The 72089-nt window shown below is 44.4% G+C and overlaps 2 protein-coding genes across 3 annotated transcripts; one reads left to right on the top strand and one right to left on the bottom strand.

The window, feature by feature from the left end:
- Positions 1 to 3763: 3763 nt before the first annotated feature.
- On the bottom strand, positions 3764 to 50366 carry LOC147880791 (uncharacterized). Of its 2 annotated transcripts, none has more exons than XM_087371058.1 (5): positions 49705 to 50366; positions 22943 to 23101; positions 22578 to 22820; positions 5093 to 5237; positions 3764 to 4712 (listed from the first exon to the last, which is right to left on the bottom strand). In XM_087371058.1, the coding sequence occupies exons 1-4, from the start codon at positions 50142 to 50144 to the stop codon at positions 5096 to 5098; spliced, it is 984 nt and encodes a 327-aa protein (XP_087227184.1). In that variant the 5' UTR covers positions 50145 to 50366; the 3' UTR covers positions 3764 to 4712; positions 5093 to 5095. The 2 variants fall into 2 exon arrangements, with proteins under 2 accessions (XP_087227184.1, XP_087227185.1); XM_087371059.1 differs by having other exon boundaries at positions 5081 to 5237.
- Positions 50367 to 67667: 17301 nt separating this feature from the next.
- Positions 67668 to 70112, top strand: LOC147880792 (uncharacterized). The gene is made up of 5 exons (XM_087371186.1): positions 67668 to 68127; positions 68218 to 68479; positions 68571 to 68741; positions 68837 to 68977; positions 69102 to 70112. The coding sequence occupies exons 1-5, from the start codon at positions 67720 to 67722 to the stop codon at positions 69887 to 69889; spliced, it is 1770 nt and encodes a 589-aa protein (XP_087227312.1). The 5' UTR covers positions 67668 to 67719; the 3' UTR covers positions 69890 to 70112.
- The last annotated feature ends 1977 nt before the right edge of the window (positions 70113 to 72089 follow it).

The following is a 72089-nucleotide window of genomic DNA, read 5'->3' on the forward strand; positions in this document are numbered from 1 at the left end:
CCAATTGGTCATGGTACCTGAGGCTTCTACTTCGACATTGGTGATTCTCCTTCCTACATTTTGAGAGTCATTATGTAATTGCTCCATGTAGCTACCCATGGACTTCACTGACACATATTTTGGGGCATTGTTGCCTAGCGCTTCATCGACATCGTCATCGACTCGCAGGGATGTGCACACATGTGCATTAGCTACTTGGAGGACATCTCTTTCACAAAGAGAGATTTTTATTTATTACTACACGCTTGATGTATTTTGGGGTCCTCTGCCCTGGGTAGTCCCCCTAAAATGATATGTATTGAGTGTTTGATTTTCATTGAGTCTAAAGGTCCTCTGCCTTAGATAGTCCTCCAAAAAAGATGTATTGGTTTTCCTATTTTGGTGTGTGGCTTCCTAACATGTCCTGTTATGAAGCCAAGGGGGGATATACTGTGAGAGCCATGTATTGGCTTTGATAGGTTTAGAGGGGGATGTATTGTGGGAGCCATGTATTGGCTTTGATAGGTCTCGTTATCAGGCCTGGCCGAGTTCCAGGATGGTGTATTATTCCTAGACCTATGAGCTGGTCATGTAGCCATGCTATAACGTGAGCCTATGAGCATGTTGAGTCTCAAGCCATGAGAGTGCTTAGATCGATCTCTGAACATGCTCAGACTTTAGCCTCTGAGATACATAGGGTGCACAGTTTGATGACCGTCATTGTCATATTCTGTTCTTGGTTCCATTCCAATAGTCCCTCACCTTAGACCTCATTTTCATGTTCTGTTCTTGGTTCCATTCTATTAGTCTCTCACCTTGTCTTCATGGGGGCGTGTTGGAATATGAAGCCAAAGTGAGTCTAAAATAAGTGTTCTAGGTGTGTTTTATAGTCTAGTGAGTCCTAGACATGCCACGTGTCATATTGGGAGCTATCCCATATATAGTATGGCTTTTTAGAGTATAGTGTCACACTATATAGTGTTGTACTTGTCTATTGTATAAGACATCAATCAACATCAACCTTTATATCATGTGAGCATTTTGATTATCATTGCCTAGCACTTGTTCTTTCATTTTCCTTTCCATTTTGCTTTTCATTATGCTTTCCACATTTCCATTCCGTTCCTAGCTAGCTACTAGATCTCTTCACCACTTACTTACTTTGGGTGGAGTACATGGGGTAGGTCATTTTGCATTTGCTATGCCTTGGGATCCTTTATTTGACCCAGCCCGATCACTCCTTAGCTTTTGTCCTGTTTAGATTACTCTTAAAGGTTTGCCGGTTCCTCTTATTCAACATGTGCCCTCTCTAGCAGCTCTGCTAGGCTGTGTTCTTTTCATTCCTAAGCAGGATTTTCTAGTCACAAACAGAGATATACGGATATGGAGCACCTAATTCCTTCATGCTTGGAAGTGGATTTTGGACTGCCTCACCCCCTCCGGATTCCACTTCATTTTGCCTCCTTTCCTAATGCCTGTTATAAATGTCGACAATTGGGCCATTTTGCTAGAGTATGCCCTTCTCCATGCTCTTCAGCTTTAGCTCAGAAGCCTTTTGGTCCTCCTGTTCCTGTTCCTATCTCTCTTTCTATCATACTAGAAGTCAGGCATTTTGCTAAGCCCTCTAAGGTTTGGAGAAGAGTTCAGGTAGACACGACGGTTAAAGATTCCAATCCTTTTGCTATTTCGGCAGTTTCGGATCCTATTACTACAGTGTCAAATTCTCCTGTTCCTTGTGATCCTTCTATTGTTTCTATTTCCAAGAGCAAATTTGCAATGTTGGATGCTTCCTCTGATGGAAAGTTCAGCTATTATGCAAGATGTAATGGAATCCTCTTCTCTTCAACAACTTCCTATAGTAGAGGAAACTTTGGAATGTTTATTAGCTCAGGATGCAAATGTTCAAGATGCAGATGTCCTTGGAGCTTCAACCTCCTTTGATTGAGAACTCTGCTATGGTACAACCATCTTTACAGGGCCTTTCATCTCCAGCTGCAGATGTTTCCTTTTCTCTGGAGCCTTTTCATCCTTGGTTGAGACAAGTTTTTGATCCTGTGGTTCAAAAGTTCTAATTGCCACGAGTTAACTTTGTCGTACATTTAGTATACCCCATTAAGTGAAGGTCCACCAAAGCTATAAACCCCTAAAACAATATAATTACTAACTAGTCTTACATTATCACTAATCTAAAGCACTAGTCAGATTCAACTTTAGCTATATATATATCTAGATGAATCTAGGAACATGCCCAAACTCATCCTCTAAAAACACAACACGCTTTCAATCTCATGATAGTCACTCAGAGGGTTGAAAACCATAAACTCCATCATGCATAGTAGGGACTCGCTACTATGACGTCCCCACCGATGCCGTTGACACCAAGTGGTGGGTGGAGACCATAACCACACACACCCACACGTACTTGACCATTTATTTATACAAAGCTCTTCATATCGAGTCCCTGTCAACACTCCATAGGTGAAGGGCAGACTCAGCCGTGACAAAGGGTAGCACTAAAGGAGAAGGCTAATCAAAACGTAGTCCACATCCTCTTCATTCAAGCTACAAGTGCTTGTGAAGACTAAACGATTTCATTTTACTCTCTCCCAAACAATCATCCTAGCAAAAAAATGCTTAGATAATCTAGCTGATAGGGCCACACACCACTTAAGATAGAAAGAATTTATCGCAACATCAGCAAGCTGCAACATGGACAAAAACTTTGCACGGTGAAATTTACATGTCTGCCAATACAGCAGGAACATTTAAAGATTGACCTCAAAGAAAGCCACCATCTTCCCATAGTTGCATAAGCATGCTCAACACAACAGATGCAGCTATTTTGCATTGCGAGCTGCCACCTGAAAACAAGATAAAAGTACCAAAAACAAAGAAAGAAAATATGCGCTTATGTTGAACCCAATATGCACAACGCAACCTAGGATTATCTTTAAGTCTATTGGTTCTGCTCTGCTTTTTTTGTGTGTTTATGAGAGCATTAGAATTTGCACACGCGAAACTACATGCAAGAAAGACTGAACACAGCAGCAACAACTTAAGCATTGTGGGAAAATAGCCGTCCATAGAGTTCAAAGGCATATACAAATGTCTGACCTACCAAAGACCATTATCTTCCCAGGCCATCGACAAAATTCCATCATCTACTTTTACAAGCACTTTGTGTAAAGCACAACAATAAATATGCAATAGTTGCAGGTGGCCATTGTTTGCTTGGAGAGCTCAACTATTATAAAAAAAAGAGAGTCACAAGCTAGCATAAAGATGGTTGCAACAGGCAGATAGCTCAGAAAGTTAAACAACCTTATTTTCGTTTATGTTCACACAAAGCTCAACTTTTCATTTCTGGAGCGCAGTGGTATTATGTGTATTAAGTCTCAGTTAGGGTCTGTGTCAAGAGAGGTTTAGACTGTTTGGGTTATGGTAAAGTTTAAACCCCTTATTTTTACTTTTCCAAAAGTCAAATTGTTCGCTAACAAAATCTTGTCAAATGTCTATCCTAATTAAGATAATCGATTCTGAATGGTACAGATCTTTGATCATGAGAGCTTCAATACCAAGGATACCATGAAGTAAGATGAAAGGGAAAATTTATTATGAACATAGATAACACACTGAAGGCATTTAATTTTAAAAAGATGCTACTTGAATATGATGGTACTTGAACATAGATAACACATTTAATTTTAAAAAGATGCTACTTGAATATTATCCTCCTTCGGTACTCAAATGAGCTTGGATATAAAATCATCTTTGTTCCATTTTGTAGACTCATACGTGCTGAGAACCAAAAGAGAACAAATGGGGAAAAATAAATGGCAATAAAAAGAATGACGGTATTAGAGCTCAATCAACACTTCACCTGGAGCTCTGCAGAAAGAATAAACTATACTCTGTCAAAGAATGTAATGAATGAACTGCTTCCTTATGGGAGGAGCTTCATGAATGCTTCTCCCTATGGCTGAGTGGTGCTCCAGGAATCCATAAAGCATAAAACCCTCTGACAGATAAGGGATAGTTCTAATTGCTGAGAGACGTCAAGAATAAACAGGTAACCCTGGTGGGATACATTTGTCTGAAGATCACCACTAGGCAGCACAACAGCTTTACAATAGTAGAGATGCCATATATCTGACAGTATGGACGAAAAGTGTGATGTAACAGTGTTCCAGGAGAAAGATCCAAAAGAATGGCACATTGGCAGCTAAATAATTGGAATTCAGATTTAGAAAAGGGGCTTGAATCACATCCTAACATGGGGTCAGTAATTTGAAAGCCGAATGCATTACATTCATGCTCTTGGTAACTACCCACAAGCTATAAGTTGCATTTCCTTTGCCAGGGCTATCTTTCCAGCTCCATAATTTCTTCTCATTGGCAAATAGCGTCTTGCTCTACTCTCTTCATGCTTCCCCTTATCTTCAGTATTTTCAATTGATTGCAAGGGATATTTCTGTCACGGACAATGCCCCCAGAGCTGGCTCTGGATTCCAAGTCTGCCATGGGTTGAGCTTGATGAAGAGCAGTAAATAATTCTCATAGAGCCTTTTTCCTCACATTCTGAATCTTCTGCCAATTGTCTCAGAGATAACCCTTCAGAATAACAGCGACTTCTTCACACACGTCACAAGGAAAACTTCCAAAGAGAGATCTTTAACAATAAGGTTCCTGATTCCGAAGATAGTCCTTTTTAAACTTCAGGAGCACGGTGGCGGCTGCAAAAACCAGTATACATCAATGCATGCCAAAGAAACCAAATTTTATAATGTATATATGTTTACAGAAAATCTTACACCTTCGTAAGGGTGCAAGTTCTAAATTTAAAACTGAAATTAAGAAACCGAGAGAGAGAGAGAGAGAGAGAGAGAGAGAGAGAGAGAGAGAGTCAGTTCTCAGAGAAGACAACAAATATCAAGTTCAGATAAGCAAAGCAACACTGTATTTTCCATCAGCTGCCCTTGGGTTTGACCAGATTCCAGAATCGTTGGATAGATATAGTGCTTAGTACGATATAAATGCAAAAGAGCCAAGGGCATGGTGTAAGTCCAGAAAAATGCAGACTGTAAGCTTTTGGATGAGTTACATTAGAAGACACCTGTTACTGCAATGAACTGTATTCCAACTCCAAGGCATGAACCTCATCTTCCAGCTGCTTTATATGATACAGATGTTGGTGTATTTCATCTCTCACCTCTTTCAACCGATTTTCCATGTTTTGAAAGGTACGTGGGAACCGTTCCCTGGAAACATTACATTAGAGTCCAAAAAGAACTACTTTATTTGACTGTAAGTATAAACAGCCCAAGCTGTTATGAATATAAACAACTTAAAGCAGCAATGCATTTAACTGTATGAAAATGGAAGAGAGGCAACATAACGGGTAGTGTCATTCATACATAAAGAGGATTCTTTGCTTGCCTGGATTCCCCTCACCTCGTTCAAAAAATTCTCTTCAAATATTAAGGCTGGCTTGTTACGTATGATAGATTGCTCAGTCCACATGCAAGATTCATTCCCCTCTTAAGCTGAACATGAGAGCATGGGCCTAGTAATCTTCGAGGCCTAGGTAATATCTACAAGGCCTAGGCATGGGCCTAGTAATCTTCCGGGCCTAGTAATCTTTGAGACCTGAATCCTGTTAAAAAAGCTTCAAGGCCTAGGTAATATTTACAACTATGTTCATTTTTCACAAAACTGTAGCAGTCCAGAGTTTCCTTAAAAAATAAGCTTTGAAATTTAATGTTAGAGACTGTACAACGGACAGAGCCTGTGTTTCAAATAATTTGCTAGGAGCGCAACTTGCTCACTTAAATTATTTGAGGCCTGTTTGACGTCAGAGGTTGCTAAGACATTGTCAGCCTTTGCTTTACCACTCGTTCCCCTTCTGCCTATGTCCCTCAGCCCCTCTTCTTGCCTCTTTCTCACCCTCACCTTTCCTTATTGGATGCTCCAAACAGCAGCCTACATGCAAGCTGCTGTGCACCCACCTTTCCCCGCCTCTCCTCTTCTTCTACCTCTCCACTCTTTTCCCTCCTTTCCACCTCCATCTCCTTCCTTCGGTATGGATTCCAGTCTCCTCCTCCACCCTGTGGATGTGCACCGGCAGCCCATTCTTGGGCGTGCTGTGTCACTTCCTGTGCACAGCCCCCGGTAGGTCTCTCATCTGCCCATGCCTTCCCTTTTTGTTTGACCCTCTATCCCTCTCTTGTTCTCTTGTTTCCCCTTCCTTTCCATCTCTTCAGCTCTTTTCCTTTCCCTTTGGCAGCCCTTTTCCCTCAAAGCCCTCCCTCTTCTTTCCTGCCTCCCTTTCCTCTCCTTCCCTCCTCTATCACTTCTCCCTTCCTTCCCTCCCTTCTTTCCCATTTCCATTCCCCTCCTTACCCATTTCCTTTCCCTACTTCAGTGTGGATGTAGACATTGTGCCTCAAAGATAGCACAGTGACCATTTGGGTCTGTCTAAAGGAGCTCATATGGCAGCATCCTCGAATCCCACCTCCATTCACAATACGCTTTTCCCAAAGTACAAGAAAAAGGTTTAACATGCAATACAAGAGCTCAATGAAAGAGCAAGCATTGGCCAGTACAGTCGCAACCTGCTCCATACTCATTTCTCAGCCAGCAGCACGCATGTCGACGCCTTGCTAGCTATGTAAGCTGTATCTGCCCATTTATGTTATCTGGATGCCTTTGGAGTTGCTCGTGCTCAAGGAGTTTTTTCCCGGGCAGTTTTGATACTACACAGGTGTTGTTCTGAAGGTGCCTAAACAGATGTCAAAGACCCTGTTTTTGTTTGGGCTTTCGAGCTTGATTTGGAGCAGATTTGGTGCTTTTGCTGTCTAAATCAAAGAAGCACAATGGCATTTTTAGACTTCTCAAACAATGCACTCTTTTCAGTTGTAACCTACTGCAGTCAGGGTGCATTTGCCTTGCCAAGCATTGGTTTGTGGAACAATTATTTTTGTTAGTGCAGTATAATTCCCAACACACAAATTTTTTAGGACTGTTTGTGCATTCATCTTTGAAGATAGCTCAAAATGAGAATCAAAATCCGAGAGATGTATTTGGAGTTTTGGCCCAAGAGCTTAAATTGGATGGCACCAATTATCCCTTTATAAAAAATATATACCTGGATGAATCCAGGAACATTCCCAAACTCATCCTCTAAAAACACAACATAGTGCAGTTTCAATCTCACGATAGTCACTCATAAGATTGAAAACCATAAACTCCATCACACATAGCAGGGACTAGCTACTATGACATCCCCACTGACGTCATCAGTGCCCAACAGTGGGTGTAGACCATAGTAAGAAAATATGCTCTCACACATACACATCCACACACCCACACATACTTGAGCATCCATTAATACAAAGTCTTCGTACTGAGTTTCTGTCGGCACTCCGGAGGTGAAGGGCAGACTCAGCCATGACGAAGGCTAGCGCTAAAGGAGAAGGCTAATCAAAAAGTAGTCCAAAAACTCTTCATTCAAGCTACAACTGCTTATGAAGTCTAAACGATTTCATTTTAGTCTCTCCCAAACGAGCATCTAAATCTAGATGATAGGGCAACACACCATTTAAGATAGAAACAATTATCGCAATACCAGCAGGCTGCAACTTGGAAGAAAACTTCACAAGGTGAAATTTGCATGTCCACTAATACGGCAGAAGCATATACCTAGATGAATCTAGAAACATTCCCAAACTCATCCTCTAAAAACACAACATAGTGCAGTTTCAATCTCACGATAGTCACTCATAAGATTGAAAGCCATAAACTCCATCACGCATAGCAAGGACTAGCTACTAAAGAGTCTATGGATTTTGTTACACGTGACAATGACCGTCCAAGAGATTACACCTCAGCAAGGAGGAAATCCCTACGATAGGCAACAAGCTCAGGTAAGGCTAGTTGCACCTGTTGCTCCTACTTGGGATCAGAGAAGAAGAGATGCCAAAGATGCCCAAGCTTTGTCTCTCATTGCCTTGTCTATAGATGTTAGCACTTAGCCCTGTATGGCCTTGTAGGCTAGCCTTAGGACTCAGTCAACCCTTAGGTTGACTCATTGGTCAACCATATGGTTGACTTCGGGGCCATATAGGCCACCCCTTTGTACTTTCTCATTATCCATTTGCAAGTACTTCGTGTTCCTTCAGCTTGCTGTTTGCTCCCTTGCACTCCAAGTGGTATCAAAGCAGGTTCTCTTGCTTTTACTTACCTCCCCCCGTGTTCAGCCATTGCTCCTACCTACCATTTTGCTCTAGTTCAGTTTAGTGCCTCATTTCGTCACCAGAAACCTGTTTTTTGAACGGAAAAATAGTCCATCGGCTGTTTTTTTTACTTTTTGAGGTCCAATTTTGATGTTTTTTGAATATTTTGAGCTGCCCGCATACAAACCACCTTCCCGCACCCAACAGTGGTATGGGCCGGGGGGGGGGGGGGGGTCGTACGACCTGTTCGTACAATTGTACAGATGTCCCGTACGGCCATATGGACCTGTACGGACAGTTGCGTGACACGGCCAAAAATTCGTACGACCTATCAGCAAGTGATTTCGAGCATTTTTTTTGTCTTTTTTTTTTTTTTGGGGGGGGTCATATTTTGACTTTTTTTGCAATTTCGGCCTTCCACCAGCAGCTCCAACCAGCTCTAGCACCATTTGGCTGGGATTTGCTCAGTCTTGACTCCAACCTGCCTGATTGCTGGTTGATTGCGAGATATTCTCAGATTTGTAGGTTACTTTGTCACATTTGACTACTTTGATCTGAAATTTAGGGCTTTTTAGTGACATTGGCAAGAAATTGCTGCAGATTTGGTCACATTTGCAAAATTACTGCAAATTTTGGGGCTTGCTCTCTTTTTGGCATATTTGCCCTCTCAAAATTTGGGGCTTCTATCAGATTTGCTGATATTTGCTTGGCACAGCCAGATTTGGGATTTTCTTGCATTTGCCCTTTGATTTGGGTATTCTTTCTTATTGATTTTCGGGCTTTTACCCCCTGTGCACTCCACTTGGCACTCATGCCACGGAAATTGCATTACTGGTTTGCCACCATTTGTAGGATTTGTAGGCAGATTGTACTCAAATTGAGCAGATTTGCAGGTATTTGCCCTTTGATTTGGGCTGGTCACCTTTGACAGGATCATCTTTGCAGACAGATTTTGCAGTACACCTTGTCCATTTTCTCATTGTTTGAGCGATCACTTTTGCAGTCTCACTTTGCAAGGGGTCCTTTGATTGGACAGACATTTTCTTGCACTTCATTTTTGGGGACAGCTTGTGCATTTTTCTCAGTGTTTAAGCAGCCATCTTGGCATTGACACTTGTAGACATTTGCTGTCATTTTTTGTCTGACTTTTGCAGCCAGCAATCAGATACATGGGCAGCCAGCTCTGGCAGCATATCCCGTGAAAGGGATTGGTCAAGTTCTTGTCACCACATTGTCAGCTGATACCATTCCACTTGTGGAATTTTTTATGTTCCAGGTATAAAAAAGAAACTGAGTTCTATCTCAGCCATCTCCACACATGGCTTCAGAGTTCTTTTTTATGATTATTGCTATGCCGTTTATGATAAACGGTGCGATAACTATATTGTACTTACTGGAACACTTGATAGAGGGCTATATCATCTTGACATATATGCACAACAGGCTGCTATAGAAGCTAATGCCGTGGCTGAATCTGTGGATTCTGATACACATCTATGGCATGAGAGATTGGGACAACTCAACTACAACAATTTGGTGAAGATGCATTCACATGACATGGTCGTAGATCTTCCACCCATGCAGGCACTTAAAAAACATGTATGTTGTTGGGCAAAATGCATAGGTTTCCGTTCCCAAGGACGGGACCCTTGGTGAATCCAGGAAGTTGCATCTTGTACATAGTGATATGTGTAGACCAATGCGGACAGCATCACTTGGGAGGTACTATTACTTTGTTACTTTTATATATGACTTCACCAGGTTCACTTGGATATATCCCATGAAGCTGAAGTCAAATGTCTTCTCTTACTTCCAGCATTGGATTGCCTTGGCAAAGAATGAGAGTAGGGAGAAACTCTTGACCTTCCGCACTGACAGGGGGGAAAGGGACATGTCCCGCCGGGAATTTTTTGATTTTTTAGCAGCCTGGGGTATTATTCATCAATGCACAGTGCCATACGCTCTGCAATAGAATGGGCTTGCAGAGCGTAAAAATAGAACAGAAACAAAAAAAGGACGGTCCATGCTTAAGGGAAAGTTTTTGCCCAATAAATTCTGGTTGGATGCAAGCATGTATGCCAACTATGTGCTCAACCAAGCACCGACTCGGGTATTGAAGACCATGACTCCCTATGAAGCATGTACAGGTCGTAAGCCTATCATTTCTCACATGCGGATGTTTGGGTCTCTTATGTATGTGCATGTACCCTCTCAGTTGAGGCATAAGCTTGATGATAAGGTTGTCAAATGCATCTTCATTGGCTATAGCTCACAAAGCAAAGGTTACAAGTTGTTTCAGCCTAGCACAGGCAAGGTGATTGTCAGTAGGGATGCAGTTTTTGCTGAGCATGCCCCTTTACCTTGACTGTAAAACACAGCCTTCAGTCGAAGCCTCTAATGTGTCCTTTCGCAGATACATATGACACTACAGAGCACCATGCCACATGCTTCTAGCAGCTCCAATCCTCCTCCCGTTGCTCCTGCTCAGCCTGATTTTCCACTACCAGATGGCCACACTATCAAGCAAGCAATTGAAGAGGAGAGGGCTGTCGTGAGACAGTAAAAATCAGTCCCTCGTTGGCTTTTGGATACCCTTAGGGACAGCAAGCAAGCTGAGCCTTTGCCTGCCCGCACTAGGTGCACGCAAACAGATGCAAGGCAATTTTTTGGCCTGTATCTTTGATTGCCACTGCCTGTAATGAAGAGCCACTAACTGATGAGGCTCAAGCCTCAAGCTGGATCTTCATCCTCATCCTCTTGCTCATCCTCATCCTCCTCATCACTATCATCCTCATCTGCCTCGCCATGGGACTCCAAAAAACTAGAGCTGCTTGAAGCTGCAGCAACATCCATCCTTCCTGTAAGTGTAACAATAGGGGCTGCAATCTCTTCTCCCTTTGTATCCGCTTGCAAAGCGAGCATCCTCTTATCATCCTTCTTGTTGATCATTTCCAGCATCACTTCTATCTTCTCAAATCCCCTTTCCTTGATTTTGGAGATGAGACGCAAATTAGTATGGATGTATACTAATTTCTTGGTATTCTCTCGAAGCAACCTATTCTTTCTTTTAGTATGGATAAGAGAGAATGTGCTCCAATTCCTCTCACAAGGAGAAGCACATGTGCCTTGCAAGAGCACTCGAAGAGCTAACCACCGCAAATTTCCTGTGTGAGCCCCAACGTCTCCCACCATTTCACCCCTTGGTGCATTCTCTTTTCATACTTCACAATCACACGAGCAAATGTGCTTGACATGGACTTGTAAATATCCAGCTCATCACATAAGGTGCCATGGCTCTCAACATCATACTTCGTGTACCGCTCTATGACATCTATCCACCCATCATGCACCACCTTGTTACCATCTGGATTTTCCTCTCCCAAATAGGATGGAGGACAAAACCTGCCGCTTGCAATGGAGAGTGCATCATATCCCACTTATCAACACACAAGGCTCTAACATCAGCCAGCTTTGAGGAGTCAATCCCATCAATAGTTGATATCTTCTCGACCATCCAATCAGTGAGCTCATATACAAGTCCCATGGCGGTCCCTTCCCTATCAGACAGGCGAAGAATCTTCAAAACAGGTGCACAAAGCTTCACAATGTATCTTGCATCTTGCCAAAATGAAGCACCCAATATAATAGAAGACACATGTTGTGCTTTCACAGTCCGTGGCACCTTCTTCCTACAATACTCATCACTAACAACCATGAGGTGCAATCCATTGTATACCCTCTCATCCAACAAGTTTGCTAACACGATAAACATGCCAGCAAACCGTGTTTGTGCAAGTTTCACCAATTCCTTCTTGCTGAATTTTTTTATACATTGCTAACACGGTGTGTTTCCGGGTAACAAATGCCACAATCATGTTAGCATGTACCAACACGCTTCACCCATGTAAGCTTTCCAATGTCCTCAAACAGGAGGTCAAGTCAATCGCATATGCATCTAGTGTAGAAAATATCGGGACACCCTTCCTCCACCAATTCTCTTGCCCGCACACAGTTAGATGCATTGTCCATACACACCTGCACCACATTTTTAGCCCCAACATCAAGAATGGCATCTTTTCAAAATCCCAAAAATGTACTCCCCTGACTTATACTACCCACTTGTGTCCACTGACTTCAAGAAGGCTGAGCCAAACATGCATGAGACCATGATATTGATTATAAGCCGGCACCGAGTGTCAAACCAGCCATCACAAGTTATGCTGCAGCCATATTTTTTCAATTTATTCCGGAGCTGTAGCATCTCTTGATCTATGCATACTGATTTATTATTTAGCTCCTTTGTGCGCAAAATGTTGCAAGATGGAGGCCTGAAGGTAGGCCCAACTTGGCCAATGGCACAAACTCTCCAAAAAATAAGGGCTCCTCACCTTCCAATGAGGAATGTCCTCTGCAAAGAAAAAGCTACGGAGAACAATGTATGCACCCTTCACTGCCTGTGACTCCCATGCCTTGGCCAAGGCTACCTTTGACATCTTATGTTTCTTTGTTTTGGCTTATATGTAGATGCATTTCCACTTGCAGTACCACGCACCGAGGCATCCCCCAAATCAGCCACATCTGCATCAAGCTGTGCTGTAGCCATTTTCAAAGCTGCCTTTGCTTGCAATCTTCGACAAGTATCTTTCACATTTTGTGGGAGGAGCGGTACACTTGTCAACCCCTAAGCCCCCAAGCCCAAGAAAATGTGCCCTTATGCAGGTCGGTCCTCCATCCCATTTATGAGGGCAGTATTTACATTGACAAGTGTATTGGCCCTTCCCCAAAGGCTTTAACGCCTCTACAAATTCCCTTTCTGGTCCCTTTTGTAAGCTGCAAATTTGCAAAAGAGGGAAAATAAGGCAAAGGAGCAATTCGCAAAAGAGAACATGAAGCCATGTTGAAGATCTCCATCAACTAAAGGTTACTAAACTAGAAGAAAGAAGCCACAGTTGCTGGAAAATTGGAGAAGAGAGCAGCCATAGCCATACCTTGACATTTGGAGCACATAGAGGCTGTTGTACGGTGACATTTGTAGGGAGCACGTAGACCATAGAGGCTGCACAAGGGCTGGCTGCTAGAGATGCAAGGTGAAGGGCTGCCTGTTGAAGACAAGGACAAAGAACTCCTTATGTAGGCCGCCTCACCATGAGCAGCCAACAAGAATAACACGACTAGCAAATCTCTGCCATCGACCCCCGTCACCGTCAATATCCATCCTCCCCGCCTGTCCGCGCCCATGCGCTGCCCGACTGCACCTCTCGCCGCCCGTCCGCACCAACCTGCAAACCTTAGCCTCTAAGGTTGCTGACTATAGTGGGTTAGAGGGTTTGGTTGGTTGGTTAGGTTAGTTTAGATTTGGTTAGGTCTAACTAGTTAGTGGATTGGGTTACTTTGGTTAGGTTTAGTTAATTTAGTTGGGTTTAGGTTCAATTAGTTGGGCTAGGTTAGGTTAGTGCTAAGTAGGGTTAAATGGTCAAGTTAGATTACCTTAGGTCAATGTCCTAACTGTCTTACCAATCTTTAGGTAAGGAGTCCTAAGTGTCCTAGGTGACTTAGGGGACCCCCCCCCTCCAAACCCCGTTTCAAAGCTTCTTCGACGACCTTTCTTCCAAGCCTCTCCATCGACTTTTTCATGTTTCCACACACTATCTCAGGTGCTCATTACAGCACGGATTTGCTACCCATTTCTCTTTGTCTACATTCGAGCTTATCTCTCCAGGGCCAGTCACCATGCCACCGAAGCGTGCACCTCATGATATATTGCATGACAGTGATGAGGCTGCTCAATATGAGCAAGTGCCTGCCACAGTGGTTGCATCCACTAGTGGTATGGAGGTTCCTTCCACTCAGCCTCTCTCTCCTGCATCCCAGGAAGCGTAGGCAGCGCAGGCGTAGTTTCTGGATGCCCTTTCTTCTATGCTCCGGGGTGCTTTACACCAGATAGGACAGGAGTTCAGCCAATAGTTTACCACAGCCATGGATATGCAGGATACCGCTCTTTGCCCAGATGGGACAGCAGATTGGTCAACAGATCACATCTGCCATTGCTATGCAAGATAAGTCTAAGCAGCCCGCACCCCAGCAAGGGGACCATTCAAACAGTCAGGATGTTTTGTCTGCTCCACGTAGGGGTTTTATGGCAGATGCCCATCATGCCTATGAGCATCAATCTTCTGGACCATTGCATCTACTACGCAACAGGGTGTTGAAATATGGTGCCATGAGCACATGAACCAGAGGCTAAGGTATGGCATAGGAATGTATTAAAGTAGCCACCCTAGAATATGGACTACATGATGTGAGGATGTGGATCGAGGACATCCACAAGGAGAGATGTGGATCAGAGGATCCCACAAGTGTTGACTATTCAAAAGGCTCTCTCTATAAGATGCTTGTCTCTCGTATTGCAAAAGCATAGATTTGAAATAGATTGATTCATAATTGCTCATCATCTCTTTCATGGAGTTTCTTCTATGCTATTAGCCTCCGTAGTTCTTATGCTCATTTAGTTGCACTAGGTTTAGCATGATCTTACATTCTTTGTCATGGTATCAGAACTAGTTAGCTAGCCTAGAATAGCTTAGATTGAGAGACTTCCTAGAGAAATCTCTATCGTGCATTTCCATTCATTAGAGATTTCTGTTTCCGCTCTCTTCTTCTTAGAGAGTTTGAGAGTGTGAAAGAGAGAGTTTTGTTTCTTCTTCGTAAAGGAGAGAGCGAAAGAGAGTTTCATTTTGTGAGAAGGCACACAAGCCTCAACTAGCCTCGACTACAAGCACTCAGCCAACTCTTCACTATGACAAGAGAAGGCCAGCTCCAAAGCGAAGGCTCCCAATGAGCTTCGAAGTTTCTCCACATCACGCGTCACCTCAAAGACCCACAGAAGGAGAGGAAGGGCGGTGAAAAGAAGGGACACGGGATGCCAGCAGCCCAATGCAAGCTCCTGGCTGTTCCCAACTAGCAGGAAGCTTGCCCAAGCAGTCCTCGAGCACTTGCTCCTTACCTTGGAAAGCTCATCCAAAGAGGTTTGGGAACTTGCGAAAAACACTCAAAAGGCTCACTGGTGAACTTCGAACTTCGAAGGGGCTAGAGCAGCAAGAAACAGGCTGTATGACCTGCATAGAAACTCCCGCCACTTGAGCCGTACACCAAAGGCTGCCTAGACCATGAGATGAGCAATGACCAGCCAACGAGCTCCATTGCAGCCCTCGACTCAGTGCCTCCTTGCTCCATCAAAGACCCGCCTCTTCTGCTCCTTCCATGTCCATGACTCCTGTAAAGGCCAGTTTGGAGGCAGACAAGAATGCTGCGAATCAAGAACCCTGAAAGCCGAATGAATTCCTATGTCCCAAGTTCTAATGGAGATCCGCGGTTGCTCTTTGCAAATACAACAGAACTTGTCCCCAAAGGAACTTATATGCTGCAGAGTGCATCTGCTGAGGATGCCAGGATGGCTAGCTTGGAAAGAATGCTGAGAACCTACTCTGAGGAAATTCGAGAGCCACATTGCAGCAGCGGCAAGCAGGATCAGGTCATCGCCACAAACGGACTCCATGGGCAACTAAGGCCCTCCATCAATGAAGGCAACACAGCCACCGCAGTTCACCTACGTAGAGATGCAAAAGAAGCTAGGCACTGGAGGCTACAGCACCGTCTACGAAGGGGTCCTGGCCAAGGACGGACCGCGCATAGCTGTGAAGGTATTCCAGGACACGACGAGCACGAGTTGTAGGAACGGTTGTCAATAGGTGCGATAAGGCACCGCAATCTCGTGCCACTGAGGGGGTTTTGCATGATGCCCGCACTTCTGGAGGTTACACACACAAGAATTATGCAGCCAAGGATATCAAGGGCAAACTCACAGTGCATAAGTTTAAAGGGGACACTCGCACTCCCAATGAGTTGGAGGAGTGGCTCACGAAGCTGGAAGACTATTTCCGCTTCTACCCCAAGTCTGAAAAGGAGTGCATCATTTTTGCAGGTATGCATATGCAGGACTATGCCCACACATGGTGGCGATACATGAGGGATTCGCCTCAGAGACCAACCACTTGGAGGGGTTTCAAAGAATGATGGTCACTACATTTGTATCCCCACTTGTCTTGGATCAATACTTGGCTCAATTTTATGCCTTATCACAGACCGGTACACTATAAGAGTACTTGCAACCCTTTTGGAGGCTTTCCTTGTTTGTGCAGGACGTATCTAAAAAGGAAAAGCTGCTGCGTTTCATCCATGGGTTAAGTCCTTCTCTCGCTATAGATGTGAAGGCACATAGCCCTCAAACAATTGAGAGTGCAACCCAATTGGCAGAGGTCTTTGAGCCCAAGTATGCCAGCAATTATAAGATGACAACGGGCAGTGCATATGGGAATGCAAATGAGGCTGAGAAGAAGCCTAAAGAAGGTGGGACTGATTGCTACTGAGATTGATCCTGGGCTGAGAGTAGAGGTGGCGAATGGACAGCATTTGATCATTGGCATTGGATATGGGCCCAATAGATGCTGTCCTGGGCTGCAACTGGCTTGTCCACAAGGGTAGAACTATAACATTGCATGGCATTGCCACTCCTAAATTGCAGGTCATTTCAGCAAGGCAGTTAGCTAGAGAGCTCAGGAAGGAAAATGCCCTCTACACATTGAATGTGTCAATATCTCAGGGGGGTAGCATTCCCCGTGTTGAGGATTGTGATATGCAGCAGTTGCTATAGGAGTTTACTGACGTATTTGCTGATATGCCATCCCAATTGCCTCCCAAGAGGGATGTGGATCATGCCATTGTTCTAGAGCCTAGCAGTAAGCCCATAAACAAAGCCCCATACCATCTTTCTAAGGTTGAGCGGGAGGAAGTGGCAATACAGGTGCAGGAATTGCTTGAGAAGAACTTCATCTCTCATAGCAATTCTCCTTTTGCCTCTCCGGTGCTTCTGGCGAAAAAGAAGGATGCATCATACCGCATGTGCATTGATTACAAGGATCTAAATAAGGCCACTATCAAGAACAAGTTTCCAATCCCCAAGATACATGACCTATTGGATGAACTCAAGGGTGCTCAATTTTTCACGAAGATAGATTTGAGGTCTGGTTACCATCAAATCAGGGTGAAAGAAGGAGATGAGCACAAGATGACCTTCCGCACAGAACGAGGCTTATATGAATTCAAGGTGATGCCTTTTGGATTGACTAATGCACCGGCCACCTTCTAGGCATTGATGAACAAGATATTACAGCCACTTCTTTTCATATGTGTGTTGGCTTTCTTTTATGATATCCTCATTTACAACAAGGATAGACAAGAGCACATTAAGCATGTGAAGCAAGTGCTAGAAATTTTGAGGATGCATCAGCTTTATGCAAAAGCCAGCAAATGCACTTTTATGGCAAAGGAGGTTGAGTACCTGGGGCATATTGTGAGTAGACATGGCATTCAGGTGGATCCTGCAAAGGTGAAATGCATCAAAGATTGGCGACAGCCACAAAATCCCACCCAATTGAGAGGATTTTTAGGTCTTGCTTCCTTCTACAGGTGCTTTATTCAAAATTTGCCGAGAGGGCAGCTCCTCTTACTGACCTCTTGAAGAAGGATGCTTTTGGGTGTTCAAGGGAAGCACAACGCGGCTTTGAAGACCTGAAATGTGCTCTCACTCATGCACCTATCTTGGTATGCCCTGATTTTTCGTGTCCTTTCATTGTGGAGGCAAATGCCAGTGGCAGGGGGCTGTTCTGAGGCAAGAACACGGGGTAATAGCCTTTGAAAGCAGGAAGTTTGATGCCAAAGAACTCAATTACCATGTTTATGATCAAGAGATGCTAGCTATCTTGCATGCTTTCAAGAGATGGCACCACTATCTGTACGGAAGTAAAATTAAGGTGAAAACAGATCATAGGACACTCAGATTTTTCCTCACCCAGCCAAATTTGTCATATAAGCAGAAGAGGTGGTTGGCTGCAGTCCAATCCTATGATTTTGACATTGAGTACAAAAAAGCGAAGAAAAATGTGGTTGCAGATGCCTTGTCCAGGATGTGGGCTTGCAATTTGTCTACTATCTCTACCATATATCAGGAGTGGATTCATGGCATTCACGAAGAGTATATGCAGAATTCTAAAGCAGCTCTCATATTTTCAGATTTGCAGAAGACTTCTAGTCAGGGTCATCTGGATTTCAAATTGCATAATGGGCTGTTGCGGTGCCAAGACAGGATTTATTTAGTGCCCGACTCAGAATACCACCAGCTGGTTTTGCAAGAAATGCACTCCTCTCCCATGGCGCGACATTCAGGTCTCACTAAAACATATGTAAGAATCAAGCAAAGCTTTACCTAGGAAGGCATGTGGAGAGATGGGTTTGAATACATGGCTAAATGCTTGCCTTGCCAACAAAATAAAGTGGACAGCAAGTTATCCGCCGGCCTTTTGCAACCATTACCCAATCTAGAGGGAAAATGGACGCACATAGCAATGGATTTCATCACAAGATTGCCTTCTACAGAGAGGGAATGGGACAGCATCTTTGTTGTGGTGGATAGAATAACAAAACAGGCCCATTTCGTACCCACGAAGACCTGGTATTCAGCATCGTAGGTTGCTTGGCAATTCATTGAACATGTCTTTAAGCATCATCGTTTCCCTTAGGAAATTGTCTGTGATAGAGATGCAAAGTTTATGGGTCACTTTTGGCAGGAGATATTTACAGCAGTGGGTACTTTACTCACACCTAGCACTACTTACCATCCTGAGACTAATGGACAGTCGGAAAGGATGAACAAATGGATGGAGGAATATTTGAGGCATTTTTGTCATGATACTCAGGAGTCTTGGGATAAATGGTTGTCACTTGCTGAATTTTGCTACAACAGTACCAAGCATCTCTCCATTGGCATGAGCCCATTTGAGGCAATGTACGGATGCAAGGTCAAAATGCCTTCTTCAATTGGTGACATGGCTGTGAAAAATCAGCAAGCACGAAATGACTTGGAGAGGATGGATGCCCTTCTGCAGTTGGCAAAAAGGAATATGCAGGATGCCCAAGCCAAGCATAAGAAATATGCGGATGAACGTAGGAGATATTTGTCTTTCAAAGAGGGAGATTATGTGCATTTGCATCTCCATAAGAACCGTAATGCCTCGCTGAAAGGTAGTACCAACACAAAGCTTGCTCATAGGTATTACGGTCCTTACAGGATCATCCGCAAGGTTGGAGAGGTAGCATATCAGTTGGAGCTACCTAGTACCTCCAAGATCCATGGTGTTTTCCATGTGTCTTTGCTCTCATATTTTCAGATTTGCAGAATCCTTCTAGTTAGGGTCATCCGGATTTCAAATTGCATAATGGGCTGTTGTGGTGCCAAGACAGGATTTATTTAGTGCCAGACTCAAAATACCGCCAGCTGGTTTTGCAAGAAATGCACTCCTCTCCCATGGCTAGATATTCAGGTCTCACTAAAACATATGAAAGAATCAAGCAGAGCTTTACCTGGGAAGGCATGTGGAGAGATGGGGTTCAATACATGGCTGAATGCTTGCCTTGCCAACAAAATAAAGTGGACAGCAAGTTACCCACAGGCCTCTTGTGTGATAGCTTTTATAAGTAGAAAATTTGATGCCAAAGAACTCACCTATCAAGTTTATGATGAGAAAATGTTGGCCATCTTACATGCCTTCAAAAAGCGATATCACTACCTTTATGAGATTTAAAAAAGTCAAAATTGATCATAGAGCTTACTCATCCCAACCCGTCAGCCAAGCAAAAGAGATGGTTAGCCGTAGGGCACTCCTATGATTTTGACATTGCGTATAGAAAGGAGATAGAAAATGTGGTTGTAGATGCCTCGTCTAGGATGGCTTGCACACTGTAAGCAGTTTGTATGATTGACCAGGATTGGATACATGGCCTTCAAGAAGAGTACATGCAGAATTCAAAGACAACAACCATCTTTTCAGATTTGCAGGAGCCCTCACATCAGGAATCATCCTTGTGGTTCCAAAACAAAATTTACTTGGTTCCATACTAACAATATAGGCAGCTGTTGTTGAGAGAAATGCATTCTTTCCCTATGGAAGGTCACAAAGACATATGAGAGGATAAGGCAGCATTTCTTCTAGGAAGGTGTGTGGAGAGATGTAATGAAATACGTTGCTGAATGTTTGCCATGTCAGCAAAATAAAGTGGACAGCAAACTACCAACTAGTAATTTGGAGCAAGCCCTTAGTCCCTCATCAGAACACACAAAGTTTGCCATGATGCCACTCCACATCAATGCCATTTTTCAAAATGTGACATATCTTTTATCTTCATCGAACTTGGCCCTACCCACCTGGAGATAGTGGACAGAGAGGTTAGCATGCCTGGTATGCACGTATATTCAAATGGTCTACTAGACAAGGCATTCAAATGGATCAACTCCTGCCTTTTCAAAATAGTTGGATGCCCCACCCTCTCAGATTTCACGGGATGAGATCAACTGTATCATACGATTGGACCTACTCTAGCTCTATACGTCGCGAACTGGAGGAGGGACTAGGAGTTCCCCACCACAATCCAATTCTATCAACACTTCCTGAGAGTATCCGAGGATGGCATGACTATCAAACCCCAATACCTGGAGGATAGATAGGTCTCACATGCACTCAGGATTTCCATTGGTAGCTACGAGTCTCGTCCCACCAGCTGAGCATTGAGACAAGGAGAGGTACAAGCATGCCTAGAAAGCAACAGATTTGTAGGCCATGCACACTAGAGGAGGTGGAGACAAAGGGTGTACATACCTCGTCTACTATGAGATTCGTGGATGATATCATTGCCTTTTCCAAGATGAACAGGGTTCGGACCACTTTCACAGCTGATCCATCTTCATGATCAGGTCTGCATTGGCCTCTATTTGATCAAGATGCAATGGCATACGGGGACTCTACTGAGACAAATCAGAAAGCAAGAGGTGACGATGACACGGTAGACAAAGCTAGATTAGACACATTGGCATGTCACAGACTTCTATATATTTGAGTCGAAACCGATCAAAGTACAGTGGGAGGAGCTAGCCATGATGAGGACACAATAGACTAGCTAGAAGAGGAGACGAGGAGCAATGGAGCCAGAGCCACAAAGGCCACACCAGTGCAAAGAGAAGCTAGAGCACACACAATGGAGCTCCAACCTATCCCGGATTTACATAGAGGGGACCATCAGAGTTGAAGGACTCTTTATATGGCACACTTGATACAGAGATCATACAAAACACGCCCCCCCACCACCACAAGAGATGACCCGACGGAGGCAGATACGAGATATCCTTATATCCCATTGGAGGACTGCTGAGGCACTAAGATCATAGATGACCACATCTTTTGCTTCTCTCAAGGTTTTGAGTTTTGGATTTTGGATTTTAGTATAGCACCCAGTAGGGGTCCTAGCAAGCCATTGCATCAGCATATGGCGGCTCGTATGAGATACTATTTTTTATTTGCACCTTGTCTCATAGGCCCGTGAGGCCTCTTGAAGATATTAATATCTTACTTTCTTCTTCTTTCTTCTTCTTTTCATTGTCTTCTCCCCCTTGTGCAAATCTGTCCTCCTCCTTGTCTTTCGAAAGGCTGTGAATCACCTTGACTCCTCAGATGGGATATCTTATCAAATCTTTGGTCCATATTTGCTTTGCTTATTTTGCTGACTGATACTCAACCAGTGCACTTTCAAGATTTTGGTATGTAAAGAAGCTATAGCTCCTTTATATTCAAAAAACAACAAGCATGTTTTCTCAAGAAAAAAGAAAAAACACACGCGCACACAAATAGATAGACAGATATATAGATAGATAGACACAATATGTGAGTATGTCTGAAACGATGTATGTGTGCATAGTGCATGGTACACATGTATGTATGTATGTGTGCATATGTACGTATGTCTATAATGATGTATGTATGCATAGTGCATGTACACATGTATGTATGTATGCATGTATGCATGTATGTATTTGTGATCGTGTATCTATGTCTATGTACATAGATCTGCACATATCCACACATACACATATAAATGTACATACATGGATATGTACATGGCTTTAGACATACATGTGCATATATGTATATAGTGAATACAAATATACAAGAGAGAGGGAGAGACAAAGAGATAGAGACACACACACACACACACACACACACACAGAGTGTGTGTGTGTGTGAGCCATATTCATCGACATGGTTAGTATAAGGCATAGGGTTGGGAGGTTTGGAGCATGCGAAAGAAAATGGGAAGCGAACTACTTTGTTTATGTATCATTCCTAAAATGTTGCAATGACCCATTCTTACTATCATGCACAGGCATATGATGATGTGCATAAATGAGAAAGATGGCCACCATACCTTTCATGCTCACTAAATGAGCGTGTAAGGTCTGCAAGAAACTTCTCCTTATATTCTTCTCGATGAAATAAGGCATTAAAGATAACCTCACCATTTCTGGCCCAAAAGTAATAGAAAACTGCAATTGCTACTGCGGCAGACAAGAAACACCGACCAACAGCTTTTTCGTATGTTTTAGTTTGAATTGTAACCAGAGAAAGAAGAAAGAGGAATAATGAAATTATCCCCCCTCTTCGAATCAACCTGTCATAGCAAGAAAAGGTAAAGTAATTTAAGCAAGCCTGCTACAAGGCTCTCCAAAGTCACCTCACATGTGAAAATTATAGTTTACATGATATATGCATCAGATACAACAGGTGACCAACCTGAATTCAGCATACTGGGCCACAGCATCCCGGAGTTTGAATGCAAAACCAAGGAATATCAGAAAATACAGAAGCAGCAGACTTATCAATCCATATGCCCATGAGCTTTTTCCTTTTTTAAATTTGCAGTCTCCATTTTCTCCATTTTCAAGCTGAAACCTGATACACACAGACATATAAATTTTTAAAGACCTGATGTATAGACAAACCTGGTGCACAATCAAAAAAGCATTCGACAGACCCATGCATCCACTACCACTCTAGGATGCGTCTGGACATACACAGGAGGCTTTCCACGTATCAAATGGGATCCATTGTCCATGTTGTGAGCCACATAGATAAGGGGAGGGAAGAGGCTAGTAACAACATCCTCGTCCATGTTCAAACAGATGTGGCCACCTTTTAGGGCCGGCCAGTAGCTTTTTTGGGGCTGTCCTCAAGGAAAAGCTCACAAAGGCCCCTCAGCCCACTTAATTGGGCCAACAGTGCCAGCACAGATGGGCTGACCATGGTTGGCCAGACCAAGCTCACCTCATCGGGCCAAGTCATGCTTGTCATTTTGCCAGTTTTAAGCCTGGAAGCTCTACAAGGGCCACAGAGTCATTCAGAGTGTCTTCAGCCGTACCAGCCCTGTAGCAGTTCTATGTGCTCAGCAGCCAGGAGAGCACTATGCAGCCCCATAAAGGGAAGGTCATCTCCTAACTCCTCTCACGGTGGGGACACTTCTGCACTGCATTGTTCCTCTCTCTCTCTCTCTCTCTCTCTCTCTCTCTCTCCCCTGTTTATGACTACATTTCTGCAATCATAGATCAGCAGTGAAGCAGCTAGTCCCCAGACTTGTTATTTTTGCAGACGAATCCACCAAAATATGTGAGCTCATCCAGACTAAGGTGAAATGTGTTGGAAAATAGGGTCCATTGTCCCACCTGTAAGCGCCCATATGAGCAGAGCGCAGCGACATGGTACCAAGGGTTGGGGAGCCTAACAGTCTACTCATGGGCAGATCTCAGTGGCGGGGATCATTGACAAGGCAAGCATGTGGGCAGCCTCGTAGGCTGCCGCATGGGCTTTGTTGTCAGAGGTGAAAAGGAGCTCTGAAAGAGGGGGGCCAATGTGTAGGCTGGTACGGCAGGGCTGGTACAGCAAGTACAGAAGACAGTAGCAACAATACAGAGGATCTGCAGTTCCTGGAAGGTAGGAGAACATGCTGGTTATAGGTCGGCAGATGTGCAGGCTGGAGTAGAATGCAAACCTGCAATAGGTGCTTGCAGAGGGCCTTAATTAGCAAAGAAAGCTGCAGCAGGTCCGCAGTTACACAAACTCCCAGTTGGCAATTCAGGAGTAGTATTACAGACAGGTGACCAATGGCAGAAGGCCACGTGGGACCTTTGGGCAGATTCAGCACAGACTAGGTTGCCCAGTGTGGCAGGTCAGGTCAGACCTGACTGAGTCGACTGTTTTACTAACTGCATCTACCAGTCAGGGGGCTTCAGGCCCTCTATAAAAGGCCCCATTGGGGGGGGCATTTTAGCAGTTTAGACTGAAGCAGCCCTCACGTTCTGGAGCAGATCTTGGTGCATACCTACAGCCATTAGGAGAGTGGTCACTGAGGTGCATGCAACCTGAGGAGTGCAAAAACAGGAGTAGGAGCATTGTTTATGCTCACCATAGAGCATCCAAGCCAGCAAACTGCTCACTGAAGCTCACTGACAAGCATGCAACCTGAGGAGTGCAACGACAGAAGTAGGAGCAGTGTTTATGCTCACCATAGAGCATCCAAGCCAGTAGACTGCCATGGTTTTTGGGATCTCTGATGACAAGATACGCTAGTGCATGAGGTGGACTGAATTCACATCAGCGAAGTTACGAGTCGTTTGACTACTTCCTACCGGATCACCCTCCACCTGATATTAAGTTATCAACATGCCGTACGGGATTGATGATGCTTCGCACATCCACAATGGGTCTTCAGTACCCATGGTTTATTCCTGACACCTTCAGATTGGCTTTGGGGGTGAGCTTTGGTGTGTTGGGCAATGATGCTCAGCTTAATGAGGGTAAATCAAGATCACGTAGTGTTTAACCGCGAGGCAGATGCAATCTTCAGAACCTTTAATATTTGATTGTTAGGTTTAGCACCTTCATTACTCACATGCACATTAGATAGAGCACACCGATGTCTAAAGGATGGATTCAGTTTGGGTAAATTCTGAATTTTCTAGGTCAAGTTATCAGCCTAGCCAACCTAGGATGTGCATTTGTTCTAGGCCTATTAATTTAACTAATTGTGTAAATGGCTAGAGAAATCATGGGGCAAAATCTTTAAGAGACCTAATTAAAAGATTAAAATAATTCCTAAAAACTATTCTGACCTAGAATAACCAATCATATACTACAATTAGAAAATAAGATATGAAAATTCGTTTTTCATCTTTTTCATCCTGATTTTTGTGCTTTCTGAGTTTTGTGTAGCTTTTTGAGTTCACCCAAGGTCTATAAAAGTTTGGGCTCAGTTCTAAGCAATCACAATTGCTCTCTGTGCAAATTTTGCACCCTCAGCTTAGATTTGTGCAATACATTCTAGGACAATTTTTGGGCTATTCTACTGTTATCTATCTCCTGAATTTGGTGCTTGTGAGTTCTCTCTTGTGGACAGATGATTTGAAGTTTTGAATTAAAACATTCCCTTCTCCTCCCTAAGATCGTCCCATTGCACACACCTTATCTGTAAGGTACCGCACCTCTCCCTTAGTCGCGGAAGGTCCCGAGGCGACTCCGCCTCCCTCAAACGTAGCCAAGCCTCACGCTGGGTTCAGTCTGAATAACTCCCTCTTGGGATCCCAACGTGGGCTGCCCGTCGCAACGGTTCAAGAAGCTCCTCAATCGGAGTCCAAATGCAAAATTTATGAGCAAAAATGTACCAAGGAGTCTTCACGACCACATCTCCCCCGTCCGCCGAGGTCTCGCACCCGTCACGTCCTCCGTGACGCGTCCTGCACCCAAGCACCCAAGCACCTGCCTGGACGTTCACCCCGTTCCCCCTCTCTTTCACGTGCACTCAACCCACCCCTTGCGTGAGTGTCAACAAGAAAACCAAGGGAATCGAAAACGGTACAAAAGAATGCATGTATTCACAAAACGTGCCAAAACGTCCACACGCGTTACACTGTCTGAGAGCACCACCTCCCATATACTCTCGCCGGTTCGATGGAGCTTGAAGTCCCTTTCAAGCATTATAGAAGTTGAGAACCATGTCGCGATAGTTATCAATCATAAATGCCTCTGGAATCCACCTGCATTCCATCATGGGCCTACCCTTAAACTTAACATAAAACTCTACTCTATCCCGTAACATTCTGTATTTCAAAATTGCCTCCGGCTCATAAGGCAGGCTTACAGTGTTAGAGAATGACGGGGGAACCTTCCTACCAAACTTATTATCTGTGTAGAAACGACGCAACAACTGTACATGAAAAGCATTCTGGATGGCAACCTCCGGCGGTAACTTCAATTTGTAGGTCACCTCATCAAGCGCGTGCATTACTTCATACGGTCCATAGAACCGATGATTGAATTTCGGGGTCATGTTCTGCGGCAGCTGAATGTTGCGAGAGCTCACAAGTACCAAGTCGCCAGCGAAGAACTCCACGTGCTTGCGCTTCTTATCATGGTACTTCTTCATGACTAGTTTACTCTTTTGCAATCTTTTTTTGCAATTTTCAAACTCTCTTGCCATCGATTCAAGAACTCCTCTGCATCGGGATCATCCACCTTTGTAACCCCTGACGCAAGAGCCACTGGCATGATAACTTCTTTACTTGTTGCCAGTTCGAATGGCATGAAGCCCGTGCTCCGGTGCACCGTGTTGTTGTAGTGAAACTCAAGAATGTCCAAGTGCAGCGCCCAATCCTTTTGGTCCACTTGAACATAGTTGTGCAAGAAATCCTCCTCAGTTTGATTCACCTTTTCGGTCTGTCCATCAAACTCTGGGTGATACGATGAACTGAAACGCAACTGTGTCTCCAATATCTTGAAGAGTTGAGTCCACATGTCACTTAGAAACCTAGGGTCCCTGTCGGAGACGATTGCGAGGGGCAATCCGTGGTACTTGAAAATATGCGTGAAATACAAATGGGCTACATGTTTCGCCGTGATGGGCGATTTGATAGGAATGAAATGGGCCTACTTAGAGAAGTAGTCTACCACCACCATGATTGCGGTGTAGCCATGAGAGTTGGGAAGACAAGTGATGAAATCCATGCTCACCACATCCCATGGCCTTGATGGGACAGGCATGGTCCGCAACTTGCCTGCCCTTTAACTCTGCCAAGAAATCCTGCCAACGTGCTTGCTTCGCAAAAAGTTTTGGTTGAGTTTGAAAATACTTCAGCGAAATGTTATCGGTTAACACCTTGGAATGCTTGTCCTGCACGTAGTGTTTCCACTTCCGAAGACATTCCACCACTGCCAACATTTCTTTCTCATGCGTCGTCCACCGACACTCCACTGCATCCAACTTCCGCAATTCGTAAGCCACTTGGCGCCCATCCTGCATGAGCACCCCTACCAGGGCAAAGTCTGACGCATCTATGTGTATCTCAAATGGCTTGTCAAACTCTAGAAGTTTCAACATGGGCGAATCGATCATGATCTCTTTCATTTCCCCAAATGCCTTACTGCAATCAAGGTTCCAATCAAACTTTTCCTCCTTATGTAGAAGGTCATTTAGAGGAGCTGCAACTTTGTTGTATTCCATTACAACCCTTCGGTTGAAGTTACAAAATCCCAAGAAACTCCGTACTCTGCGTACTGTTCTTGGCGCCTCCCACTCTTTCACTGCTTCAATCTTGGATGGATCCATTTTGATCCCATCTTTTCCCACAACGAGCCCCAGGAAATCTATCATTTTACCCCAAACTCACACTTTTCGCGCTTGGCGAACAACTTGTGCTCTCGAAGTTTGGTAAATACCTTCCGGAAATGTTCTTCGTGTTCTTTTATCGTTTTGCTGAAGATCAATATGTCATCAATATAGACGATGACAAAGTCATTCAGGTACTCCCTGAAAATGTCATTCATCATGGTACAGAACGTGGCCAGAGCATTGGTAAGTCCAAAAGACATGACTAGCCAATCGTAGATCCCGTACCTGGTTCTGAACGCCGTCTTCTCAATATCTTCGTCTACGATCCTTATCTGGTGATACCCCGACCTTAGATCGATTCGGCTAAAGTACTTAGCCCTAGCTAGCTGATCCATCAAGTCAGCCAATAGCAGCATTGGATACTTGTTCTTGATTGTGATCTTGTTGAGCGCCCTATAGTCCAAGCACAACCTGGAACTTCCATCTTTCTTTATCACGAATAAGACTGGAGCCCCGTATGGAGATTTACTTGGTTTGATGAATCCGCTCTCAACCAGTTCATTGAGTTGCCTCTTCAACTCCCTGAGTTGGTCATTGCTCATTCAATATGGCGCCTTTGCTGGTGGCGCGCTGCCAAGAATCAACTCGATTTGGTGGTTGACATGCCTCCGCGGCAGTAATCCTTTGGGGAGTTCCTTTGGCATCACATCGCCAAACTCCTCCAAAATCATATCCAATCCACTGGATTTCTTTGGGCTCGCCCCAGATGCATTACAACAAATGCTACTTTTGCCATGGTCGGTCTCTACCATGCGCATCATCATTAGGTGCACCTCCGCACCTCGTTTGACTTCCTTGCTCAATTGCTTGGCACTTATGAGGTTGTCAAAAGCCCTATTTATCACTCAGGTGGCTAAGTTCTGAGCCACTCCTGGTTTCTTTCCCTCGTTGATAAGACCTTTTGCATCCTTAGGCGATACCCCCGATCTGATGCACTTCACTTGGACTCCGCGTCCTTGCATGTCTAGGATCAAGGAATCCACTTTCTTGCCCATCATTGCGATCACAAACTTGTCCCACCATTCGATTCCATATATCGCTTCATACGAATCCATGGGGACTACCAAGAAGTCCATCTCGGCTTTCCATTCTCCAATCTGGCATGGGACGTTCCATGCTATCTTCACATAGTCCTGCTTTCCTTGCCCAAATGCCACCTGAATGTCTGATAGATCGGTCGTTTTGATCTTCAAGCGCTTAGCTGTTTCTGGGGTGATCACATTGTGTGTGGCCCCCAAGTCGATCATTACCCTTTGCGGGACGTCGTTCATCCGTGCATCGACATAAATGTTGGGTATGCCCATTGCCACTCTCACGGCCATGCATCTTGCAGTTATCGTGCATGCCCCTATCCTGGGCTGTTCATCCAGTCGAGAGGAGTCTCTTTCGTTAATGTCTGTTCAACTCCTCCCATGTCTTCATGATCCCCGGCTTCCTCAACCTGGGTCAAGGCGATTCGAGGCCTTCCAAATCTACCACGTTTCGGACAATCCTTGACATAGTGGTCCTTTCCGCATTCAAAGCACCCCCTGTTGGTGCTTGCTTAGTACCGAAAGAGTTGGCGCCTCTACTCGCGAAGCCTCCTCGACCAACATAGCCACCTCTCATCAGGTTCTGAGTCACCATTGCTCCACTAGAGCTCGCCACGTTAGTATTTGACCAGACACTCTCTGACCTGCCCTCAGGTTTAGGAGCGGGCTTGCTCATCCACGAGCTTCCCCCAGTATTCGCTTTCGTGAAGGATCTCTTGCCCTCCAGATCGATTATTCTTTCAGACATCTTCAAGGCCGTGGCGTAATCCTCAGGTTCTTGTTTCTTAATCTCACGGCGAGTCCAGTTTTGTAGACCATACAAGAACTCATGTAATCGGTCTACTTTCATCATGTCTCCGGCCTAGATCATGACTTGCCTGTATCGGTTCACATATCTCTGAGCTTTCCATCATTGGGACGAAGGTTCCTCCATTCGTCACGAATTTTGATAACTTCGTTTTGGGGAATGAAGTATGCCTTCATTCTCGATTTCAATTCCTTCCAGTTAGTTATCTCATCATGAGCCTCCTCGACTAGAAACCAATTGTAGGCTTCTCCTGACAATTGTTTGATGGTGATCTTGAGATGGAATCACGTAGGCAACTCTGCCATTTCCAGGTAATCTTCCATCTCCCTGATCCATTTCTTGACAGCTAGAGACTCCCTGTCTCCAGCATACTTCTCGGGCAACTGCGGCTTATATTTTCCGTAGTTTGCCTTCCCATTGTCCTCAGAGTCGCTACTTGAGTCCACCTTAAGCCTGTTCTTCCTCCTCCTTAGAGGTTCTAACTTCTTTCTCTTTGGCCGACCCTTCCCCAGGGTCGTGACTAACTCTTTCAACGTGTCGTGAACCTTGTTCATGTTTTTTGACAGTTGCTTCCTTTCCCTATCCCCCTATTCAAGCTTTTGGCTTACCCATGCAAAAGCACTTTCGTGCGAGTCCACCTCGCTGGTTCCAGCTTCTTCATCATCAACATTGAGAAATTCATCCCCACCATCTTCAAAATCCACATGAGTGCCTTTGTCCTCATGAATGGATTCTCCGACCCCTAGGTTGGTTGTATCACCGGCAGTATCACGTTTCCTGTCGTTAGCCGCATGGGCCGTTTCCGCAACGTCCAATTTCTTTTCATGACCCGTGTCCAAGGTCCCAAGTTTCTCTTTTCCTTTAGTTCTTCTCCTCCTCTCGGTTTTGTCATTGCTGCCTGGATCTTTACCCTCGTCGGGTAGTTCATCGATCCTTTCTAGCCTCTGGTGCAGCATCCTATCCGGGTTGACGCCCACAAGCCGCAAGATCCTCCCCCAAGTCACAATTTTCCCACCGTGTGCCTCAGAGTGAGGCTCTGATACCTAGTGTAAGGTACCGCACCTCTCCCTTTGTCGCAGGAGGTCCCGAGGCGACTCCGCGTCCCTCAAACGTAGCTAAGCCTCACGCTGGCTTCAGCTTGAATCACTCCCTCCTGGGATCCCAACATGGGCATCCACTGCCCTAGCCTCGAAGAGCATGACGTGCCCATCGCAACGGTTCAAGAAGCTCCTCAATTGGAGTCCAATCGCAAAAGTTATGACCAAAAACGTACCAAGGGGTCTCCACGACCACGTCTCCCCCGTCCGCCGAGGTCTCGCACCCGTCACGTCCTCCGTGACGCGTCCTGCACCCAAGCACCTGCCTGGACGTTCACCCCGTTCCCCCTCTCTTTCACATGCCCTCAACCCACCCCATGCGTGAGTGAAAACCAAAGGAATCGAAAACGGTACAGAAGAATGCATGTATTCACAAAACGTGCCAAAACGTATGCACGTGTTACACTGTCTGAGAGCACCACCTCCCATATATTATCCATTTCTATTTCCACTGCATGGAGAAACCATGCCAAGGGTCTAGGTGTTTTTAACATGGTATCAATGCCGCGGCTGCCTATCTAGAGAGCTGTGTGATGGGCATGTGGGGTGTGCTTGGAAGCGAGATATGAGAGACTAGGGTTTTGTTGGAGGAAACTAGGAGGTGTATGCCTTGATAATCAAGCCATCCAATAAGAGATTGAATTTACAATTGAAAGAGGAAGGCGACTTCTAATCAGTAAGATGTGACAATAAGGTCAATGTGTGTGTAAGAATTCCCTTCGAAGTAAAATCTCACAGGCCCAAATGGTGACCCGCATGCTGACACCAAACTTTGGTTCGATTGGGACGCTCGACGAGACAAACTACCCGATCTAGAAGATCAATCACAGGGTTGCACGTGGATTGTGGGTTATAATTGAAGGATGAGATCCAAAACCACAGAATCAAAAGGATGTGTCAGGAAACATAATCCACCTTGCAAATCCAAATGATGTCAAGAATGGATGCAAAAAGATGCTGCTGCATGAGCAATGATCATCGGGATGACTGCAAATATGGTGCTTCCGCACATTCAACTAGTTGGGACCTCACCTGAGGCATGGACCATCATGAAAGGCTTGCACAAGATAGCAAATACCGTCAAATTGTAATGCTCCAAAGTCAGTTGTTCATGCTGAACATGGAAGAAAATGACCAGGTGAGTGATCATCTAATAAAGGTCAAAGTCTTAAAGGAGCAAACGAGCCTTACCAAAACATGAGGATTTAAGGTCGCACCCAGATGCTTTGTAGGCCAGAAGAGAATTGTTGCATGAATGGAGATTGAATCTCGCACCCACACCCAGATGCACGCATCTAGGCTATGGGGAAAAAGGCCCTTAGCCTCTGTGCATATGAGCCCGCTTATGCGCAATTTCAAGATCCGCTTGATGGATGCACTGGTTAATGCTAATTATTTTTAGAGTGCTCTACACTCGCTCTACGATGATATTGCGAAGCCGTGACTGTTGAGCTATGCAAGTGTGTCCCCCGCTGCATACCTTGCAGTGGACAAAATCTCTCAAGTGGCGATGAAAATGCAACCCTTATACTAGCTATTGTTGGTAATAAACTGGTGCCACAGACATGCTCGATTTGGCACCTCTCCAAACCAAGGTGCCAATAAGAGCACCTAAGGCTGCATAAATGTGCAATTGAATCGACCATAATAGGTCAAAAGGTGGACAGCAATCAATTGGCCACTCCCATACTGACTAAACTACCAAGAAGCTTCAACAGGTTAGTGAAAACCCTAACAGCTCGAGAAAGATCAAAGCCGTTCAAAATGTTCGACGAGCTTGGTCCCTTGTTGATCCAAAAGAAAGCAAGGCAGAGGGTGCACGAGGATGGTGCAACGAGAAAGTGTTCAATGTCAATACCAAAGGTAAAGTGAAAGGAAAGCCAGTGAAGCACAAGCCAAGGAAAGGCGAGCCCAGCAAGAAAAATTCCGACAATGGAGAAACTAAGAAGAAGAGGAAAAAGTGCTATTATTGTGATATGCATGTACATATGGCAATCATGCAAAGGACAAGGTTGGATCCGTTATGGAGGATAATGAAGACGAAGACCAATCTAAGATGGATATACCTAGATGAGTCCAGGAACATGCTCAAACTCACCCTCTAAAAACACAACATATTGCAGTTTCAATCTCACGATAGTCACTCATAAGGTTGAAAACCATAAACTCCATCACGCATAGCAGGGACTGGCTACTATGACATCCCCACTGATGTCATCAACGCCCAACAGTGGGTGTAGACCATAGTATAAACATATGCTCTCACACATACAAATCCACACACCCTACTTGAGCATCCATTCATACAAAGTCTTCGTATTGAGTTTTTGTTGGCACTCTGGAGGTGAAGGGCAGACTCAGCCATGACGAAGGCTAGCACTACAGGAGAAGGCTAATCAAAAGGTAGTCCAAAAACTCTTCATTCAAGCTATAACTGCTTGTGAAGACTAAACGATTTTATTTTAGTCTCTCCTAGACGAGCATCTAAATCTAAGATGGATGTTGGGTTGGTAGCTTGCTATGACTGGAGTATTGGCTCTGGAATGCACATGTGTGCTAATGGGAGTACTTCATTGAGGTACTCGGCTTGTTTTGAGAGCAAGCAACAATCTAAAGACCATGGGTGTGCAATCTCCTCATATTCATACAAAGATTACACTAGTATTCTTGGCACTCAATGCTTGTTAGGTTGGAGGATGAAAATCTTTCAGAGAGATACAAGAGGAGCTTTCTTAATAGAGGCGCTTGGAGCTTTTTGTTGGTTGGTGGACCTAGTTGGTATGGATAGCTCTACAGAGTTGGTACTTACACCTGATACTAACAATGAAGAATTCTCAAGGAGAATCAGAGGCATCTACAGACAAGAATACTATTATACCTTGGAGGGCTCAAGACTAGAACTGAGAGGAGCTCATCCCATGATTGTGTTCCTCACGGGCCGGTATTACATCGATATAGATCATACAGACCTACACTTACCTGTGGGAACAATGGTCCATGCAACCAAGGCACGGCTTACGAGAGGTCAAAGAACTCTAGCTCGACTAGAACAACACTATTATCATGGATCGCTTGACGAAGGGATGGTTGTTTAATACCCTAGTGCGGCCAGCAACCATGTATGCAGCACCCTTTTGGGAGAGTGATCTCTCAAGAGATTTAAGAGTCTGCATGTGATTGTGGGGTCCTCGATGATTCAGAGCGAGGCCTCAGTCCCTCGTCAAATAGTATAGGCAAAGGTTGCTTTGAGAGTTTGCATGTGATTTTGGGGTCTTGGATGATTTGGAGCAAGCTATCAAGAAATTTGAGAGCCTACGTGTGATTTTGGGTCTTGGATGATTCGAAGCAAACCCCCACTCCCTCATCAAGAATATAGGTAAAGTTTGCCATGATGCCACTCCAGATCGATGCCATTTTTAAGAAAGGAACGTATCTTCGTCAGATTTGGGCTTGAGCCTACTGAGGTTGGTTCTAGAGTAATCTAGGACAAAAGGGTAAGCATGGTTTGGTATGCATGTAGATCTAGATGGTTTGCCAAACATGGCATTCAATACAATTTTAATGCCGCACCTTCTTAGATTCCACAAGACAAGATCAACCATATCATACGGTTGGACCTACTTCACCTCCATACATCATGGACTTGGGTGGGAGCCAAGAGTTTCCTACCAAGCTCCAATTGCATCATGATTGATTCTTGAGAATATCCTAGGATGGAGTGATTATCAGACCGCAGTATCTAGAGTCCGCACCACTTCACACACAGAGGAGGACTAGCTGAGATGAGGACACAATGGATTAGTGGGAAGAGGAGATGAGGAGATGAGGAGCCAGAGTCACAGAGACCACACACAGTGCAAGGACAAACCAGAGCACGCACAATGGAGGTCTAGTCTATCCTGGCTTTACTCAAAGGGGAAGGTATCAATCTTGATATGGGCCCCCGCATACAGAGATCACGGAGGCCATGCCCCCACCAAAGCAAGAGACGACCCAATAGAGGCAAATACAAGATATCATCATGTCCCATTGGAGGACTGTCGAGGCACCAAGATCATAGTTGATCCTTCTGGATTCTACATCTTTTTGTCCAATGACGATTTTGAGTTTTGGACTTTAGGTTTTGAGTATAGCAATCAGCATGGTCGTTGGAGATCCCTTGATTCAGCCCACGGCAGCTTGTATGAGAAACTATTTCTTTAGTTTTAATCTCTCTCTCTCTCTCTCTCTCTCTCTCTCTCTCTCTCTCTCTCTATCTCTCTCTCTCTCTCTAAACTTTTCATTAAGAAGAATGTAGATTCATAGCTGTCCAAAAACAGCTACTACTCAGATAAAAGACTTTCAACTGGGCCTAAGGAAGGCCATGAGCATCTGCGTGCACACACGCACACACATGTATATGTTTATGTATATGTATGTATGTATGTATGTCACATAAGGCCGGTGTATCACGTCCCCCGCACAAGACCCCCCTCTCTCCTCTCACACAAGACACACATCAGGCCAAAAGGTATTGATGTGTGTGTGTGTGTGTGTGTGTCATGCCCCCGTGAGAGAGAGAGTGGTGTGTGTGTGAGAGAGTAGTGTGTGTGTGTGTGTAGTGTGAGTGAGTGTGTGTCACCAGGAACCCTGTGCAGCCCCGTCTGTACATCTGTACGGTCGCCGTACGGCGTCCGTACGATTCCGTACGTCCGTACACATATCTACGTCGGTTCTGGTCCCCCTCTGCAAAGTCACGTACATAGCCCCGTACCTTTTACTTTTGTCGTCCTTTTTCCTGCAGGTCTTTCCGTACACTTGTCAATCAGACTTCTCTCCATGCAGCCCGTGTATACCTCAGTACAGCTCAGCGTCATACGTACAGTCCCGTACTTCCTGCCGTACAACTCTTGGGTTTTTGGCTCCGGTGTCTTCCCTAATAGTCCTGTGTTCCCGCCAAAATCTTACCTTTTCCTCTGCTATCTCCTTACCAACTATACTCTTCTTCTCCTCTCTTGTGGGCTTCCTGTGGATATTTCTTTGGGACTGGTTTTTTTGTCTTCCACTACCCTTTTACAGGTACTTCATTCCTGAGCTCCCTTTTTTACAAAGTCATGGCAGAATATTCATATGAAAAAACGTTTCAAAAGGAGCGCTCGGTTCCCTGCAAGAAGCAAAAGCAGGTCGAGGGTCAGCATGACCCGATGCATGATACTCTTGAGGCTCAACTGGTATATGATGTCATGCATGAAGGATTTGCAGATACGAGGAAAGAGTGGAAAGACTCGGTTCCTTCAATTGGCCTCATGGTTGAGGTCAATGAAATTGTGGATCCAGTCAGAGAATATGCTAAGAATGCAGTCATATTATTTTTTCTAGGCCGGATGCCACCTGCTGCAGAGATAGGCAACTGGTTGACACGCACATTGGCTGGCTCGTTTATTCGTAAAGTACACTATGCAGCCAGGGGCTTTTTTGAGGTTATCATGGTGGATGAGATACACAGACAAATGCTTTTGGAACATTCACCTCTCTTTTTTGGGCAGGAAATGGTGCATGTATTGCCATGGTCTCCCACAAGGGACTTTCAGGCTTTAATCCGACACAGATGCCCGGTTTGGGTTGAAGTTGTCGATTTCCCACAATGTATGGCCTCACTTTTGCCTAAAATTGCAGCATCTTTAGGTAAAGTGGTCTGCCCACCACGGCCAAATGGCAACTCAAACCGATTTTGCATTCTCTGGGATACTGATAATCCCACACCGGACTCTTATTCAGTCACGGTGAATAATGTGAACATGGGAAGTGCTTTTTATAAACTCAAATGGGGTTTATTTGCAAGGGCTTGTTTTGAGTGCAAAAAGTTTGGACACATGGCTTCATAGTGTCCAATGAATCAGCATAAAATGCCTCGTACCACTTTGCCAGTTCAAATGCCTACCAAGGATGCTCCTACTCTAGTTGCCAATAAAAATAAAAGCTGGGAGTCAGGATAAAGGCAAAGCTCCAGTGGCTCCCAATGAGAATCTCACTTCACATTCACCTCCTGCTATTCAATCCATGACAAAAGGACAGCAACCTCCAACTGATGGCTGGCAAAGTCCAAGAAAAGTTATTTCTGCTCAAAGAATTCCACCCCCCCGCACTTGGAATGGTGCATCTTCTAGCGGAAATGCCCCAGAGATAAATACAGGAATTGGGATTACATGGGCTGCAGTAACAGCCAGCAGAACACTCTTCCCTGAAGAAGAGGTTGCTGCTTTGCTGTCTACTTCTCAGGTGGCTACTTCTTCTCAGGGGCGAGGCCTTGACCCTGAGATAGAAATGCAAGGCTGACCTCATAAATTTTGCTGCTGTACATAGTTGTTATATTACTATAAATACCTGTACATATGACTGCTCACATCAAATGTTTTACACTCAATGTCCAGGGCATGTGTGACAGTAGGAAATAGAAATCTGTGTGGCTGTACATCAACAGATTTCAGCCTGACATAGTGGCATTACAAGAACACAACCAACATATCTATGCAGGCAAGACAGGACACTACTGTGGATATGATATTTTCTATGCTGGGGAGCACTCTTTCTCAGGGGTAGTCCTTCTGATCAAACATGAGTTTCAACCAGTCATTGCTTTAAATGACAACAAAGGCAGATGGCTTGTTCTCCAATGCATTATTAGAGGAGAGGTGTTTGAATTTGCTTCTGTTTATGCACCTCAATCCTCTAGAGAAAGAACTGCAATTTGGGATGCCATGCAACAATATCCGTGGAGACATCATGCCTACATATGTGGGGATTTCAATAATGCTCCACAACAGGGAGACAACACCTCCAGACATGACCATATGTTATCTCCTGAAAGGCATGCATGGTCTCAACTACTATTGCATCTGGATTTGGTTGACCTTTGGAAGGAATTGCAGCCTTTGTCACCGGGCTACACTTTTCAACATAATGCTTTTTCCGCTTATCAGGCACGTCTAGATCGATGGTATAGTGTAGCTCCCCAACAAAATGGGGATTTTACATGCAAAATGTGGATTGACTATGCCTTTGTGCATTCAGACCATGCACCTCTATGGTTGCGGTTATCTTTTCATAATATGCCCGATGATAGATTGCCACTAAGGAGACATCTAATCATAAACAATAGCTATTTGCAACATGCTGATTTCAAGGCAATGGTTACTAAAGCATCTCATTGTCTATCCTCTAGCAGCCATATTCATGTTGATGGGCCTGGGATTCTTTTATTTCCAAAATGCAAGTTGTGATTAGAGCTTATGGCAAGTCTTACATGAAGACTCTGAGGGAAACCATTGCTCAGGCCAAATCCACTTGTCAAGATCTCACTGAACTCAGCCATCATCGTTCGTTGTCCATGCATGAGCAAACAACACTATGCCAGGCCAGACATTGTCTTAAACTAAATGATCACAGGAAACTGGCCAAATGGGAGACTAGAGCAAGACAAAGAGCCTTTACAAATAAAGGTTGCTCTTCCAAAGAATTTTTCAAAAGTTTACATCAGAGGAGAATCAAAACAGAAATTTGCAGAGTGCTTCTGCCTGATGGATCATGGACTACTTCACAGTCACAGCTTGCTTCTGTTTGTGCGCATCATTTCTCTCAGCAATTTGGCTCTGCAGCTCCTCCCTCGCAACAGATTTTGCTTGCACGAAATTTACTGTTGCAACATGTTTCTCCTATCATTTCCCTTACTCAAGCTTTGGAATTGGAGGAACCCTTTACCGAGAGGGAACTGTCAGATGCGATCAAATCATGTGGCAGATGGAAATCTCCAGGATGGGATGGTTTAACAATCGAGTTTTTCCAAGAATATTGGCCTATTTTGAAGCATACATTGCTATATATGGTGAATGCTGCGTGGCAAAATCAGAAAATGCCAGACACATGGAAGAGAGGTCTTGTTAAACTCCTTCCCAAAAAACAAATTTGTGAGTCTTTGGCACACTGAAGACCTATCACTCTTATGCCCGTAATTTACAAAGTCACTACCAAAATGATTGTTGATCGGCTAAAGGGGTTTTTACATGATGGGTTGCATCCTGCTCAATATGGCTTTGTCCCGCGTAGGCATATCACTAATAACATTGCTAATGCCTACATTGGAATTGAATATGCCAAATACACACAGCAGGATGTTTTGTTATTGCAAGTTGATATTGCGAAAGCCTTTGATACTGTTCAGTGGGATTTTATTTCATCGACTATGCAGGCATTGGGTTTTGGCACAAAAATGCAGCAACTCATCACTTGGCTATATCAAGATAGTAAAGCTGCCTGCATACTTTCAAGGGATATTTCTCCATCCTGGACTCTTGGTTGTTCTGTCAGGCAAGGATGTCCCCTGAGTGCTTTACTTTTTGCCATCGCCACTCATCCACTGCTTCAATATCTAGATCACCTCTTGGACACTGACCAGCTGCACGGTTTGGAGATTCTTGGCAAGTCATAGCATGATTGCTCAGGCATATGCTGATGATTCATTCTTTACTCCAAAAAATACTCGGGCTGATCTGTCCATGATTATGCACGCTCTTTCTACATATGGATTGGCTGCTGGCCTTCGGGTAAATTTTCAGAAATCAAAATTGCTGCCGTTACATGCACAGGAATGGCACAACCTTATGTGGCCTGGGGAAATCGTCCCTGCTTCTCAATTCATTCGACATCTCGGTTATCCTCTAGGCTGGGGACTCACCCGTTCACAACAAACTGATTGGGTGCTAGTAAAGTTAAGGGCAAAACTTGAATATTGGAAGCTTGCAACTTGGCCATTACATGTTTGTTTGCGAATCACACAATCCATTTTGATAGCATACATACAATTTTATCTGCCTCTCACTATGTTCACTAAGGCAGATCTGGTTTCATTTATGTCAGCTATCATGGAAATTTTCTGGTGTTCAAAACATGGCAAGAAAAGTCTCATATTACTCTCTATGCATCGTCTCTGTTCTCCAAAGATGCATGGGGGTCTGAACATTCTCAATATTCAAATGCATTTACTTGCTCACAGAGGGAAAATGATGATACAGTTTATGCAAGGAGATCAGCCTTGGGCTTTCATGATTCGCTCTCTCTTATTACATCTTCATACATCTACCTTTGGGAATTGGCAGCCTACTCAGTGGGATTTTTTATTTGGCTCTATCCAAGGCAAGATCAGAGGCTGCCCTTTTGTCTCTCGTCTGCTTCTTGATTGGAAACACATCTTATCCCACTTGGAATGGCATGGCAGGGACTCTCTGTCGGGCAACTCTTTGAGGGTAGAGAATATTTTTTGGTCTAAAGTATTCCACCCTCCTTTGGCCATACAAGAACCCAGACGTTCTTATTTTCTCTCCTTCAAAGGCATTTCATCTGTGGCGGATGTACTTCAGGATGATGGCACAATTTTATCTTTTTCTATGGCTGCTCGCAAATATGGCTTGGGAGCTCATTATCGTCCTTTATGGCATAAAATTTCAGCAATGCTCCAACCGTACTTGTCGGTACCTCATTTGGAACTTCAGAATCGGCTTGAGGATTGGATTTTACGTTCTCCTTCCTTATACGCCCGTCCTTTGAAGCTCTCACATATCACAGTGTCGTCTCTGTATAAAGTGTTATTACCTCCACCTTGGATTTCTCACAGAGCAAATACTGTTTGGCATATGGATCGTTCAATGAAGTGGTGGAGAAAAAGGCTGCGTCTCCTTTGGCATTACAAAGTCCCTCTTCGACAACAGCTTTTCCTATGGCGAGTTCTCCTTGGCATTTTTCCATCCGGACAGTTACTTGCACACAGACATATTGCTTCAGCTGTTTGTCACAGATGCCAGCACTCTACTGAATCCGTGCTTCACATTTTTTGGTTCTGTCCACATACTTCTGATCTCATTGCTCTCATCCGACAAAGGCTTCGAGCGCGATTTCCTACTGTTACTTTTGGCAGATTTTTCTGGTTGTTTGGTTTTCATCCACAGAGACAGGGTTTTGATTTATTTTTTGTATGGCTGCGCTATTGGACCCTATGGACTTCATGGATGGACAGAAATCATAGAGTCTTTGGTGATCCACTATTTTCATCCTTTCTTTTTTTCAAACGCTCTCTGCAACAATCATTCTACGATTGTTTTCAGACTCATTTGATTGATCAGGATGTGTATACAGCTTATGCTGAGATATTTAGTTGAGTAGTAGCTACTTCGTTTTTGAAGTAACTATGAATGTAATTATTTTACAGCAATAAAAGATTTCTTCCCACAAAAAAAGTGTGTGTGTGTGTTTTTGTGTGTGTGTGTGTGTAAGAAGCTGGAATACTGGCATTTGTCCACTTGGCCTCTACATGTTCGACTTCGGATAGTACAGTCCATCATTATGGCATATGTGCAATTTTATTTGCCTCTTCTTCCCTGGTCTTTCAAGCATTTGGCTTCCTACATGTCCCAGGCTATGGAGATATTTTGGAAAAGCAAATCTCATAAAAAGGCTTTGCGACTACTACCTATGCAGTCTATTTGTTCACCCAAGACTCATGGGGAGCTGAATATTCTCAATCTTCAGCAAAAACAGCCATGGGCTATTATGTTAGCAGCTATGTGTGGAAACATGACGTCCCATGCATATGGGCATTGGATTACAGATCACTGGGAAGCAGTCATGACCACATTTCAGGGGGGAAAAATTCCTGGTTGTCCTGTTTCTACTACTTTTATTCATGATTGGAGGAGAATTCTCTCTTATGCTAAATGGACAGGATCATGGTAATTCTTTTCGCTTGGAAAGCATCCATTGGAGCAAGGTGTTTGAATCGCCTCTCGCTTTACAGGCACCTATTAAAGCATACAATCTTATGAAATTGGGCATAAGATTTGTTGGAGATGTTGTGGATCAACAAGGTTACATGCTTTCATTTCCACAAGCTTGCAGGACATTCTCCTTGGGTCTGCATCATAGGTCCATTTGGAGAATACTTTCAAATATGTTGCAGCCATTTGTTCCGGTTCCTCCACTGTTTGTACAAGACAGATTACTGGACTGGAATTTGACCTCCTTACCTCCTGCTACCCATTCGCTTTCAATGCATAATCTGGCCTCCTCGAAGGTCTATAGATTTCTTCTTCCACCGCCATGGATTGACAAGCATGCCAATACTCTTTGGAATTTGGATAGGCCTTTATCTTGGTGGCAATCACGACTCATGAAAATCTGGAAAGCCAAATTGCCATTGAAACAGAGGCTTTTCTTTTGGAGATGTATAGTGGGAGCTTTTTCCATTGGGGTGAAATTGGGAGCATGCCGCATTGCTTCCCCTTCCTGCCCCCGTTGCTCTCATCACCGCGAGACAATTCCTCATCTATTATGGTCTTGCCCGCACTCTCGCATATTGATCACTCATGTTTCTCATTTGCTGTGACTTCGGTTTCCCTCTATCAGATTTGGGAAACTCTTCTGGATGTTTGGATGCCTCTCATCTCAAATGTCTCCATTCCTCCTCTTCTTTCACTGGACTCGCTTTTGGGTACTATGGACCATTTGGACACAGAGATTGCATTCTAGGATGGGTCAACAGTTTCCTCACGCATATGTTTTCTTCAGAATGTCCCTCAAGCAATCCTTATATGATAGTTTTGCTGCAAGGGACTTGGATGCTACTAGCCTTGAAGTGTTTTCTAACTGCTTTTGAGTTCTTCCATTGGGCTCTTCTTTGGAGTCTAATGTCATGTACATTGATTTCATGTTAATAATATAGTAATGTGCTTTCACAAAAAAAAAGTGTGTGTGTGGCGGAACCGCGATGGAGACTTCCTCCTCTACACTGCCAGCCTTGTCCTCCTGCGTGTTTCCGTCCGTACCGTCCCCGTCCGTACCGTCCCCCTCCACGTCCCTACTGCCTGCTTCGTCCTCCGTACAGCTGTCGTCAGTTGTACGGCCTTCCGTACAACTGCCGTCAGTTGTACGGCCTTCCGTACCACTGCCCGTACAGACTCCCTTGCGGAGTTCCCTGCAGTTCCCGTGCCCTGTGGACCTCCTTGTACAGACCTTCGCACCTGCTGTACAGCCTTCCGTACATGCTGTACAGTCGACCGTACATCCTGTACAGAAGACTGTACAGCCTGTACCATCCACTATGCAGCCTCTTTCCTCTTTCGTTTTCTCCGCCTCGACACCTCATTCTGCCACTGCTCCTCCTACCTGTGTTTTTCTTCGACGAAAGCATGGTGGTTTCTCTGCCTCCCCCTTCATCAAATCGGCAAAGCTGGATGTTTCTGATGGCCATTCTTCTTCACTCCAGCTGGATTTTCTTCGCAAATTGTGCTCAGCCTCTGTCACAGAACTTCCTTCATCGAGTTTCCCGCTTGTTTGTTCCTTGGACTCTGCCCTTTTGGTCTCTGGTCTTCGACAGGCCCAGCAATTTGGAGTTTGCCTCTATTTCATGGGCAGGGTTTTATCTTCAGCTCAGCTCCGTCAATGGGCTGATGTTGCAGGTATTTCTTCCTTTGTCTTTCTAGGCAAAGGATTTTACTATGCCCACTGCTCTTCGACTGAGGTGGTAGAGCGCCTTATCAGTGATGCTGGTGTTCCTGGAGCGGGTTTTTTCGCTTATGTTATGCCCTAGGATCCACTTTTTGATCCTTCTGCAACCCTTCTGACTCACTGTCCGGTTTGGATTATTCTCAAAGCGTTGCTAGTGCCTCTTCTTCAACATCTTCCAACTCTTGCAACTTTTTTGGGAAGGCCTCTTCATGTTTCGAGACAGGAGTTTTTGCAAGCCTCCCGTGATGTTCGTCTCTGCATTTTGTGGGATATGATGCAGCCCGTGCCATCTACTCTGGATCTTGATTTGGGATTTGCTCATCCAATGCGCATCAGGCTCCATTTTGCATCTTTTCCCACTGCATGTTATCGGTGCCGACAGGTTGGTCACTTTGCACGTGCTTGCCCTTCTATTTCCACGCCCATACCTCCTGCTCCTTCTTCGGCTGTCAAGGTTACTCTCCCTTCTCCTCCGGTTTCTGCTATGGCTTCTTTGGCGAAGCCCTCTACTCCTCCGAAGCACTACTGGAGGAAGGTTGATAAATCACAGGCAAATCTTCCTCTAGCTGAAGAAGCTCAGGATTGCACCCTTGTTGAGCACCATCAGTTTCCTTCTACTCAGGATATGGATGTATCCCTTGTAGAGGGCAATTTATAGGATGACATGCATGCTCTCTCTCAGGATACTGCCCCTGCTCTTACTCAGATTGATCCTCCATGCAGCTTTTTCATCAGAAGATACGGATGTTGATTTAGCTTTTCCACCTTTGATGCCTGTGCCAGAGTCTTCTTCTATCAAGGATGCAGAAGTACCTTTTTTATTGGAATCTTTTCATCCCATGTTACAACAGGTTTTTGACCCTCTGATTCAAAAATTTCGGGTACCAGCCTATATCAAGAAGAATCACAAGGGTAAAAAACAGCTTGTTTTTATTGATGGTGTGGTTTCATCATTGCATCAGTTTTTACAGCAGAACAATTTGAAGCTGGAGGATGCTGTGTTTGACTCTCCTCCAGATTGATATGTAACTTTTTACTTGGCTACCTCATGACTTTTGCTCTGAGGTTTTACTTGTAAAAACTTTTTTCTTGTACTTATTGGTGTTGGAATATAAAAGGAAGAACTGGAAACTAGAAAACTAGAAGTAAAATAAGAACAAGATTGAAAAACAGACAAAGAGTTACCTTGTAGATGAGTGTAGACAAGAGACAAGCTAGATAGATAGATTGCAATGATGTGACCCATGAATATATGGGCCAAAGTACAAGACATAAAGCAAGAGTGCTTATGGGATAATTGTAGAGGTGCCACATGGCACACACTCAAGACACAAAGACTAGACTTAGACAAATGTAGACTAGGGAAATAGTACACTTAGTGTGCACTTATCTCCAACACCCTCCTTAAGTGGACACTAGGAGTAAGACAGAAAGACAAGACTAGAAGACAGACATAAAGACTGATAGACTGAAAGACAAGATAGAAGACATGACAGACAAAGATCCTGAGACACCCCTCCTCAAGTGATATCCTCATATGGGTCCACAAGGGTAGGGACAAGATGGATCTAAAACAAAACACAGTCAGATTGATAGACAAATAGACAGACAGACAAGACTAGATAGACAGAAGACTGACTGTAGACAAACAGAAAGACCAAGACACTAGAACCCCTTGACCTACATCATCAGTGGTCAAAGTAGTAGACAAGAAATATGAAGTAATCAGAAAGCCCACTTCTCATCATATGAGGAAGGAACAGCACGATCTGCTAATGGAGATGTTGCAGCAACATGGGCTAAGGTAGATGCAGGGGCTGATGTAGAGGGTTGTAGCAGTCCCTCTCCCGGTGATTATCACGGCCACAAATGGTGCATGGATGAGCCTTGAAACAGTCCTTCTCCATATGATTAGTTTTGCCACAATAGGTGCAAGGCTTTCTTACCTTAGAACTTCCTTTCTTTGCTAAAAATGCAGTGTCAGTTACCTTTTGTTGTTGAGTTCTTTCTTCCTCTTGGAGAGCATTGATGATACCTTCAAGAGAAGGATTATTGTGATACTTGAAGGTAGTGACAAGAGTAGCATAGGTGTCAGGTAAGCTTTTGAGAAGCACAGCTATAGCAATATCTTCGGAGATGGGAGACTTTACTGATGCAAGCTGAACCATAAGACTGCGAAGATAATTGACATGAGAGGCTAGTCTGTATGTCGGAGATGTGATGAATGTAATCATCTCCAAGACCGAGCAAGATGATAGCATAGGCTTTGTCATTTTTGGCAATGACAACTTGCTCAATGTCGGGACCTTCGGGAGCAGCACGGTGAACAATGTCCCAAAGACCTCCTTTCATAAGATGGCACTTGATTTTGATTTGCCAAGTATGAAAGTTGGACCCATTGAATTTGTTGATAGACATGAGAGAATGAGAGGAAGATGCCATGTGGGAAGGTCTTACCTCTTGCTAGGATGCAAGGGCAGTGTCTATTCCCTTACAATATTGCAGAAATAAATGAAAGGAGAGATCCAAGAAGCCGGTTCTCTCACCACTTTGTCAAGGCCATAGCTTGTGACAACCCATCGAAGCAAGAGGAACTAGCAAAAAAAAAAGGTCTGCTCAGCAGACTGAAAGAGGCAATGCGCAGTACCTTAATCCCAGGCAGAGGCAGAGGCACGGTCCAGGAGGTGCAAGCAGCACGAGCTCCAAAGCAATGCCGTAGGGAAGGCGATCTCCGTGCAGTCACGAACAAATGGCGCAGATCTCCGTGAAGATGGCGCAGATCACGAACAGCAGCTGGAGAGGTGCGACCTGTGCAGGTACAGATTCCGTACAGTCGTACGGACTGTACGGACAATCTTGGCTGTACTTCGTATGTTGATGCAGGTGCAGGAGCGACAGCAGGAGCGGGAGCTGATGGGCGCAGATCTGGAGCGGAACTGCGCAGATCTGGCAGAGATGGTGCGCAGATCTGGAGTGGAACTGATCTGGCGCGTAGGTCTGGCAGAGCAATGGCGTGCTGTGGTGGCGCAGATCTAGCAGAGAGATGGTGGGGCAGAAAGAGGCGGGCAGATCTGCAGCGGCAACCTGAGCAGGAACGGCAGCAACGTGGAGAAGACGAGCAGAAGATGGAGATGGCGACCAGCTGAGCGGAGCAAAAAACTGAGAAGAGGCGGCTATGGCTACAGTAGACTGAGGGGAGAGAAGAGGAATCTACATGGCTCTGATACCATGTTGGAATATAAAAGGAAGAACTAGAAACTAGAAAACTAGAAGTAAAATAAGAACAAGATTGAAAGACAGACAAAGAGTTACCTTGTAGATGAGTGTAGACAAGACACAAGCTAGATAGATAGATTGCAATGATGTGACCCATGAATATATGGGCCAAAGTACAAGACATAAAGCAAGAGTGCTTATGGGATAATTGTAGAGGTGCCACATGGCACATACTCAAGACACAAAGACTAGACTAGACTTAGACAAATGTAGACTAGGGAAATAGTACACTTCGTGTGCACTTATCTCCAACAATTGGTGGGTTTTTACCTCTTTTGAGGTTTCCCACACAGAAATATAAAGATTTCACTAAAAAAAAAGTGTCACGTCCCCCACACAAGACCCCCCTCTCTCCTCCTGCGTGCTATGGCACCCCCCTTCCACTCTTGTCCATTTGTCGATCCTACCTGTTCCTATCCATTCATGTACGTCCGCCAATCCTACCTGATCATGTCCGCTCTACCTGCCATTGTCTACCCCAGCACACTGCTTCTATCCGTTCTTGCCCGGTTTAGCCCATTGTCCACATTTGCTCATGTCTCCTCTAGTCCACTACCGACACCCGCTCCTGTTTGCTCCAATCCACCCCATCTCGTGACCCCCCCTCCACTTGTGCTTGTTGTCCCATTCTGCTCATGTCCATAGCCAAGCTTCTTCAAGGTTGTCACAACACAAGATTCCATGCACACAATAGCACCTTAGGTCAAGTCACTAAGTAACATCTTAATAACACACACCTAGTTTGTAACATGCAATAGTTAATGATCGTGTAATGCGCAGCGAGACCTTTAAACCTTTGCGAGGCGTGTGCGTATGCACCATCAAGAGGAAGAGAGAGATAAGGGTTAGAGAGAGACTGTAGATGACACCAGATTGGGTCCTTGTACCCACTGAGGGCCCCCTTCCCCCAATAGGGAAGAATTTGCTTCATACTTGGCTAACACTGAGGACTGCTGAACTGATGGCTGACTTGCAGGGTATTTCTGGAAGGGCTGAGGCTGCACCGGGCTGAAGAACTGAGACTGAACTGAAGGCAGCTGGATGAGGAAAGAGAGCAGCAAGCCCCCTATAAATAGGGGGCTGTGCGGTGAGCCAACCAGCCAGAGATGAGCCGACTAGCTAGTCGTCTGGTTGGTTGGCTGGTTGGGCTCACTTCTTCACCCCTTTGCTCCCAAGGGAGGGGCACAGGGCAGCCTATAAAGGCAGCCTTTCCCCAGCCCATTTTCCCTTCATGGAGAGCTCCTTGGTCCAGCCCTTGGGGACCCTCCTACCCTAGGCTGAGACCTAGACCTAGCTAAAACCCTAAGACGGAAACACTGACCTACTGTTCTCCAGTGGGTACTAGTGAAGAAGGACTTGACTTCCGACTTGACCTAAGGCTGAGAGACTGACCTACGTAGCTCGTGTCTGACTGTTCCTAGACAAAGGGGGTCACGGCATATGACAAAATATCCTATCATAGGAACTATTTGCACTTTGTCGATGAAGCCACTCGTCGCCTTGCACCCAAGTGCAGGGGCTTGGTTTTCATATCCCTATAGGTTTTCACTGTAGATGATGAGGCAGTAGGAGGCTCCCTTCGTGGACAAGGAGATGCTTAAGGCCCTCAAGTCCCCACCATTGCAGAAATGCCCAAGGCAGGAAGAACTATCCCCATTGTTCTTCCGCAGTTACTGGAGCACTTTCACACCCCTCTTCATCTGACTTTTCAAGAAATCTTCAATTCAGGGCAGCTACCTAGACTGTTGCACGAGGATGGATTTGTTGGATCCTGAAAGGGAGGACAGGACAGAAATGTGACAGTGGCGCCCACTCTCTTGGATACTGCACACAAGATCTTACTCAAGTTCTTGAGCTTGCAGCTTCATCCCCTCTCAAACATCATCCACAACACCCAGGTCCAGGAGAGTAGCATCGTAGACAAACATCTTTACCTTCTGGACAGCTAGCGACTGGGCACACTACGAGTCTCAGCCTCTCGTGATCCTTCTCGTGAATTTTGAGAAGGGTTATAATAGGGTATACTAAACCTTCCTGAGGGCACTATGTGGAGACTGGGCTTTTTGGACTGGTGCGTGCATGGTAGAATCGCTGGTCAAATTTTGATTGCCACACACGCGGGAAGCCTTGGTGTGGCAGGGCTGCCCACACTAAGAAGGCCTAGAAGGCCTTCTCATCTCACCCTCAGTTCTCGTAAGGGCATAGGCTGATCTCTCAAAAGTGATAGGCCTCAATCACTTATGGTCGATTAGCCAGTCAAAAATCCTCTGAAGCTTCATGGAAGCATGCTCAGCAAGAGCATGGCAAGAGCATCAGTGTCCACTTTCTGACCTTCACTGAATCTGAAGGGCTTCTCTATTCTCCCATTCTTGTACTGCCTCTTGCCAAAAGTTGGGGATGGGCAAACTTGAGGCCCTGACACCAGAAAAGCCTGTAAACTGAAACGACTCTTCAGGGGCAAATACTTTAGTGAACAGTAGTCCTTTTCCAGCATACAAGGATGTCCTGCCTTTAGGTATTGATAAAGATCACGATCATAGAATCTTTGGCTCTCATACTATGTCAGATAATGACCAGTAACACCCTAGTGCTATTACACGGTACAATATGGAAGTGCGAAGGATCTCCTAACTCTCTCCAAATTCAAACCATAAGTGTACGAAGGACACGTTCACATCTGCCACGTGCAAGCTGAAGGTAAGGCATGAATCTCAAATATGCTCCAGGACGTGTGGGCTGACGGCACAAAGGATTAGACGCAAAGGGGCTGGAAAACTTTAGGCAAATTTGCGAAGGCATCACAAATCAGTCTGCGCTCTCAACCATGTGGTCACATGTTACAATTTTATTAACGCAATAACTAATGATATACGAATTTGGCAGGATAGCAATACTGATGTGAAGATTAAATGGTTAGATATATGAGGCTAAGGCGTTACAACGAACATGACATGATACTGTAGTGATTGAGGTCTAGCACTAATGTTATGCTCAAATACGTAAGTTTTGAATATGCTTGAATACGTAACTTTCAAATAGCCCACAGAAAAAAAAGCACGCATGCACATTTTGTGGATAGAATACGAGATACTTACGTGATTGGGGGCATGACCGAGCCACAAATGCATAAAATGATCGCGGGCAACAGCAGAGGAAGGAGAATGATAAAAGGACGTTTGAACCCCCGCTTTGAAATAAAAATACGGTACAGAATGATGAGGCGCAGAGTGAGGCAATTCAGCCACATAGAGAATCCAAAGCAGGCTTGAAGCCAATACGTCCAAAGAACACAGGCTGCAAGGAGGGAGTGTTTCCGCCTAGGAAAATGGTTGTTCACCACTAGCGTGGCTACGATCCAGATCAAACCTCCCAAAGAACTCAACACCGTCATAGCTACGCCCTTCGCTTTGATAGGCGGATACTTCCTGTGGTAAAGGATGACAGAATTTCCCAGTACAACGGACAGGCCACCGAGCTGGATCAGGGTGACCACAACGTAGTCTAATGGGGCGTTTTCATGGGAGAGGTAGGACATGGTGGGCGATTCTTGAATAAAGCAGGGGAGGGGAGGGGAGGGGAGGGGAGGGGAGGTAAATATCGACAGAAACTGGATGTGAATGTGGAGATGGGTATGGAGGTGCAAAGGAGACAAGGGGAAAGAGGAAGAGAACTAAAGAGAGGACGTCAGACAAAGACAGTAGAAAGAGAAAGGCGGGTCAATGGAATGGAGCTGGCCGCCATCAGTACAAAACTGAGACAGCTCTCCTCGTCGTTCATTCAGCGCTGAATGAGCAAACATTTGACACGAGACCCAACTTCCGTCCAGTCAACTCTCCGATGACGTCCCTGCCCAAACAATCGTTCCGCAATTTTAGATTGTGTATACGAGGGTCTGATTGGGTTCTGGAGTCCCGGAAATCGCCACAACGGGACGGGAAAAAGGGGTGAGCGTCGAGAGACTCTCGTGGCGTCCTCTGTGTTCCCTACATTTGAGGCAGATTCCAATCTTTTGCAACGAAGTCGAAGGAGCACATTGGCTCCAAAGTCCCCGAAAAACTCTCCTTCCTACCTTCACGCTTAACGTTGCCCTCTTCCGCAATGTTAATGGGTGCTAAGTTTCAACCAATTGAGTAGGCGATTTTGTAACTACTATTCTTTGCCAATCGGTAGAAATAGGGCTACGAAATCCCAAGCGTGGGAATGCCCTCTAAGGGCTCTCTCGACTTTCACGACCAACATCATGAAAAATGGCAAAGTTAACCGTGAAAATTGGTTAAAGGTTTCGGAGAAGATTTTGGAAGCCTTGAGCCAATTGATTTCGAAAACCTTTCATGGGAGAAGATTTCGGAAGCCTTGAGCCAATTGATCGTGAAGGTTTTCATTGCAACGAGCCCAAAACTTTGCGCATTGAATGCCCTGAGCGCTCGTCCCTGCTATCTTCGCAAATTTGTAGTGATGTTCTCACGTAGAGATGCGACGTTTCTACCTATTTTTTTGTTCGCTCATGGGAATGTCCTCTAAATTGTACGTTGCAGTGTTTCTACCATAGTTTTAGGAGCTTCCCGTAATCACTTTCCCTTATTAGGTGCCTGGTGGGTTTCACACCCATCCCGAAGCCCAATGCCATCCTACCAAAGAGCGTCGGTTGCTGTTTGCTTTCAGAGTAGGGCGGGCTATGATTTCCACTTTTCCTATGTGGCACGCCTACTCACGGACAAAATCAGCTTCGTCTTGGGCAGCATCTTCCCCTCGCCCAACTCCTGGGGCAGAATCAAAATGGAATTTTTCCTTGGTATAACAGGGTCGAGCGATAGTTTTTGCCTGAGGAGAATGCATTGGCGGGAGCTTCTCCTCCTCCACCAATTTGCTACATTGGGGATGACGCATTGCAAAAGATAACATTGTTTTCGCCTTTTTCGTTCATCCCTCCCAAGCAACGTTTGTCGATTCTCTGTTTGCACGAACTTTTGGGAAAGACCCATTTTTCCATTATATATATCTCCTACACTACGATCACAACATCCATGATTTTATGCCGCTGACCTGCAAATAAAGCGGACAAAGTTGAAAAAGACTTTCGCTGATGGATTCCACAAGAAATGCTGCAAACTTTAACGACTTGGACAAGCTAGAATTGTGCAACTCCAAAAGTGTGCAACTGTAAAAAAGATTGTTCCAAGTAGGAGAGGAAGTTCTTGCACTGGAGTTGGGAAGCGGTAGGGAGTGCTCTTGGGAGGGAGAATGATCGTGGAAAGCTCACCTCCCACACAACCATCGTTTTAAAGTTGCATTGTTCATTTTGGTTTTACATGTTCAGTTCGAATATACTATTGAATTTATCAAGCTATGTGGGAGGTTAGGCCATTGTCATCTCCCTGAGGGCATTTAGTTGTTTCATCTATATTAGCCCCCATATGAGGACATGGGGGAGGATGAATTAATATGTAGGATGTGGAGGAGAGCGGTTTAGGGCTAGCATGTGGGCAACAGACTCACAGCCACATGGATGGCACATAGACCTCTATCTTGTACCGAATTTAGTGCAGCCACTCAGGCCGCCTTGACAACAGCATGGCATGGATTGAGGGATTTAGGACAGCATGTTTGTGCAGCATCGGTACAGTAATAGGTATAGCAATCGCTTACAGATTGGTTGGCTAGTCTACAACAATCTGTAACATGTTTGGGGGCTAAGAGGAGCCCCATTGTAGGGTAGTCCATTTTTCAACAACCCCAGCTTGCAAATCATTCTTTCAGGGTGATTTGAAGAGTGAGATTGACATGCATTTAGTTGTTTCAAGGGAATACTATTAGCTCTGTCAATTTCTCTAATGATTTACATTCCTTTTTCTTCTTTTTTGGGGGATGTGAGTTCCTAACTATGCACTCTTCTCCAATTGGTGAAACTAAGTTTTGTTTTTACATGTTTAGTTCGAACATGTAAACTGAATTCATTAACATGTGGAAATATCATATGTAGCATCTTTTTAATATTGCTTTGTATGGTTGCATGATATATCACGAGATATTTGGAAGCATCTTACCTTTCTTATGAAAATGTAGACGAGATTTATTGGATTCATGTATGAAATTTGTTCTGAAGGAGTTGCTGCTTCATTTTTGGACATTTACTCCAATTTCTCTTACTGAGTAGAGGCTGAGTGAAATTGCTATCTTTTGATTTTTTGAATATTGGGTTTCTTTTAGGATGGCAATGCAATGCATGCTCAATGACCCCAACTTCGAGGACTCTCTTGAAGACCTCTCAAGCTCTCTAGTTCAAAATTCTCAAAAGCCATGTCCTCCTTCGATGATGGCTATGTATAACCAATTATAGTTGTTTAGTGCTCCAAATTTTCCATCCATCTACCCATCTTCATCTCACCAATGTTCTTTCACATGCCACCTGTCAACCTGCATTTGCACCTTCCATTCCAACTGAGGGATGTCAAGGCAAGAAGGATGCTACTACCACTCATGGGGGCAAAAAGGGTGTGAAGAGAGAGGAAGGCCACGAGCACTGGAAGCTCCTCTTGCAAAGACCATTGTGCAAGAAACTTGCCCTCCAGTTCCCTCTATGTGTTAGGAGACAATTATATTGCTCCAAATGTGTTCTCAATGTAATCTTTTATTTTCGTGCAATAAGAGTATGATTTCCTAAAGTTTCAAAGCTATTTCTCTCAATGCTCATGTCTTGTAACTATAAACTTCTATTTTCATGCAATGTAAATTTGATTTCCTATAGTTTTAGTTTTAGGTTCTCTTAAATCTAAATTGTTGTCATTGTAAACTATTATTTTTTTGCAATAAGGGCTTCAACAGGGTCAATGCCCCACCTGTAAGCTCCCGAATGAGGAGTGTGAAGGGGCTTGATGTTAGTAGAAATGTAGATAAGCAATGTAGTGAAACATCCAAAGTATAGGGCTGCCACATGGGAAGCCTTCAATCTGCCATATGGGCAGATTAAGCAGAGGGCTAGAGCAGACCACTACAAGCAATATAGTGAAACATCCAGAGTATAGGGCTGCCACATGTGAAGCCTTCAGGCTGCCATATATGGGCAGACTAAGCTGAGGGCTAGAGCAGACCACTACAAGCAATGTAGTGAAACATCTAGAGTACAAGGCTACCACATGAGGCTGCCATTGTGGGAAGATTAAGCAGAGGGCCAGAGTATTTCTCACCTATGATGTTAACTTCCTATTCTCACGTAGACCTTGCGCATGAACAATGGACTGAAAACCTCAAGGTTCAGAATACCTTACATCTCTCCAGGTGGCATACTTGCTTAACGCACCCGTAAAGACATTCAGGAAGCTTGTAGAAGTGGTGTTGCACATTTGTTGGTGCCTCTTCAACTGATTGTAGCACTTGAAGCTCAGTGTAAACTTGTGGAATCCATTGAGATCCAGAAGTTGTTGTGAGGGAATTGGCGTTTTCGTCTAGTGGTTGTAGCACAGGAACAATGGTAGGTTCTTGTGGGTCTGTCACCTTTTGTGGGAGCTTGAACATTAAAATGGAAACATGTGTGAATCATTCTTCATTTTTCTCTAAATTTCCTGGAAGGAAATAGAGCATGTGTGTTCCCAAGTGTCCAATAATATAGACAATTTTGAATGCATTTCATGTCGAGTCATAATGAACAAAATTTGTTGACTTCTATAGTTTTTTATATTTGATCTTGCTAAGAGTTAGATGGTTTCTATAAATGTTGGCCAAATCATGTTGCTCTACTATCTACCTTTGTATTGTTTTTGCTATAAAGGCAATCTCAAAGTGTGATGCATTGCCTTCTTTAATATGTCCAAACATGCTTTTGCAGGTGATATAATCTATTGGAGTGTTGGTACATTGTTTGCAGAACATTTTGCTATCTATTACAGTCAAATGTCTCTCTTGAGCATTAAACTGTAATTGACATGTCTTGGATGCATCTATTATGTATGTTGTCAATGCTGCAACAAGTAACGTTGTACAGTCTATTGGTTTGTATGTAAGGAATTTTTCTGATTACATTTTCAAGGGAGGGATTTTTAAGAGGCTATGAACAAGCAACCTACTTGATATCTATGCTCATTTACAGTGGTGAGAAATGTAGATTCATTCAAGCACTTTTATAAGGTTTATAAGTGAGGAAAACATATTAAAAATGGATTGATGGAGGAGGCAAGAGATTAGTACATGTATTGTAGTTCAAATGGCAATCGAGAGTTTTGTCAAGAGAGTGCACGATGACCATATAAGTTTCCCTTACCGGAAAAATATATGTTTTAGTGCACAATGCCTTAGTGCATGACTCTGTTGGAGCTATCTTGTCAATGTGCCTAAATTAGTTTAGAAGCAGCTTCTATCACCAATGAATTTCTTAAATTATCGGATTGCACTTCTATAGTAGAACTCAAGAATGTGTGTGCTAGAAAGGCGAATGTAATCCATGTGATAAAATGATAATAAGGCATTCCACCAGTGCCACAGATAGAGAAGACAACACTTTACTGTATAGGTGGAGCAAATGTGCAGGTAAATAAACTTGCAACTGATATTATGGAAGTTCATCTCGTTGGTTCTTAGTGCTTACAATGAGTTCTTAACTAGAGCCTCATACCACTTTTACAGCTCTTATCATGTTGGTTCTCTGTGCTTAAGTAGAGCCTCATACCACTGTGTAAGATAAATGATCACGCAAGGATCAGTTGTGAGTAGCTCGCTAAAGAAAGACTAGAGTAGGTTCCCATGAAGGTGACATTTTGATAGTTGACGCTCTTTTTGCTGTGGTGGATGAATTTCATGGTTCCATGAGCGGGCGTGTAGGTGGGCGGACAATTGTGAAAGCAGAGCGCCTATCTACTGATTATTTAAGATACCCAAATATTCCACAATAGGTGCTTGCATCCAGATGAGTGTGAAGCTTGCCTATAAACATTCAGGACATGGCAGCAAATAGAACCATCTGACTTCCCCTCAAATGTAGTTCTCAATGTCTAGAATTTTTGTAGCTTACAGGTTCTCACATGGCCTGCAATTATGCAACCTTAAAAATTGTGACCCTAGACCTGAGGATCGTGGGAATGCCCAACCTGCTCTAACCTAAAAAGATTTTTTGGATGTAAAAATCCACAGTCTGTGGAGATTAAATCTCCACCGTTTAATCTCCACCATCCGATGTGGCCTAATTAATCGAGGGAATCTACCCTCCCCTAAATTGGTCGCCGTAGCTACTGCCACCCTCCATGTGAGGAATCAACCAAAGTCTGGAATTTCGAGTTGAAAAGTGCTCAAAATCTTGCTCGTCAGATTTCGGGCACTTTCAAGCCTAGAATCCCCTCCCTCGGCCCATTCCCCACTACTTGTAGCCCTGAGGTGCCCCGCTGAGACTAGTGGGAACTTCTCTAGCATGGCACTCCCACACAACTAGCCATAAGTAGGAACAAGCTCTAAAACCCCTGTTCTGTTTCCCCCTACAAGAGCAATGTTAGCATGGGCCCCAAATATTTATTGAGCCATTTATGATTGAAATGTGGTCACTAGATGAAAGTGCTCTTTATATGCAATGTATCACTTGGCCTCTCTAAATGTTCGTTTATTCTCACTCCCAATAAAACATAAGGCATCTCCCATGATAATACGTGCTCTATTGTGGAGTGGGCAACTTTATTAGGGCCAGGAGGGATAAGCAAGTCGTTTATTTGGTGCCAAAAGCAATACAAAAATGTGCACACGCATGAGAGAGAGAGAGAGAGAGAGAGAGAGAGAGAGAGAGATGATATTGTATTATATGACCCTATACTTGATATACTGTACACACTTAGGTACCATGTGCATCCAACATATGCAAAACCACACAAGTACTATCATAGAGGGCAATACCTTCTGTCTATTTGGCCATGCCATAAGTTTGGTACTAGTAAGGAACCTACACAATGTTGTGCTAGTCCAAGAGTTGAGGGAGTACAAGAGTCTAAGGGTGGTATATTAAGAGCTCATGGTAGCCTAAGGACAGTAGTCCGATTAAACGTTTGTTTGATCAAATAATATAACCAAAGAAGTATTTAGCGTGTTATAAATTTTGCAATCTACTACACATTTTTAGAGAGAGGGAGATGGAGAGAGAGCTATAAGATGTCCGCACGCACAATTGCATATACAAGTGCACTTCATCTATGCATGTGTGTGTGTGTGCATGTATGTGTATGTGGAGAGAGAGGGAGATGGAGAGAGAGCTATAACATGTTTGCACGCATAATTGCATATATAGGTGCACTTCATCTATGTGAGTGTGTGTGTGTGTGTGTGTGTGTGTTCATGCCTTCATGTATGTGTATGTGTATGTGTGCATCTATGTGCACATGTGATTGTGTATGTTCATGCACATGCTTGCTTATATGTGTGTACACCCGTTGCCTATGTGTGTGGTGTATGCATGTGCATGTGTATGTCTATGCTTGCATGTGTGTGTGTTTATATGCATGTGCCTTATGCTTATGTGTACACATATGCATATGTGTATACACGTGTATGTATATGTGATGTGTGCATGTGTATGTATCTATGTGTGGCCATGTGTGTTTGTGTGTGTGTGAGAGAGAGAGAACACACATGCTTGTGTTTTTGTATGCATCTATACATGTGTGTATGCCTATTGCATATGTGTATGTGTGGTGTGTGCATTTGTATGTGTGTGTATGTGTGCATGTCTATATGTGCATATGCATCTATGTGTGTGTGCGTGCGTGCACATAATCACAACTACATATGTGTTTATGTGTGTTTTTTATCTTCATATGGATAGTGTGTGTTTAGATAAAAAGTCCCATCAATAATTGTGCCATACAATTAATTCCATGAATTGGATAAAAAGTTAAAAAAGGGGAACATATAAGGAAAAAATGATTGAGACATCTAAGTTGAAAAGTGCAACAACTAGATTTTGCAAAAATTTCCACCAAAATTAAGACTTTGTAATAATATTCAATTTGACAAACACAATATTGAAAAAAGAGGTCAAATCCTCAGGTAGTCTAGGTTCCGAGGTCAGGGTCCACTTACCTGCTGCTAGTTTGCAAAAATTTCCACCAAAATTAAGAAATTGTAATAATATTGAGTTTGACAAACACAATATTGAAAAAAGAGGTCGAATCCTCAGGTAGTCCACGTTCCGAGGTCAAGGTCCACTTAACTGCCACCATCCAAACAAACTAAGTGTAAGCACATCATAGTTACATTTGACTAGATAGGTAATGCCTGTTTTCCCCGGCTTATTATTGCTTTACCTAGGAATATAGACAACTGTATGGATTGTTAGATAAATAAAAGAAGTTTAAGTCACAAGTGGAGTAAGGAGCAAAAGAGTGCATGGGCTGATAAGGGATTAGAGGAGGTATAGAAGGATTCTTGTGTGTGGGTGGTTAAAAAGAGAGTGTAAAGGGGAGATTTCATGAGGGGTACATAAAAGAATAATTCATAGTTGGGGAAGTATACATGTGTGTGTGTGTGTGTGTAAAGAAATAAGTGTTTATGTGTGAGAGATACATTTACTAATCAAAATTATTGTGTGTGTGTGTGTGCACACACGTGCATGTGTGCACTCCCTACTTATGTGTATTGTGTATGCATGTGCATGCATATGTCTATGCTTGCACACATGTGTGTGTATGTGCGCACCCCGTATATGTACATGTGCCTATGTATACTTCTATGTGTAGTAAATGCATGTGCATGCTAATACATGTGCATTGGTGTGTGTGAGCATGCATATATGGAGAGGAGAGGAGAAGAGTGAACATGAGGAGAGAGGGCACACCTACTAGAGAGCACACCACAAATGACTAACTCTACACTAGTATTAGTTGAAAAGAATGAATATATACAAACCCGTTTAGGTTAGGGTTAGGATTTCCAACCCTTGTACCTTTTAGCACTCTTTTTTGTGTTAGTGTTATGCAGATATCAACATGACTTTCAGATGATTCCTTCCTTAACCCCTTCTCTCAAGATCAACGTCATGAAGTAGGCCTTCCCTCAAGATGATGATTATGGGGAATGGAAGAATGACTGAGTATTACATTCCATCACACACCTTTAATGGGAATGTCCTTCCTTTGAGTTGAACCCAAGAGCTTGGTGCTGCTTCTCAAAAAGCTCTTTCCCAAGTGGTTTGGTAAAGATATCTGCAACATACTCTTTGCTGTCATAATGTTGCAATGTGATGTCCGCAAGTAACACTTGTTTTCTCTTATGAAGTGCTCTCTGACATCAATGTGCTTTGACTTGGAGTGATATACTAGATTCTTGGCTAATGCTTGAGCAGATTGATTACTACAATATATTGTTGTTGTCTTTGACTCATCAAAGTAATATGTTTAAGAGATTCGATGAGGTAGGCTTGTTAAGAGGGAGTTGACAGTATAAAGGCCTATAAGCCTAAAAGACAACTGAAAATGCATAAGATGTCCCTGAAGTGAATGAGGTACTGAATGCTGATGTAGGGATTGATCTGTAGTCCTATATCCAACCACTAATTTGCATCAAGTATGGATTGTATACGATAGCCATAAGTGCATGTTGAAACACTGAAGTTCCCCAGGTTGCACTATGGCTGAACTTAATAATGTCCATTGCACTGGGGCAAGATTGCACTGATGCATAAATATTCTCATGTTGAGGAATGATACTGATCGGAAGAGGTGGTGGTCACTGGATCCAAGGGTGGTGCAATGCGGCATGACTGAGCCGATGCTAGAATGTCCCGAAGATTGATCTGCTCATCTGTATTGCTCGTGGAAACTATGTCCAAGGATGCAATATGCTTTGTATCAGAGGTGAATACATCAATGATGGATGCTGGACTGGAATCACCTAAGGAGTTAAATGTATTGTGGCATAAACTTGTGCATGCTGCTAGAGATGTGAGTGCCTCATACTGAGGATTTACCTATTGAAAAAGATCATAACTAAACTCCTGCTATGTATCTGTAGCATCTAATGTGATAGTAGATGGAGTTAGATCCATGCATTAATGTGATGGATGTACATCACTGGAATCATACTATGATGATGTAGATGGGATTGCCTCGTGCTCAGGGCTTATGATCAAGTGTGCCTCATGCTAAGGACTTCCAAGCAAACATGCCTCATGTTGAGGGCTTATTGTTGAATGTGCATGATCAAAATGTGAAGGTTGATTCATGCTAACATGTGGAACATCTGTGTATGATCTCTCAAGACCAATGAGGCTCAAGTCTACATCATAAGCTGGTACATACCATGTGGCAATGAGTGGTTAAAGTAGGTTCTTTCCACTCATAGATCTTGTTTGGAGTCATGATTAGTGTATCATCAACTATGTGAAAAATTCCATGTTGGAGGTGGTCTAGTGCTCTATCCAAGAGGTTTACCTATGTACAGACGAGAGTCTCTACCCACCATGAGAACATTGTGGGAAAGCTGCCACTAGGGGCTTATGCTAAACTATCAAAACCAAGTCATGGTGGAAGAATTGTGATGTGCCAAGGATCATCAAGCCTATAGTAAAGTGAGGACAACTATGTGTTGGGAAGTAGCCAAGAGGTTGTACAAGGCTGATGTATGTGTATAGGAGCCAATGCCATAAAATAGTAAGCGATGTGTGACTTTACATGGGTGGCATGTGTGTTTGCTAATGTGCAACAATCTTGAATTTGAGGAAGGTTACTCTACCCAAGTGTCACACTTAAGTGCTGAGTTGCCGAATGCCAAGAGACTGAGGCGCTTACTTATCTTAGTGGAGTTGAATCTCCTCTATGGCTGTGCTAGTCTACAGCTAGACTACATGTCAAAGCACAAAATGCAGCAAATGAATTTTATATGGATTTATTTTATGTGTTGGGTTTGCTACAAAGGATGGGGCGGTGGTTATGATGATGAGGATTTGATGATGTTGACATGTGGAAAAGCCAAAAAGTAGATCTAAGTTGCTCAGTGTGTAGAGCACGATCCAGTGATCATTTTTGTTTTTTGGATAACCTCAAAATTCTACCTGGATCAAAACTTATGGCTCCTGGAAGGATGGCAAAACTTTGATCCCACGAGGGTGATCAAAATGATGAGGTGGCATGGACGGTGATGTGGCAATGTGGATCACATGCTGTTTACAAAAGTGTGACTATGGGGCACTCAGTGCTTAGAAGGCTGAGGTGGTGGCATGCTACTTATGTGGCACTACTAAGTCATTTGATGACTGACATGATGAAATGGCATTACCTATGTGTCATACAACTGACGTGGCAATCAAGTGATATGGCACTTAGGACTGACCTGGCATTGAGCTGGCCCACTAATGACATGTAAGCCAACATGGCAAGCGGCATGGCATTGTTCACTGGGGTGCTAATGTGGTTGCCTATGTGGCATGTGGCATGTCTTGATGACATGGCCCTCAGTGCTGATGTGGCACTCTAGTAGCTATTGATGATGTGGCTAGATGACTAAGTTGATGACATCATCAATGATGTGGCACTACGTCACCACTACTGACATGGTGGATAAGATGATGTGGTGCACGTGCCACGTGTCAACTCCTAGAGGTGACCACCCTTGAGGATAAGATCCTAGAAATCTTTCATGATTCTATCATATCCGATCGAAATCTTTGAAGATTCCATCACCGGTCTTCTTCCCTATTGATGGAGGTCATCTTTGGGTTGCACCCTTAGAGGTCGCTGCTGGTGTCCCTATGGGCTTGAGGTGTTGGTATACTCGTGGTCAAGAGTCATTGTTGGCATCGGGTCTACAAAGCTTCATAGTAGTAGGCGGCTTGTGGTTTGCAGGTTGTTGGAGCTGTGGAGGTGTCATTGGCACTCGTTGTTGTCGAGTTGTGAAGCTACCTTGGCTTGAGTAAGGGAGTCGCTCTGTGTGCCCGTATGTAGAGTAGATGGTCACCATACGGTGTGGAGCGCTGTGGCTTAGCCATTGCTCAGTTGAAGGTCTATCGGATTGCAAGATTGCTGAGGCATAGAGGCATTTGTTGTAGAAGCCCATCGGTGGAGCTACTATCCCTCTTGCTTGTGTAGTTGGTGGCTAAGCTTGTACAAGGGTTGCTGTAGTCATTCGAGGCTTTGCATTTGGCAAGGAGCCTTCTGTGAAGGCATTGTTGAGGGAGTCGATGGTGGCAGTTGCTCAGTTGGTGTCATGAGGCATGGCTTGCAGTCGATTATCATAGTTGAGGCCCCTCAGCGTGTTGGTGCCCGTGAGGTTGCATTGTTTGTTGCTGTGCAGCCAATGGAGGGCATGGAGTCGGGTCGATGTTAAGGAGCTAGTGCTCATTTGAGTTGTTGACTATCTGGTGCTCTTGAATCCTGCTTTGTTTGCAAATAGGCCTTCAATCAGGCTATTTATTCATGCTGTGTGCCATGGAGGCTTCTATGTCGAGCTTGGCAATACTTGTGCTAAGCTTTTGCTAAAGCTCTCTATAGATGTCAGTGTTGGTGGAGCTGAGATTATTTGGGACTTGAATAGTCATTTGAAAAATTACTAAAACAAAGCACCTTGATCTCACTGTGAGAACAGAACCGAAAGAAGAGCACAGAAATTTGAGACACTTAGGAATCTCATGAAAACATCTCTCAAAACCTTAGAACCATTGAAAACCTCTATAAACAAAGATAACCATCTCCCTCAAAGAATGTAATCACTCAAAATGATAACTAGAGCTCCAAATGGCAAAATTCGAAGCTTTTTTATCTAAAATGGAGAGGGAGAAGAGCTCTACAAGATGAGCTAGGTGAGAGATGAAGATGCCTCAATGAAGGAGGGCTTATGCCTTGATAAAGCAACCTTGATGAAGCAAGGGCTTGACTCTCTCTTGACAAAATCCTCTCTCAATGGAGGATGCCTCACTGAAGGAGGGCTAGACACTCATGAAGGTAGTGGGAGACCGTTGGTTCTGAAACCATGATGAAGTGGGGGGGGAGAGAGAGAGAGAGAGAGAGAGAGAGAGAGAGAGAGAGGGAGAGAGAGAGAGAGAGAGAGAGAGAGAGAGAGAGGAATGCACACAATATAGCTACATATACATGAGAACCCCTTAGGGTTAGCGTTAGGGTTTTATCCCTAATGACCTATCCAAATAGTGTAATTTACACTATCCTCAACAAGCGCAAGCTGCTTTTTTTTAAAAAGGCCTCTTTTGCTATCAATGTGGCAGTGCAAGAGGAGAGGGGGAGTCATTGGAAAGTGAAAGAAAGGAGGGGAGAGAGAGAGAGAGGGGAAGGGGAGGGAAGGGAAAGGGGGAGAGGGGAGGGGAGCATGCAACAACGTAGAAAGAGAGGCTTAGAAAAGGAAGGAGGGGAGGAGGAGAGGGGAGGGGAACGGGAAGAGAGAGGGGAGAGAGTAGTAAGGGAAGGAGGAGAGTGGAAGGGAAGGGGAAGAGAGAGGGGAGAGAGATGATAGGGAGCTTAAAGGGGGAGAGTCTCCTCTTAGAAACTTGTGATGGAAAGTTAATTATAAGAGGGCTAATAGTCAATATATAGGGCACAAAATGCTAAAAGCATCCAAACCCTTAAAACCCTCCCCCCCCTTCCCGTTGTACTCTCTCTCTCTCTCTCTCTCTCTCTCTCTCTCCTCCTTTCCATCCCCTCTCTCCTCCCCCTCCCCCAGTGTCTCCCCCTCCCCCTCCGTTTCCTCCCTTCTTCCCCTCTACTCCCTTCCATTTCCCTTCCCTCCCTCCCCTCCCTCCCCTCTCCCTGTACCTTCCCCTCCAATCTTCCCTCTTCCATCCTACCTCCCTCGCCCTCGCCTTCCCCTCCCCTCCCCCTCCTCTTCCCCCTCCCCATCCCCCCTCCCCCCCATCCCCGTCCCCCTTCCCCTCCCCTCTTCCCTCTCCCCTCCTCTCCCCTCTCCTTCCCCATCCCCTTCTATCCTATCCCGTCCCCCTCTCTTGTCCCCTCATGTCTCCCCTCCCTCCCCTCCCCTCCCCTCCACTTTGCTCTCCCCTCCTTAGCTCTTCCCCTCCCCTCCCCTCCCCTCCCCTCCCCCTCCCTTCACTCCCCCCCTTCCCTCTCCTCACCCTCTCCCCCTTCCCCTCCCTTCCCCCTCCCCTCCCTTCTGTTTCCCTCCCTTCCATTCTATCAATTTTCTTTTTCCCCTACCCTCCTGCCATAGTCACTAGTTTTTTGAAGTTTATTTTTTCAAAAGAAGAGAATATATAAATCCTTGCATAGACGCAAATCATAGTCGACCTTTGTTTTCTACCTTCCTGCATGGACTATATGTAAGGCATGGTCACGAAACTTTGCAAATACATTTACCATGAATAAATACTAAATTCTAAACCCTAAACCTTAAGCATTAGATCCTAGACCCTAAATCCTAAATCCTAAATCTTAAACCCTATACCCTATACCATAAATGGTATACCTCATCCCTATACCCTATACCATATACCCTATACCCTAAATGCTATACCCTATACCATAAATGGTATACCTTATACCCTATACCCTATACCATAAATGCTATACCTTAGACCCTATACCCTATGCCCTAAATGCTATACCTTAAACCCTATATCCTAGACCTTGTTTCCTCAATTCTTAAACCCTAAACCCTAGACACTAAACCCTAAACTCTAAACCCTATACCATTACACCTTAAACCATAACCCCATACCCTAACCCCACCCTAACCCCATACGGATGATGTTGGAACAACATCAAAATTGGCAAGCATAAGTATCTTACTTACATTAAGGCCTTGTAAGTTTCATATCCATTGAACACACACACATATGCTAAACACACACCAATGCATATTTTTAACACTCGTGTAGGATGCATGGTAAGAATTATGGAATACGGATGCCCAACCATGCACATGGTGATCAACCCACATCAAAATTTTCATAGGCCTTATCTTACCTAGTTTAAGTCCTTTGTAACATATTATACCCATTGTGTATGATTTGCATGGTTGGGTTCATGCATGAGTGTTAAAAAATATGCATCGAGAGGCTTCTATTCTATGTGCATGTCTTGGATTGGTATGATAATTTGTGGGGGCCTTAATCTTACCCACTTAAAGGACCATACAAAGTATCGTAACCATCAGATATCATTTGCATAGCTGGGCATGTATATTTCTCTCTTCTCACTATGCATCATGCATAAGTGTAAAAAAATACACATTAGTCTGCTTCTATCCAATGTGCATATCTCCAATGGGTATGATAATTTGAACTGGCCTTAATCTTATGCACTTTAATTCCTATAAAAAGTATCATTTGAATGGTTGGAGATACATATTTTCTTGTTTCTCATCACACATCATCATGAGTGCTAAAAAATACTTATTGTGGCACTTCAATCCTATGTGCATGTCTTTGATGGGTGTGATGCTTTGCAAGGGCCTTACTCTCACTCACATTAAGTCCCTTACAAATTATCATACACATTGGATATCGTTTGTATGGTTGGGTCATCATATTTTCTTATTTCTTACCACACATAATGCATGAGTTTAAAAAATATGCATCAAGAGGCTTCTATCCTATGTGCATGTTTTGGATTGGTCGAAGACTTTGGAAGGGCCTTAAACTTACCCACTTTAAGACCTGTGCAATGTACCATATCTATTTTTGCATAGTTGGGCATGCATATTTCTTTTTTTCTTATTATACATCTTGCATGAGTATAAAAATATATGCATTGGTGTGTCTATCTAAGGTGCATGTCTCTGATGGGTATGATGCTTTGTAGTCACCCTAATATTATCCACTTCAAGGCCTATGAAAAGTATCATACCCATCATATATAATTTGCATGGTTGGGTAGGCATATTTCCTTATTTCTTACCACTCACCACACATGAATCTTAAAAAATATGCATTGTGAAGTTTCTATAATTTGTATGAGTCTCACTTACTCGAGGAACTGACCAAAACGATCAAAACCATAAACAAACTGTGCTCATTGGATACCATGGAGCTCGCTGCCACCCCGAACAACAAACTGTAATAGAAGATAGAAAGCGAATCACTGCTGGAGGCCTCAAGGGTGAAACACATTAAAATCAACATCATTCAACACAAGCATCAAACCCATAACCTTGCTATTCTTGGTAGGTTTCAAACCATCCACCCAAACAGAATGATTCATCACGTTGGTTAGAGACAACCGAGACTTGAGGAACAACTGATTCTTTAAGATATCGAACGGCACCTCCACACCACTAGTGGTAGCAAACACACCTCTTGAGCTCTCCTTTAATTTGGTTAAAAGACTTAAACAACACCATAAAGTGTAGTAGGTAGATAAAGCACCTCCTCACCTTCCTTCTTGCAGACTTGAATAATAAACTTATAGAGCAGATCCACAAATCCCACAAAATCCTAGAGTAGATCTACAAAATCCCTCAAATCAAGATCCTCAATCTTAACATAGACGTTGAGACCTTCCATAGCTTGCCATGAGTCAAACCTCCACCTCACCCAATTATCTTTTTCGACATTGCGATTCAGACCTCCTTGCTCAACCTCACTCTCCAAACTAGCATCCAATGGTAGAAAGCCTAAACCACCACCTCCATAAGAAACACTTACATCCACCGTACGTGAAAAACACATACAAGACAATAAAACACACACAAAACACAAAACACAAAACACAAAATTGAAACACTCCAAATACACAAACCACAAAAACTTACTGCCTCGATCTTAAAAATCCTCATCCCATTGCATCTACCACCTCCCGAACCACCATCAACCATAACGTCATTCCCATTGTCCAAACAAACAACGAGGTTACCACCACTGCCAACCGAAGAACCAAGAACACCACCCTCCGGAATCAAATTTCCAATGGCATCCACCTCAGTCAAGCAAAGCGAGAAAGGCATATGTACAACCAGCAAAGAGCCCTCAATCGCAAAGGTAGAGCAGAAGACATGCATCAGCAGAGAGCCCCTCGATAGCAAAAGCGCAGTAGAAGACACGAAGCAGAAGAAGCGCATCAACAGAGAGCCCCTCGATGGCAAACTGCAGCGAAAGACCTGGAGCAGAAGAAGTGCACGAGAAATGAACTGAGGCATAATGAAATCAACACAACAACATGCAATTCAAACCAACCACACACATGGCACCAAACAACAGGACAACCAGTAAAACTTGAAAACGTGTCAACCGGCACATGCCACCAATAACAGACAAGAAAGCATGTGCAAACGCCACTCACACACACTCAAACAAATGAATGCACACGAACTAAACTAATAGACACACTAACCAAAAAAATGCCAAATTGACCGAAAACTCCCATCTCCACCAACACGCGTTAGTCTACCCACACAATCTGCCATGTGGTGCTTCCCTCAAAGCTTTGACGCTTGAAAGATGGCCGTGGTCGGCATTTCTTGATTGGGAAGTGGCTAAAAACCGCGACTCACGGCCTCTTGGTCACTCACCGGTTCCCAGTTACTTCTCGGCCAGGAAATGCCTCCCCCGATCATTTCTCTCAAAGGTTCCAACACACACCACAACAGACAAAACCCTTTACCTAGAAATTGGGCTTATAGGCATTAACAAGAACGTTTTCATACTTTGGAAATTTCTCAAGTTTGTCCAAGGAAGGGACTGAACCTTTAAAGAACAAGTTTTTAAAAGGAAGGGACTCGATCTGTGAAGAACAAATAGACGACCCTCTCTATTGTAGTAGAGTGTTTGTGCCCGGTCTTCTGCACCCCTTCCTATTTGCCTCTTCTCTCGTCTTCAAAGCATGCATGCTGGTGTCGGTCTTGTCTTGTAGCGCAACACTTGTCTCCCCACCAGTTAGAGGCTCTATCACGCTCCTTAACCAACTCCTAACGAAAGTGTCCCTTGAGAAGAGACTCGTATATCGGGACAGCCTGAGCAAAGCCGGAGGGACAAGTGTACTATTATGATTTGCCCCTTCCTTGAGTTTGAGTTTTTAGACAAGAAGGAAAGGAAGTAGCCGTTGAGGGCATGAATATTTATTCATTGGAATAGTCGATTCTCCTCATATCTTGTTGTTGGGCACTCGATCCTTCCGTTTTTTCCAACAGCAAGAACAACTCCATCTCCATCTTTCTCTCGATCTACTGCTAGCTTCCCCAAATCTGTGTCCATGGGACTTACAGTAGCTGTGAATGTGGAGCATCTCCCCACGTCCTGCTTTCCCTCCTCCGCTACGCAGGCCGCGCCCCACTCCACCATCCTCCTCATCCCCAACTTGAACCCGCATGCCACCGTCAAGTCCACGCTCAAGAAATTCATCCGTGACAACCTCTACATTCCCGACCACTTGCAATGTCTTACAGCCCCGCTCTTCACACTGCTGCACGATCGCGAGTGTGTGGAAGACATATACTGTCGCTATTCCTGTCACTCGGAAGGGGAGAGTTCCGATCTCCATGTTGACGAGGAAAGCTTCAGCTTCTTCGGGAGGGAGAGAGGCAAGAACACGGACCTCCGCGACGAAGACAGGCTCGACCAACGCCATGTTATCGATCAACATTGCCAGCTTGATCTCAAGGTATGGAAAGAGTGGGCAAGACCTCTAGAATTGAAACAGACCTCCAAGCCACAGTTCGAATGTAAAGCTAGCCTTGGTGGTTTGTGACAGAGGCTTCCTCAAGCTCTTCCGCCGGAACAGGGTGGCCGCATCTTTGTAGAGACGAAGACTGGCACTGTACCTCTACTGGGAGTGCGTCCTGACACGAGGGTGGCGGAAATCAAGAGAACTCTGGAGATTATGACGGGCGTACCGGTGGCGCAACAGCTATTGTCTTCCGTAGGGCGAGTGATGCATGATGAATTTTGTGTAGAAGATTTCGATGGACTGCACACTGTCTACGAAGATAGCACGCTAGATCTCTGCAAATCAGGTGTGGTGAGAGTTCTGAGGATTGTAGAGTAGTCTTTTGCGATCACCGTTATCATCCGGAAGCAGGCTTATGGTTGCCAGAAAAATCACAGGGGACACGAATGCAGAACAGGCCCATCGTCGCATGGCGGTGCAGATAAGCATTACGGGCGAGCAAGACTTCACGCTTGTTGTTCAGGGGAGGAATTCAGTACATTCGGTGATGCAAGTGGTGGAATCTCGAACGGGCTACGCGCCATGGCAGCAACGACTGATGTTTTCTGGTAATTCATAGGCATCCTTCTTTCAATCTGAATGACATCTTTGGCTTCTCAAAGCATACATAGAAGCTGTACATGATCGCGGCTTCGCGTATCAGGGAAAGCGTTACACGAGAAGAAGACACTGGCGGATTATTTCGTCTACCCCGACTGCACTTTGCACGTCAATGTTTTCAAGAACACGTCGAAGCTTTCTTCCAGAACAGCAGCCGCAGTATGCGACCCGCAGGAACAATCAGGTACCAATCAAGGAGTGTCTTTTGCTGGAACAACTGTTTAGCGTCCCTTTCTGTCTTCAAGATGCAGATAACTGTAAATTCCATTGAATTACAGGACTTAAGTTACGAGCTTTTGAAATCGCAGGACGATCTTTGGATGCTGGTTCAAAACCACCTGCACGAAAAATCAAGCTTGTGAGGACATCTAAGGGCGTGGTGAGGGGAACCGTAACGATCCCTGTCCTCACCACCGACACAGTCTTTGATTTGAAGAGAAAAATTAAGCGGTCTCTACAGCCGCTGCTGGAACGCAACTTCTCAATGCAAAACCCCATCAAGGAACAAATTCATATCGACATTACACCTAAAAGTAGCCCTGTTGTTATTGGAAGCCTCAAGTCGTCTCGCTCTCTGACCTCGCCATCTCCATCCGCAGAATCTGCCAAATCGGGTTCTGAGAACGTCTCATCGTCTGTGCGATCTTCAGGGACATTTGCACATTGCATATCTTTGAACAGTCCCGGGAGAATAATTCTTTCTCCCTTATCGATTGGCTCATCATTGCACCAGCAACCTTCTCCGTTGGCCGCTGGGCTGCCTAGACGAGTGCCTCCTACCCCTTCTTTCTTGCCAACTACATCTGGAAGCGTTCGCACACTACTTGAAGAAACAGCTCCGAGTGACGCTAACAAACCACAGTCTGTCAGAAAGCTGCATTTTGAGGCTGAGGTGCCGCCTCAAAATTTCACATCCAGTTTCCACAACAATAACAATTCTCGTGAGGCACTAAACATGGGTTCAACAACAGATGAAGTCGATCAGCATCTAATGCAAGACGGTGCTAAGCTAGAGAAGAAAAGCATTGGAACATGGATAAATTCCAGTGTGCAGACTCTGAAGGATCAGATCCGTGCTCAATTTAGTGAAAACTAATCTCTACTTCATTTTGCTCGAGCTCCTTGGCAGATGTGTACAGCAACGTGGAGTCATGGACCTATTCTAGAAGCCCCATTTTTTGGGGAAGGACTCTCGACAGGTTGCATTTTGCTCTCGCTTTACTTACTACATATCACAAGTGATTTTACTTCAGTTACACAGGCTCTTTGTATATGTCAGATGAAATCCTACATAAAAGGAACGGTTTACAACTGACTAAAATATCACTCACTTTAGGAGCATTTTAATTTACATCAGGAGGGACTTCTGATTGGGAGACAATATCTAGCCATGAATTGTGGCTTATAAAGATTTTAATACAAATATTGGGTGGGTAAACCTGTATGAGATTACTTCATTGTGGTCATGCAATTCTTATTATTGTAGTTGGATGGGTGTTCTCATTGTATGGGGAGGTTAACTTGTGAACTTTCAACTAACCAATACGTGCATACCTGTTCATGACGCTTAATTTATGTTCGTAAAAGACTACACATGTAGCAAGGGAGCTAATCAGCTTGTGGAGCTTGTCAATACTATTGATACATGGTGATTATGTTCGAGCGTTGCTTTTTTGTAGTTGTGAATTTGCCCTTGTCCTTTGTTCCCACCAAAACGTTCAGTCCTTAAATAATGGACTTGAGGTAATTCACATAGGTTTTGGGAGGTGATGGCTTAACCTCTACCTCTCATGGCCATTAAAAAGTGGGCCTAATATGGGTCAAAAACATTGATGAAATAGTCCCCAATGGAATGGATAGAGGGACCTCGAGGCTTATGCTGCCCCCGTTCTGGGAGGGAGCTCTAGTGCTGAACACAAGATTGCTTCAAATGAGGCTTGGGGTCTCCTTTTATAGCGAGGAACCCACTGTTCTGTGGGTCGACTAGATCTGGGTGACCCCACCTCTGTCTGTAACTGCCTCCCAAAGCTGTTTTGGCTGACCTTGCGAAAAAAGCAAGCACCATTGCTGCTCATGTTTCACTGCCATGTACATGCCTTCCACACTGGGCTTAGATTGCCAGCCCTCTTGCCCTACTTCAGGGCCCATTTGCAGCCCCATATGTGGGGCAGCACCATGTCAGTCACTGACCACATGGACAGATCTACCCTGTTGGATGGGTTTAATTAACCCTAAGAAGTATAATCCTCTGCTGCACACATTGAAGATTTCTTATTTATCTCTGTGCTACCCATGTGGCAGCTCTCTCCCTTGCCATTATGCAGTTCACTCTCCCATGTCCTCATGTTGGAGTTCACAGGTAGGGAGTTGACTCATCTATCCCAACACCCCCAACACCGCCAATGATTTCCCATGGGCCTACACCCACCCAATCAAAGAGATGCTCTATCAGCTTCTGTTCAGAAGTTTTCAGGAACAGGTCGAATGGATCTTTAAACGAAGGTCCGGCACCTGCTTCTTAAAGATGCAGCTCCACAGATCCTCCAAGTCTTCAAGCCAACCCAAATCATACTAGTGACGCTGCCGTCACAAGATGACCCGATGAGCTTCAGTCAAGGATCATCCCTAAGTCTTGTTTGTTGGAAATAGAGGATAGAATCACTCACACCTCGCTTCCTCTCTAGCTCGCTTCCTCTCTGGCTGATACAACACTCAGAAAACTGAAAGAGAGAGAGGCCAAAACTCAGATACATTCCCCCACAATCGTGGGTAACAAAAGCTCAAGAGAGAGCGTGTACAAACAGCCCGAGTGCTGTCCAAAAGATGCTGAGTCTCTTCCTCTCCCTGTGCGCTTGCCTGTGTGCAAAGCTGTAAGTGCAGGTGATGAGGAATGAGGGGGGAAGGGGGGGCTACTTATAGGAGGGGCTAGGCCCCTTGATTTGGCCGACCAGGGAGTCGGCTCCCTGCCCTAGAAACCGACCTGCCAGCCCACCAACTGACCTGACTGGTCGGCCTTTGCTGGCTGGTCAGGCTGGCTCAGGTCTGCTCTATATAAAGGGCTCATAAGCAGGGCTTATGGGCTGCTGTTGCAGCTGCCAAGTCTGCCCATGCGCAGGTCCAGGGGCGCCCTGAACAGCTTGGGCCACATTCATGTCCTCCAAGATCCACCTGAGCCACAATGCTTCACATGCCGCTGTACAGGCAGCCCTGTACTCCGTCTCTATAGATGAAAGGGCAACAGTAGGTTGTTTCTTACTCAGCCATGACACGGCTCCTGATGAGAGTAAGAAACAATA

Source organism: Dipteris shenzhenensis, chromosome 32 (assembly GCF_047967505.1).
Source record: "Dipteris shenzhenensis isolate YYH24624 ecotype China chromosome 32, Dip_SZ_1.0, whole genome shotgun sequence".
NCBI lineage: Eukaryota > Viridiplantae > Streptophyta > Polypodiopsida > Gleicheniales > Dipteridaceae > Dipteris > Dipteris shenzhenensis.

Coding starts and splice junctions, on each gene's coding strand:
- LOC147880791 (XM_087371058.1), bottom strand. CDS start 50,144: ATGTCCTACCTCTCCCATGAAAACGCCCCATTAGACTACGTTGTGGTC. Junction 22,821..22,942: donor GCCCAGTATGCTGAATTCAG/GTTGGTCACCTG, acceptor TTGCTATGACAG/GTTGATTCGAAGAGGGGGGA. Junction 5,238..22,577: donor TCATTTAGTGAGCATGAAAG/GTATGGTGGCCA, acceptor TAATGTTTCCAG/GGAACGGTTCCCACGTACCT.
- LOC147880792 (XM_087371186.1), top strand. CDS start 67,720: ATGGGACTTACAGTAGCTGTGAATGTGGAGCATCTCCCCACGTCCTGC. Junction 68,128..68,217: donor ATTGCCAGCTTGATCTCAAG/GTATGGAAAGAG, acceptor GGTTTGTGACAG/AGGCTTCCTCAAGCTCTTCC. Junction 68,978..69,101: donor CGACCCGCAGGAACAATCAG/GTACCAATCAAG, acceptor TTGAAATCGCAG/GACGATCTTTGGATGCTGGT.